The sequence below is a fragment of the Dermochelys coriacea genome, chromosome 1 (genome assembly GCF_009764565.3).
Source record: "Dermochelys coriacea isolate rDerCor1 chromosome 1, rDerCor1.pri.v4, whole genome shotgun sequence".
Classification (NCBI taxonomy): domain Eukaryota; kingdom Metazoa; phylum Chordata; order Testudines; family Dermochelyidae; genus Dermochelys; species Dermochelys coriacea.
This window is the reverse complement of record NC_050068.2, coordinates 157,420,222-157,481,169: the sequence shown is the minus strand read 5'-3', so window position 1 is coordinate 157,481,169 and position 60,948 is coordinate 157,420,222. Positions and strand designations below refer to the sequence as shown.

General features: G+C 44.5%; 1 protein-coding gene and 1 long non-coding RNA gene across 2 annotated transcripts; one reads left to right on the top strand and one right to left on the bottom strand.

Annotated features, from left to right (window-relative positions):
* Positions 1–3,596: 3,596 nt before the first annotated feature.
* Positions 3,597–37,015, bottom strand: LOC122458352. Its single transcript, XR_006278360.1, has 3 exons — positions 36,709–37,015; positions 24,081–24,269; positions 3,597–3,690 (listed from the first exon to the last, which is right to left on the bottom strand). It is a non-coding gene; the product is annotated as an uncharacterized LOC122458352 (long non-coding RNA).
* Positions 23,042–27,276, top strand: CRYAA (crystallin alpha A). Its single transcript, XM_038420478.2, has 3 exons — positions 23,042–23,733; positions 24,885–25,007; positions 26,279–27,276. Exons 1-3 carry the CDS (start codon positions 23,545–23,547, stop codon positions 26,486–26,488), a joined length of 522 nt encoding a protein of 173 aa, XP_038276406.1. The 5' UTR covers positions 23,042–23,544; the 3' UTR covers positions 26,489–27,276.
* Positions 37,016–60,948: the final 23,933 nt, after the last annotated feature.

The window sequence follows — 60,948 nt, the reverse complement described above, 5'->3', positions numbered from 1 at the left end:
AGCTTCGGCTGGGAGCGCATCCTCCCCAGGGAAGCAGCAGCCACCGCTCCTGTTCATAGATATAGAATCAAAGAATCATAGACTTTAAGGTCAGAAGGGACCATTATGATCTTCTAGTCTGACCTCCTGCACCACGCAGGCCATAGAATCTCACCCACGCACTCCTGTAACAAACCCCTGACCTATGTCTGAGCTATTGAAGTCCTCAAATCATGGTTTAAAGATTTCAAGGTGCAGAGAATCCTCCAGCAAGTGACCCATGCCCCACGCTGCAGAGAAAGGCGAAAAAACCCCAGGGCCTTTGCCAATCTGCTCTGGAGGAAAATTCCTTCCTGACCCCAAATATGGCCATCAGCTAAACCCTGAGCATGTGGGCAAAACTCACCAGCCAGACACCCAGAAAAGAATTCTCTGTAGTAAATCAGATCTCACCCCATCTAACATCCCATCACAGGGACTGTTCTGGAAGTCTTTTACACAGTGGGGACACCAGCAGGAAACCTCCTCCACTGCCCCCTACCTTCAGCCCCCTCTGACCCCTTGCTCCAGCTCAGATGTCCGCAGGCCAACTCCCTCTTCTACTTTCTTGCCATCAGCCCTCCGGCCCAGGCTCTCTGGCTTGGGGACGACAGCTAATAAACCTCTCTCCTGCTTCCAGCCTCCCACTGTAATCTCCTATAGCTTTTTTTACCAACCTTCTTACTTCTCTGATTCTCCCTGATCCTTCATAGTCCCAGGTGCTGCCCTGACCTCTTAACTGGGGGCACTTGTTCTGGCACAGGAAAGCTGGACCAGCTTCATTTACAGGGGCCAGCCACCCTGTGATATTGTCCACACACCCCTATCATTCCCATACAAAACCCCTTAAAGCACATACTCACAAGTGCATTGATCTCGTGCTTGGCTGAGGGTATGGGGTAAAGTACATGTTGTTCTCTCAGCTGTGCTCTCACCTGCCCACTTTGCAGTGTGGGGGCAGAGAAAACACATGAGAACGGCCATACTGGGTCAGATCAAGGGTCCATCTAGCTCAGCATGCTGCTGAGCACCGCGTTCCAAGAGTCTTCCAATGTCATCTCACAATTCCCAGTCCCTACTTGTTGCAGCCTTCCTACCTACTCTCTCTCACTCACCCCCATGCACTGGAAGCTACCTTGTGGTTTATATACACCTGGTAAGCACTTAACACCTCATTTCCACATGATCTACTCCATTTTCTGCACTGCTCACCCCAGCTCTGCCAAAGAGCATTAAAAGATGTCCACCACCCAGCCTGCTTCTAACTGCCTGGAAGAACACTCCAGGGTTATGCTTAACCTCTGGTGTCAGAACAGCAAGGAGCATAACTTTGGGTAAGCACTTGAAATCTGCAATTGTTTGAGACCATCTCAAACCCTTAAAGACCCTCTACTGCTAGGCAAAACTAGGGCAAACTTCCAACAGTCATGTTGGTAGTTTACCAGCCTTCACCATTCCTTGATATGTGGCTTAGTCAACAGCCGATGAAAATACCCTTTGCGTGGATAGATTGGATAGATTGGATTCCACCACTTGCCTGGAAAATTTGGTTCTTCATCCACTCTGCAACTTCCAGAACAGAAATATCCTCTCAGGCTTCTCCATCCTGAAATAATGTTGACATCCATACTGGTAACTGGGCCCTGAACTGCTCACCCTTACCCTCCAACCAGGGCCCACTTTTAAAAAAATGAATTAAATTTAAAATGCTTACCATGGTTTGTCTTGGGTCTGGGCATGTTACTAGAAGGCTGTTCTGAATAAGTCAGTTTATAAAGGTGGAATAAAAGCATACCAGGTTGATAAAAGTATTGAACTGTGGCCTTGTTTTGATGCATATATAAAAGAGGGAAGGGATTCTTTCCTTTTTTTCCCCATTAAAAAATGCTCTTTCATTTCCTTGGCAGGCACTTCCAACTCAGCTGCACCAAGGGAGGCACCCAGGACTCTTGGGGACAGGACCCTCAACCAAAAGAAAAGGAAGAGTGTTAGAGATGACCAGTTATGTGACATGCGGAGCAGGTCAGGTGAGCACCTGAAATACCAGACAGCAAAGGAGCAAGATGGGAAGTGGGAGAAGAAATTGTTTGCAATATCCTCGAATGTGACCAGAGGAATAGCAATCAGGACCTGGCACTGTTAGAGCAGCTGATCACCCTGATAGCTTCCAGACTGCACCCCCCTGTACCAGCTCCAGCACCAATGCCCGTGTACTCTCCTCTATGCTATCACATCGTGCAGTCACTGGAAAATTCTGCGCTTGGGTGGGCTATGAACGTGTCTATGAACTGACATAGGCCGATGTACCCTGTGCATTCCAGCCCCGTACAACCTGGGCAATGTGCTAAACCAGGGAGAAGGAGAACAGAAGACACACTTCTGACGTTCAGTTCCACTATGATGAACTGCTAGGACTAGGAGCTAGGACTTCAGTTAATGACACTGTTTTGCACATTTTATTTCATTTTTTACATTTGTAAGTAGTTATTTGTGGACAGGCACCTGGCATGTCTGCAAAGGTTTCAATGATACTTCTGGTTATTATAATACTTTTAGTTGTGTTAATAGATCAGGTTGGCTGTAGGATACGGTGAAGTCTGAGTGCTTGGAAAAGAAGGAAGAGACAGGAAGTTGTATCCAAAGCTTTTTAATAAAGTACCAAACACTCTTATCTCACATAAAACCAATAGCAAATCAGCAATTGCCACATAAATTGCTAGGTGTACTATGCCATCACACAGCATTACAGTACCCCCATCACAGTAACCTATTTCCTCATCCACATCACCCTGCAATGCAAGGACGTGGGCACACAAAACATCGCTTATTTCCCTTGCCTGTCTGGATCCAACCCCAGTAATGACAGGTGCACTTTCTGGTTGCCTGTCTCAGACCTCCAAACCAGCAGTCTTGAGCCCACTCTATGTGAAAATTCTTGTCCTTATCCTTGCAGATGTTCAAGACATAGACAATCAGATGAATGGCACTGGCCACATTAGCATCCAAACGATTCTGTAGGTAGCATCATCTTGTCTTCAGTCTGCCAAATGCACACTCAACCACCATCCTGCACCTGCTCAGAGTGTAATTAAACCTTCTTCCACCCAGTGCCCTGACATCAGGGTACTGTTTCGTGACCCATACAGTAGAGGGTAAGTAGGGCCCATGCTTGATCCATGACTTGGCCCTGGATGGAAAGGAGATAAGTGAGGAGTATGCAGAGCTGAAAGTGCCTCAGCTAAATATGTTGGCAGGGTAAAACCACTTCTGCACAGGGACACAGGAATGGCAGACACGTTCTCCCACAGTACACCATGAACCAATTACTCAAGCAGCTTTAGTTGGCGAGGCACTAAGGACCATGGGATATGCCCCTAGAAATCCTAGTGCCAAACCTGTGTAACTGCAGTGCCTATTTGGAGCCAGAGACACAGTATGGATTGTGTGCAGCTCTGCGGTGTGGCCGCTGGGAGGCAGGCTTGGCTACCACATGCCTGAATGCATGCAAGCCAGGTCATGGGTGTACACACACACACACACACACACACACACACACACACACACACACGGTAGACATACCATCAGTGGCTGAGCAGTAGCAGCTCTGCTCCCTAAGGCATGGCCATTCTCAGCACACATTTTCTCACCAGCTCTCTTTCTCTCAGAAATCACCTGCAGACAGAATGAGTGCCCTAAGGCAAGATACACAGCACTTTAATTGACATGCCAAGGGTTACAAGACTCCTCCTTTTCTCCCCCATCCAAACTGCTTTCGTAAGGATTAGTCTTCACTAGAACATCATGGGAATTTCCCCCTGCTTTGTTTCTAGACTAGAAGTGGTTTAAGGTCACAACAGCAAAAGGGCCTTTTAGAAGTGTCCAGTTATTGAGCAGATGTATTGATGTAGTCTGGTTAAAAGCGGATATTGACTTGCACATGCTTTGCAATCAAGGCAAACTCATGCAGCTGTCACTTCTCTTCAATGGAGCAGATTTTGTGCGGCTAGACATCAGCACTTGTGCAGTCTATCTGAAGGACAAAAGAAAATCTTTCTGGTCACTCCATATTTCCCTCTGATTTACATCCCCCATCTGTCAGTCTGTCCCTAATTATCCCTCTGTTTATTGGACTCTTTAACCTAGACTTCCACCTGCACCTTGGACCTCTGGGCAGAATGGAGAGGGGAGCATAAAGGAGCTGGCTCTGACTCTTTGGTTCTGAGACCAGTTCTATTCTAATCCCAGGGTAGATTAGAGTGGCCTAGGGGCAGCCCTAAAACATATCAGATGGCTATGGCCCCCAAAGATCTCTCCAATAGCTACAAATGGCTAGAGTGCAATAATGCTTTGACAATGCACCTTCCCACCCCGCCCCCACCCCCACATGCCCCCATGCCTAATGCTACAGCGGTGAGTGTCAGGAGTTAGCTATGCCACCTGGGGACTCCTGCACATTGGTGCAAAGGAAGTAGAACACATTAGAGAACATGGACCATTAGCTCATCTTCAGGCTATGGACACTATTACACTTCAAGCTGAAAGATGCTCAGGAGGGAAACTTCAGATTTGGATTTTGCACACCCCAGAGTCCAGAGGTTTCAGAACTACAATGTGGGTTTGGCTCATTTCTTATCAGGATGGGGCTTGTGTGTACAGTCTGGATCTGGATCCAGGCTTGGACTGAGAGGGGAGGATTGGATTCCCAGCAGGCCTAGTAGGTAGGTAAAATGTAGGTAAGAAGACTGGAGATTTTCTGAGGTAAAAGAAATTATTTTCATGTGACTGAAAATCTGCCTTGAAGATCCCAGCCAGACAGGAGATAGCTCCAGTGTCCTCCAGGATTTGCAAAATCTTCCTTGTCTGTGCCATAGTTTGCTCTGAGTGCTTCTCAAAAGGGAAAGCCCTCCCTGTGCTAATGCGCTGCCATAATCCATGAGAAGATACATGAAATGTGTGTGGAGCACATTGTGATTTCAGCTGAAGACTGCACATCACGCCTGATGTGCTGTGTGCACACTGGAAAAATTGCCTGCACTGCAGTTTGTGGCAATCAGAAAAGAAAGGAGGTGCCACATGAGGTCTGCGATCCTGTGTTTGGAGCAATCTTGTCAAAAGCCTTGCAACAACATTCACAGCAGAAGATAGCAATTACAGGGCAGTTTTTTTCAGGGCAATTTCTCTTTTCTTCTACATGAAGAAACTTACTGCATAGCATTTAAAAGGCCGTGATTTTATTTGCACATGCTGGCCTCTTTCTGAATTTTCCCAGGCTCTGGGAATCACCCTGGGAAAATGAGAGCCCAGATTTCATTGTGCTGTTCTTGTTTTCTTGGGAGGGTGCTAAACTTCTTTCATGCTTTAAAAAATTACAGTGTGCATTCCCTCTGTTGGTTGTTCATTCATTCAGGTAATCTGTATCTGCATAGCCCTGCACTTAACATGACATTATGGGTCGGAGCTTGCACTTGGGTAAACTGGCGTAGTTCCACAATGGAGAGAAAGTGATTTACAACCAGCTGAAGGTGTCACCCATTACGATCTGCATTACGTTGTGAATAAACCTGATGCATTCTGATGGTTAACAAAAACGGAGTGTGAAGTAGGGCAAGAGGGATGGAGCAGGCAGAGTGCACAGTGGTGGAAAGCAGTGGAGGAAGAGCGAGTTTTGCAAAGGGCTATGGAGGAGGAGAGTGAAGGTATTTGGTGCATTGGCAGCAGGTGTCATTTTGCAGAACATTTCCTTTGCAATGTACCCTTTCCATTCCATGGAGTGCCTGCTGACTCCTGTACTATGGGGCAGGGTGACACCAGTCAGGCGTCGCTACATGTTGGTCATTCCTCTATACAGTTTTGTCATGGCCTCTCTGCTTTTTCTCCTTTTCAAGCTAACTAGCACCAAACTCTAGTTTCTCATCAGGTAAGGCCAGCCATACATACATTGGCTACACACACTGCCATGCACCAGATCTTCAGTTAGTGGAGCTAAGTCTGTTTACACCAGTTAAGAATTTGGCCTGGTCTGCCTATAATGAATGTAACACTCTTCTACGAATTCTGATTTAGGGAATGTAATGATCTTCTTACTGATTATTCCTGTGTTTACTGTCTTCCTGTCTCACTTCCATTTCTGTGTTTGAACCACTGTCTTGTGTACTCCAGGTAAGCTGTCTGAGGCAGAGACATTGGGCCACACTCACTGGTTTGCTCTGGTGATGCAAAGCAGCCATAAAACCGGAGAGCAAGGCAGGTGGTGTGAACTGATGCATCCGGCCCTGTGTGTTTTTAATGTGCTCCATATAATGCCGTATACAGGGCCAGTTTCAGCATTTTGTAAGATGGCCTATGAAACATCCACCACCCCTGAGCAAAGCAATTAAACTGACCTAACCCCCAGTGCAAACAGTGCTAGGTTGGCAGAAGAATTCTTCCATTGACCTAGCTACCACTTCTCAGGGAGGTGGATTAACTACGGTGACAGAAGAACCCCTCCCATCGCTTTAGTGAGTGCCTACACTGAAGCAGTACAGTGGCGTAGCTGCACTGCTGTAGCATTTCAAGTGTAGACAAGCCTCCAGTCTCTTCCTCAAACCCATCTTGGAGGTCACCTTGCTTCCAAACCATCGCTGACTTGCAGATCCATGTGTGGTTAAATAATTCATCTCTGACTTGCCAGCAGTTAATTCACTGCCAGTTCACCTGTGATTAAGCAATTTCTCACACTCTCTGGGGGTAGGGAGAATTAAACAATTCTCACAATAGCATTCATACTTAGCATGTATTTAGCACTTTACCTTTCCCCCCAAGGCTCTGCACAAACAATCTGATGCAGACTCAAGAGTGATTGAACATTTCAGTGCAGCATTACCACAGTTACAGTGCACCTCTGATTGCCTCTCCACCCCATCCTCTGCTCTAAGGACCCTCCTTCTATAGTACCTCCTCTTCCTCGCCCAAGCCCCTTATTACAGTCCCCCAAATCATCATAGACTCACTAGTGAACACCTTTGTTCACTGCCTCTCCTTGCCCCATAACATCTGCAACATCTTTTCATTCCCTCTCCTCCCCCTGAACCGCAGAAAAAGCCCTTCTCCCTCACTGCCCCCTCCTGCAGCCACTGCTTCTCCCAAACACCATATTTAGCTCCATCTGCCTGATGACTCTTCTCTACTGCCTATTTCTCTGCTTGAGAACATAAGAACGGCCATACTGGGTCAGACCAAAGGTCCATCTAGCCCAGTATCCTGTCTTCCAACAGTGGCCAATGCCAGGTGCCCCAGAGGGAATGAACAGAACAGGTCATCATCCAGTCATCCATCCCTCTCACCCATTCCCAGCTTCTGGCAAATAGAGGCTCTGGACACCATCCCTGCTCATCCTGGCTAATTGCCATTGATGGACCTATCCTCCATGAATTTATCTAGTTCTTTTTTGAACCCTGATATAGTCTTGGCCTTCACAACATCCTCTGGCAAGGAATTCCACAGGTTGACTGTGCATTGTGTGAAAAAATACTTCCTTTTGTATGTTTTAAACCTGCTGCCTATTGATTTCATCCATTGCAGCCCCCTACCACAATCATGCTCTTCCCATTATGCCCACATCCCCCCTCCAACTCTCCAGAGCAGAGATGGGAAAACTACGGCCCCAGGGTCCTCCAGATGTTTTAATCTGGCTCTGGAGCCCCCGCCAGGGAGCGGGGTCTGGGGCTTGTTCTGCTCTGGCGATCCAGCCAGGGAGCAGGGTCGGGGTCTTGCCCCACTCTGCACAGCTCCCAGAAGCAGTGGCATGTCCCCCCCCCCCCGGCTCCTATACATAGGGGCAGCCAGGGAGCTCTGCACCCTGCCCCAAGCGCTGCCCCCAGAACTCCCATTGGCTAGGAACCGAGGCAGCACGCAGAGGCAGCACGCAGAGCTGCCTGGTCGCACTTCTGTGTAGGGGCCGGAGAGGAGACATGCCGCTGTTTCTGGGAGCTGCTTGAGGTAAGCACTGCCCAGAACCTGCCCTCCTGACCCTCTCCTGTGCCCCAGCCCTGATTCCCCCTCCCGCCCTCAGTCCCAGCCTGGAGCACCCTCCTGCACTCCCAACCCCACATCACCAGCTCCACCCCAGAACCCACACCCCCGGCCAGAGCCCTTTGGCACCCCAACCCCCAATTTCATGAGCATTCATGGCCTGCCATATAATTTCCATACCCAGATGTGGTTCACAGGCCTAAAAGTTTGCCCACCCCTGCTCCAAGGAACATAGGTGCAGATCCTGCTCTGTGCAGGAAAGAGCACTGACTCTGACTGTACAGGGACAGCGCATGCAGAATCTGTCAGTCCCAGAAGGGGTCAGAAGAGCATTGTTGATTTGTTTGTTTTTAAATACAAGAACCGTGCAGTCGCTTTATAAAAGGGCTCTTTGATACGGCCTAAAACCAAACTTTTTTTTAGGGAGAGATTCACCCACAAAACAAATAATAAAAAAAAATAAAATAAAAGCACAACATTGTTTGTGTGGGGTACAGGGTGACCTGGGAGTTAAAGTGAGTTAAACTACCCAGACAGGTATGCCAGTTTCCTTCAGTATTTGCTTTTAAAAAAGTTCTCTGGCCTCAAACTAACATTTCCTTGAGGAAAGGAAGATTTTACAAGGCAAGGAGAGGAACCCCAAAAGTTCTTATACATGAAAGCCTGCTTGCAAGCCAATGGAACTCTAAGCCGCAGTGCCATGCTATTGCATGAGAGGCAGTGATCCAGAGGAAAGGACACTGGACAGTGAGTAGGCTTATAGTGCTAACACTGCCTCTGGCCTGCTGAGGGACCCTTAACAACTTGCTTCCCCTGGCTGTTTCCCCAGTGAAATGGGGATAATGATACTGACTTCCTTTATGCAGTGTTTTGAGATCTGGGGATTGCGAGAGTTAGGTATTACTGTTACTTAAACCACCATAAAATTCCATACATGCTTCTGCTTTAATTCTCCTGTTCTCTCAGTCTTGCTCTGCTACGTTCATGCTGTACTCTCTAGCTTGCAGTGCTGCAAGCTGAGGTGCGGAAAGCATCTCATTCATTACGTAAACCTATTGATGAAAACATTAAGTGCATTGTGCTGCTGAAACTTGCTGAGCTTGTTTGAATAAATGCCAGGGATTAACAGTGTGTAAATTCATCAGTGGTTCAACAACAATGACATTATGCACCCCAAACACTGATGGGATTTGTTCAGTGTTCAGGACATGAGCTCTGAGGTGGAAAAAAGGGATTGCTAGTAATTTTTTAAGCCTCTTTGGCTGCACTGAGGCAGACTGTTGACATTATATAAATTCTTTAGATTAAAAAAAATTGTCTTTGTCTGAGGAGAGCTGATATTTAGCTTTTCCAATGTACAGCTGAACTGTGAAGTGGTTTGAAAATAGATAGATAGCTGTACAATAAAAATAACCCCATGCATTTAAAATAAGGAGGAAGTGGATCTAGGCGTGGCAATCTGTCTGATGCTAAGGGCCAGAAATCAAGCATAGGACATGACTCTAACTGAAGGGATTTTCCAACCTTTTCTCAGATCCTCCAAGGTAGTTAGGCTTCTAACTTCCATTGATTTCATTAGAGAGATGAGAGGGGTGAGGTAATATATTTTATTGGACCAAACTTCTGTCTAATAAAAGATATTACTTCACGCCCCTTGCCTCTCTAATATCCTGTGACCAACACAGCTACAATAACACTGTGTACAACATTGATATTTTTGCAAGTTAAGAGCCTAAATACCTTTGTGATCTGGGCCTCAGGTCTGGTCTATACCTAAAAATTAGATCAACCTAGCTACATCGCCACTGTAGATGCAGCTAGGTTGATGGAAGAATTATTCCATTGACCTAGCCACTGCCTCTCAGAGAGGTGGATTACCTACATCAACAGAAAAAACCCTTCAGTTGATATAGGAAGCACCTACATTACAGTGCTACAGCAGCGTGCTGTAGCTCTGACACTAGTCATTGTAGTGTAGATGCAGCCTCAGTAACTTCCCAACCAATCTTCCCACAGTCCTACCTTTATGGAGTAAAATCAATTGTGAATAAGATTTTGTTACATGTGGCCCTTTTCCTATGATATAAGAGCTGACAGTGCACCAAGCAGAACAGTGGGAGGCAAAGAGGGAGATGCTTGACTTTGCTATCCCACAGATCTCTAGTGATCTGTATCACTGTGCAAGAAGCCCAGGATCAATTTCCTGTCCTGTAGTTCCTCCAAGCCATCAGGGCTAGAGAGTACAATAGAGGCAGAGGTCCAGATTCTCAAAGGTATTTAGCCAAGAGCCTCGGCTTGCTCTGTAGTGACTTCTGTAGCTGATTAAGTAGTGGGGTTGATAGATTCCAAAGAATCCCCCTTCCCAGCTGAAAGGTTGGTGATTGCAAGGCAAAGCCTTGTAGGGAGAATTCAAGTGGGGAGGTGTGTTTGAATTTTTAGAATTCTGTGGGGCACATGGAGATCTCTCTTACAAAGAAATGGAAACCAATTTAATAAAAATTGGACCTTAATGTTATGCTCTTAAATCTATATTTAAGATCTAAGGGTATGCCTACACTATGATATTAGGTCAATTTTATAGAAGTCAATTTTTAGAAATGGATTTTATACAGTCGATTGTGTATGTCCCCACTAAGCGCATTAAGTCGGCAGAGTGTGTCCTCAATACCATAGCTAGCATCAACTTACGGAGCGGTGCACTGTGGGTAGCTATCCCACAGTTCCCGCAGTCTCTGCTGCCCATTGGAATTCTGGGTTAAGCTCCGAATGCCTGATGGGGCAAAAACATTGTCGCGGGTGGTTTTGGGTACATGTCATCAGTTGCCCCTCCCTCCGTGAAAGCAATGGCAGACAATCGTTTCACGCCTTTTTTCCAGGGTTACCCGTGCAGACACCATACCATGGCAAGTATGGAGCCCGCTCAGATCACCGCTGCTGTTGTGAGCATTGTAAACACCTCGTGCATTATCCTGGAGTATGTGCAGAACTGGACTAAGATACGCCTGCACAAGGATGATTGTGAGGAGGACATGGACACAGACGTTCCTGAAAGCACAGGCTGTGACAATTGGGACATGATGGTGGCAGTGGGGCTGGTTGATACAGTGGAATGCCGATTCTGGGCCCAGCAAACAAGCACAGACTGGTGGGACTGCATAGTGTTGCAGGTATGGGATGATTCACAGTAGCTGCAAAACTTTTGCATGTGAAAGGCCATTTCCCTTGAACTTTGTAAGTTGCTTTCCCCCGCCCTAAAGCACGGGAATACCAAGATGAGAGCTGCCCTGACAGTTAAGAAGCGAGTGGCAGTAGACCTGTGGAAGCTTGCAACGCCTGACTGCTACCAGTCAGTCGTGAATCAGTTTGGAGTGGGCAAGTCTACTGTGGGAACTGCTGTGATCGAAGTAGCCAATGCAATAACTGACCTTCTGCTTACAAGGGTAGTGACTCTGCGAAATGTGCAGGTCACACTAGATGGCTTTGCTGCAATGGAGTTCCCTAACTGTGGTGGGGCAAAAGACGGAACGCATATCCTTATCTTGGCATCGGACCACCGTAAACCGCAAGGGGTACTTCTCAATGGTGCTGCAAGCACTGGTGGATCACAAGGGACGTTTCACTGACATCAACGTGGCATGTCCGGGAAAGGTGCATGACACTCACATCTTTAGGAACTCCAGGCTGTTTGAGCAGTTGCAAGAAGGGATTCACTTCCCAGACCAGAAAATTACCATTGGGGATGTTGAAATACCAATAGTTATCCTTGGAGACCCAGCCTACCCCTTGCTCCCATGGCTCATGAGACCCTACACAGGCAGCCTGGACAGTAGTAGGGAGCAGTTCAACTATAGGCTGAGCAAGTGCAGAATGGTGGTAGAATGTGCCTTTGGACGTTTAAAAGCTCGCTGGCACTGTTTGCTGACTAGGTTAGACCTCAGCGCAACCATCTTTCCCAATGTTATTGCTGCTTGCTGTGTGCTCCATAATATCTGTGAGAGTAAGGGGGAGACATTTATGGCAGGGTGGGAGGTTGAGGCAAATCACCTGGCGGCCGATTTTGAGCAACCAGACCCCAAGGGGATTAGAAGAGCACCGCTAGGCACACTGCACATCAAAGAGGCTTTGAAAACCAGTTTCATGACTGGCCAGGCTACAGTATGACAGTTGTGTGTGTTTCTTCTCCCTGCAAAACTGTCCCCTTTGTTGATTTTAATTCCCTGTAAGCCAACCACTCTCCCCGCTTCGATCACAGCTGGCAAAGGAAATAAAAGGAGGACTTGTGCCACCTTAGAGACTAACAAATTTATTTGAGCATAAGCTTTCGTGAGCTTCAGCTCACTTTATCGGTCACTATTGTTTTGAAACCATGCATTATTTCTTTATTAATTAAAAAAAAAGTGAGATAACTGACAAGGTAGCCTGGGTGGGGTGGTAGCCTGGGTGGGGAGGAGGGAAGGACAAGGCCACATTGCTTATTGTAGCCACACTACAAATCAAAACTGTTTGAATGACAGCCTTCCGTTGCTTGGGCCATCCTCTGGAGTGGAGTGACTGGGTGCCTGGAGTCTCCCCCCTCCTCCCCGTTCTTGAGCTTCTGGGTGAGGAGAATATGGAACTTGGGGAGGAGGGCAGTCGGTTATACAATGGATGCAGCGGGGGGCTGTGCTCTTATTGGCTTTCCTGAAGCTCCAACAAAAGCTTCATCATGTCCGTTTGCTCCCCCATTATCCTCAGCATTGCCTTCTGCCTCTGCTCTTTGCACTCACTTAATGATTTCCTGATGTCTGCCATGCTGTGCCCTATCAGTGCGGGAGGACTGCATGAGCTTGGAAAACATGTCATCGCAAGTGCGTTTTTTTCATCTTCTAATCTGCGATAACCTCAGGGACGGAGATGATAGGGGGAGCATATAACATTTGCACCTGGGGGAGATAAAAAGGGAGAGTAAAATTTAAGATGATACATTTCTGAGAACAAAAGGGAGACTCTTTCACAGTGAATCAAGCAATTCAAGGTTGCATTATGCCTTTTATATTGAGCACCTGCCGATATGGTGACACATCACAAATGGGTGGGCAACAGAATTCGGTTTCCAGGCAGCTAAGGTAAGCCTTTTGATATGTGGGGTTGGCTTCTTATACCTTCATAACATGTGGGAATAGTTTCAAACTGCAGCACCATCCTTTCCCATAGCAAGCAATGCTGGTTGGGTTTCACATTTAAAAGGAGGGACTGCGGTTTTCGGGTGGATGTGCAGCACACACCTCCCCCCACCCCACTGCATGGCTATTCTCTAGGATGATCCCTTCACCCCTTCCCCCCGCCGTGTGGCTATTCTCTGGGATGATCCCTTTACCCCTTCCCCCCACTGCGTGGCTATTCTCCGGGATGATCTTTTTTTGCCAAGCGCAAACATCCCAGCATGAACGGGGTCCTTTTACTGTTCCCTTACAAAAATTCCCCTATTTCAACCAGGTGACCATGAATGATATCACTCTCCTGAGTCTAACACAGAAAGATAAAGACCGAATGTTGCTTGAATGCAACCAAAACCCAGGACCATTCGCTGCCATGCTTTGTGCTGAAATGATTCCAACTATTTGCTACTGGCTTGGTGTGGTGAAGTGTCCTACCGTGGAGGACGAAATAAGGCAGCGCTCCCCAGAAACCTTCTGCAAAGGCTTTCAGAGTCCCTCCAGGAAAGCTTCATGAAGATGTCCCTGGAGGATTCCCACTCCATCCCCAGACACGTTAGCAGACTTTTCCAGTAGCTGTACTGGCTGCGAATGCATCCCAGGGCAAATCAAACAATAAACACAATTGCTTTTAAACCCTGTACTGTAGTTACAAATGCGCAGTCACCAGAGCTGCCTTCTCTGGCTTCAGGGTCAGGGATCCCGCCTTAGGAGGGTATTGTCTCCAGGGTGATGAAAAGGTCCTGGCTGCCGGGGAGAACGGATTCACCACTTGCCTGCTGCGCATTCTCCTCCTCCTCCACAAAATCCTCCTCCCTGTTATGTGAGACTCCCCCCTTTCAGATGTCCACGGAAAGTTGTGGGGTAGTGGTATGGTCCCACCCCAGAATGGCATGCAGCTGAACATAGAAGCGGCATGTATGGGGCTCTGACCTGGAGTGACCGTTTGCCTCCTTTGTCTTTTGATAGGCTTGTCTGAGCTCCTTGACTTTCATGTGGCACTGCTGTGTGTCCCTGTTGTAGCCTCTCTCCACCATGCCCTGTGTGATTTTGGCCTATATATTAGCATTTCTTCTTTTTGATCGGAGTTTGGCCTGCACAGATTCTTTTCCTCATACAGCAATCAGATCCCGTGTCTCCCTTTCCATCCATGCTGGAGTTCATTTGCAATTCTGGGGGGACCTCATGGTCACCTGTGCTTCTGAGCTTGCCTCGCTGACCAAACAGGAAATGAAATTCAAAATTTCCCGGGGCTTTTCCTGTGTATCTGGCTAGTGCATCGGAGTTCAAAGTGCTGTCCAGAGCGGTCACATTGGAGCACTTTGGGATAGCTCCAGGAGGCCAATACCGTCGAATTGCGTCTGCACTATCCCAAATTCGATCCAGCAAGGTCGATTTTAGTGCTACTTCCTTCGCCAGGGAGGCGTACAGAAGTTGATTTTAAGAGCCCTTTAGATTGACAGAACAGGATTGGTTGTGTAAACACATTCATTTTAAAATCGACCTAACACAGCTAAATTCGACCTAACCCCATATTGTAGACCAGGGCTAAGTAAGTGGCCTGACTTTCAAAGGTGCTGAACACCCAGCAATTCCTGCTGACTTCTTTCCTCGGATGGGCTGAGGTTTCTATTTGCCTGCAACAAGTAACACTCGTTGGTTCTGTGAAAGTGATCAAAACACATGCTCCAATCCCTTCCTTCCATGATCACATTAATGCTTCCCTGTCCACCTTTATTCTTGTAACTGTGGACCATGACTTCTTATAATATGCCCATGGAAAAAGTGCTTTGTAGGGAGGCACTGGAATTCAGCACTGAGTGGAAATGGTTAACTGTTATTGCCTTTCTTGGTATTTAAAGGTATTTAAAAAAACTTTTTTCCACCAAATGCATCCGATGAAGTGAGCTGTAGCTCACGAAAGCTTATGCTCTAATAAATTTGTTAGTCTCTAAGGTACCACAAGTACTCCTTTTCTTTTTGCGAATACAGACTAACACGGCTGCTACTCTGAAACACTTCAACTCTATGAGTGTCCCAGAACAGATATGGCAACAGGCCCGTTAGATCCACAGTGGTGGAAAGGCTCACAAACTTTCAGTCCAGAAATGAGAAGAAGTGTTCCTGGATGTGAACAAGGACTCTGACTACACAGACAAAGTTTGAAGAGCACAAAACAAGGCTCATGTTTCAGAGACAGGACAGCTTGGGGCAAGAGGACAGGGAAACAATGCAGGAAACTCTTTCCCTAATGAGAGAGAAATATGATGGAGGACAAACACTTCCAGAGGGAAATGTTCAGCAAACACTTAAGGATTCCAAAAAAATGACAATAGTGTTTATGCAACTGGCTCCTGCAGCTATGTCTGCCCCCTGCATAATATCACTGTTATGGCCTTGATTCAGGACAGCATTTTAAGGGAACAGCAAACTATGGCCACTGGGAGCCGACTGTACCTGCGGATGCTCAGGTAAACAAAGTGTTTTGCAGCCCACCAGGGGCTTACCCTGAACAAGCCGTGAACCAAGATTGGGAACTCCTGAACTAGTGTAATTGCCAACAGTTAAAAATTACCACACAGCCCTTTCTAAGCAAGCCCCTTTATTTTTAAGGTGAAACCATTATAGAGAAAACACAATAAAAACAGAAAAAGAACCTATACACTAATCCAAGAGGGGCTCTGGTAGGTTTTAGTCCTTCAAACCCCACCAAGAGGGTTTTCTGTGGTTATAAGTTCTTAGCAGCTGTTAGCTCAGAACAAGCACCCTCATGAATCTGTGACTCCTTCTGTTATACATAGGGCTCTACCAAATTCACAGGCCATTTTGGTCAATTTCACAGTCATAGGATTTTAAAAATAATAAGTTTTATGGTTTCAGAGGTTTACATATGAAATTTCACGGTGTTGTAACCATGGGGGTCCAAACCCAAAAGATCGTGGGTGGGGGTTACAAGGCTATTGTAAGAAGGTAGTGGGATTGTCACCTTAACTTCTGTGCTGCTGCTGGTGGGGGCACTGCCTTCAGAGCTGGGCAGGGAGCGGGCCTTGCCTCCCAGTCAGGCTCTCTCAGGAAAAAGCAGCTCTGTCCTGCTCCCCGCCCAGCTGCCAGGGAGAGCAGCCAAAGGTGCTGGGAGTTGCAGGGAAGAGGCACAGGGAGAGAAGGACAGAGCCACCCTCTCTTCACCTCAACAGGCCAATCTGGGGGGGTGGGGAGGGCACTTGGTTCCCCCTCTTTGCGTTGCCTGTGCTTCTCCTTGAAGTTTCCCAGGAAATCCACTTCACATGAATTGTCCCAAAAGTTCAGGCTTGTCTGCCATATTGTTCAGTATAAACCTTTGATCATCCAGGCCCACAATAATACACCACTTTTGTATTTAATACAGTGGACTCTAAGCATACTTAACCTTAATAAGGTTTTTCAAGGATATTGCAGGAAATTGCCATAGCTGCCTCCTCTCTCCACTTCTGTTGGTGACAAGCTTGTCTCTCTCTCACCAAGAGAAGTTGGTCCAATAAGAGATATTACCTCACCCACCTCATCTCTCTAATATCCTGGAACGGACATGGCTACTACTACACCGCAAACATCTCTCCACTAAAGAAGTGGGGGTAACTAGGGGGAGTGACTGGCATTCTAGGGAAACCTACTGACTTATTTTCTGGACAGGTTTATTCCGCGGATGGCCTTTCATAATTTCACATTTCAGCTATTCACATGATAAACATTCTTGCTAGCAAGCCAGCCGACATCCTTCAACAATCCATACAGAGCCATTTCACCACTAGCCCATATAATTTCTCTCTTTGGAACCTATGGGGCTCTTACCTACCCTTTCTTACCCTTGCCACCCCAAAATCTTTGGGTGTAAACTTGAACCCTAGCCTTCCCACTCCCACATGGCTTCTAGGAAGTGTGTTTAGTGTCCCTTTGTCCCTGAAGGGGTTGGCTGCCGCAGCAATGGGTAGAGGTTCCTCCACAAAAAAATATTTCACACAACAGTTCTTTGGGCCATAGAGAAAAATCTATTAGGGCTGCCTCGCTGTGCAGTGGCTCACAACCATGTACTGCTTTTAACAGCAGATGACAGTGGGTGGGCAAGGGAGATTCCTCAAACCCCCCCACAGCCAAATTCCTTTCTGTGCCCCACCCCTTTGGAGGCTGGGGTCTGGGTACTCCAGTGGCCTAACTTTAGCTTTTCAGTGATGGGGGAGAAGGGGAGGAGTATCGATCCCTCACCTCACTGGGGTGGCCTTTGGTTCCCCACACACTGAGTCAAGGTGAGTGTCCTTCCTGCCTGTCGTCCTCCTCACTCACATGTATTTGTCTGTATACTGTGGGATAGTAACTTGATTCCTTTTGGGTACTGGCAGGGGTGACATGACCTCCCTCCTCCCTGTCTGCTACTTCATTTGCTTTTTGGCTAAGGCAGTCCATTGCAGGCCTGGGAGCTAACTGAGGGGAGTCTGATTGACCCCTTCTGCTTTTAAAGCCATAATATCATTCCCTACCTCAAAGAATATGGACTATCTGACAATATCTCTACAACCAGCCCCAGGCCCTTCCTGAGGCTATAGAGCTCTGTGCTGTAGGAAAAGGGAAGGCTTTTACACCCGGAACTATAACCAGCTGCCTCACAGCCATTGCCTAACGTTCCACTCCGGCTCAAAACTGTCAGAAGGAACACAGGAATCAGACTGAGATGCATTTGATTATCCTTTAGGATAATATGTCTATTGTCCTTTGTTGTCTGCATGTTAACTTGTTTTTTTGCTATCACAGATGGCCTGAAACCATTTCTTGAAAAGGAAAGCTTTGTGTAATTTGCACAACTGTTCTTTCATTTCAAAAGCATAACAGTTCACTTCTCCATATACTCCTGCACCAAAACTACTAAACAAGGTCTATACAAATACATAAAAATTTGGAGGAGGAAAAAGGAAAAGGGAGGAAAAGTCAGCTAGGTTCTGGGAGAGGAGGAGGAGGAAGAAGTATTGGGGATGCAGCTGTAACATTTAGAAAAGTCTGGCCTTCTGGAATGGTAAAAGCAAGCGTGTGAAGTGACATACACTTTACGGTACCTTCTTACTAGGGTAACCCTTCTGCCAAGTCAAGTGGAACTTGGCAGCAACAAGGGTTGGGTTCATTATCTAGGGGTTCCTCTTAACAATATTACACAGAACTGGCTAAAGCCTCTACCCAGTAATCTGGGAAAACATAACATTACCCCAGGTGTCTCTCAGAGGCAATACTTTCCCACTTGTAAGCACTGAGTCTGTGTATAACAAAAGATAGCTTTTATTAAAAGGGAAAGGGAACCACATGTACATTTGGGAAAACACAACAACCACATTCAAAAGCATGTAACCATAGGCAAACCTGACCCCACAGTGCGTTGGGCAGTGTCCCTTGCCTGTTTCCCACCTTGCAGTGGGAAAGTCTGAAGAACAAATGTCCCTTTATCACATCACTCTCCACCCCCTCCATTACACCCCACTCACAGCTGGCTGTCCTTAATTAGTGAAGACTCAGAGGTGCATTCACAGGGGTTCACCTCCCACCCAAGAAAAGAGGGGGGATGTTGAGCAATGTCTGTGTGGTCACTGGTTTCAGAGTAGCAGCCGTGTTAGTCTGTATTCGCAAAAAGAAAAGGAGTACTTGTGGCACCTTAGAGACTAACAAATTTATTAGAGCATAAGCTTTCGTGAGCTACAGCTCACTTCATCGGATGCATTTGGTGGAAAAAACAGAGGAGAGATTTATATACACACACACAGAGAACATGAAACAATGGGTTTATCATACACACTGTAAGGAGAGTGATCACTTAAGATAAGCCATCACCAACAGCAGGGGGGGGAAGGAGGAAAACCTTTCATGGTGACAAGCAGGTAGGCTAATTCCAGCAGTTAACAAGAATATCAGAGGAACAGTGGGGGGTGGGGTGGGAGGGAGAAATACCATGGGGAAATAGAAAAGGAGTACTTGTGGCACCTTAGAGACTAACAAATTTATTAGAGCATAAGCTTTCGTGAGCTACAGCTCACTTCATCGGATGCATTTGGTGGAAAAAACAGAGGAGAGATTTATATACACACACACAGAGAACATGAAACAATGGGTTTATCATACACACTGTAAGGAGAGTGATCACTTAAGATAAGCCATCACCAACAGCAGGGGGGGGAAGGAGGAAAACCTTTCATGGTGACAAGCAGGTAGGCTAATTCCAGCAGTTAACAAGAATATCAGAGGAACAGTGGGGGGTGGGGTGGGAGGGAGAAATACCATGGGGAAATAGTTTTACTTTGTGTAATGACTCATCCATTCCCAGTCTCTATTCAAGCCTAAGTTAATTGTATCCAGTTTGCAAATTAATTCCAATTCAGCAGTCTCTCGTTGGAGTCTGTTTTTGAAGCTTTTTTGTTGAAGTATAGCCACTCTTAGGTCTGTGATCGAGTGACCAGAGAGATTGAAGTGTTCTCCAATGGTTTTGAATGTTATAATTCTTGACGTCTGATTTGTGTCCATTCATTCTTTTACGTAGAGACTGTCCAGTTTGGCCAATGTACATGGCAGAGGGGCATTGCTGGCACATGATGGCATATATCACATTGGTAGATGCACAGGTGAACGAGCCTCTGATAGTGTGGCTGATGTGATTAGGCCCTATGATGGTATCCCCTGAATAGATATGGGGACAGAGTTGGCAACGGGCTTTGTTGCAAGGATAGGTTCCTGGGTTAGTGGTTCTGTTGTGTGGTGTGTGGTTGCTGGTGAGTATTTGCTTCAGATTGGGGGGCTGTCTGTAAGCAAGGACTGGTCTGTCTCCCAAGATCTGAGAGAGCGATGGCTCGTCCTTCAGGATAGGTTGTAGATCCTTGATGATGCGTTGGAGGGGTTTTAGTTGGGGGATGAAGGTGATGGCTAGTGGCGTTCTGTTGTTTTCTTTGTTGGGCCTGTCCTGTAGTAGGTGACTTCTGGGTACTCTTCTGGCTCTGTCAATCTGTTTCTTCACTTCAGCAGGTGGGTATTGTAGTTGTAGGAATGCATGATAGAGATCTTGTAGGTGTTTGTCTCTGTCTGTCTGAGGGGTGGAGCAAATGCGGTTATATCGTAGCGTTGGCGTAGACAATGGATCGAGTGGTATGATTGGATGAAAGCTAGAGGCATTGTAGGTAGGAATAGCGCTCAGTAGTTTCCGATATAGGGTGGTGTTAGTGACCATCGCTTATTAGAAGAAGTCACTACTACAGGACAGGCCCAACAAAGAAAAACAACAGAACGCCACTAGCCATCACCTTCAGCCCCAACTAAAACCCTCCAACGCAGTATATCAAGGATCTACAACCTATTCTGAAGGACGAGCCATCGCTCTCTCAGATCTTGGGAGACAGACCAGTCCTTGCTTACAGACAGCCCCCCAATCTGAAGCAAATACTCACCGCAACCACACACCACACAACCAGAACCACTAACCAGGAAACCTATCCTGCAACAAAGCCCGTTGCCAACTCTGTCCACATATATTCAGGGGATCCATCATAGGGCTAATCACATCAGCCACAATATCAGAGGCTCGTTCACCTGCGCATCACCAATATGCATATGTGCCAGCAATGCCCCTCTGCCATGTACATGGCACAACTGGACAGTCTCTACGTTAAAAAGAATGAATGGACAAATCAGACGTCAAGAATTATAACATTCAAAAACCAGTTGGAGAACACTTCAATCTCTCTGGTCACCGATCACAGACCTAAGAGTGGCTATACTTCAACAAAAAAGCTTCAAAAACAGACTCCAACGAGAGACTGCTGAATTGGAATTAATTTGCAAACTGGATACAATTAACTTAGGCTTGAATCGAGACTGGGAATGGATGAGTCATTACACAAAGTAAAACTATTTCCCCATGGTATTTCTCCCTCCCACCCCCACTGTTCCTCTGATATTCTTGTTAACTGCTGGAATTAGCCTACCTGCTTTTCACCATGAAAGGTTTTCCTCCTTCCCCCCCATGCTGTTGGTGATGGCTTATCTTAAGTGATCACTCTCCTTACAGTGTGTATGATAAACCCATTGTTTCATGTTCTCTGTGTGTGTGTATATAAATCTCTCCTCTGTTTTTTCCACCAAATGCATCCGATGAAGTGAGCTGTGCTCACGAAAGCTTATGCTCTAATAAATTTGTTAGTCTCTAAGGTGCCACAAGTACTCCTTTTCTTTTTGTGTGGTCACTGTGTACCTCTACAACTGGCTGTTTGCCACTGCCTCTGCTGCCACTGGTCACATGCTGCTGCGGTTGGACACTCACTGCCACTTCTGCAATGCCATGTTCTGAGGTTTCACCGCTTAATCCAGATCTTTAGTGATGTCACTTCTTACTGATTTCACTGGGTAGCAGGAAACCTCACTGCCAGTACCGCCTCTGCATTGTCTTTCATTTAACCACTGTCCCTACACCACGTCTAAGGCATAGCCCCTAGATCTGCTTATCAGTGACCCAGCTCTTGTCATCACTGAATAGAAAAAATGACTCTCAGTTGAGCCTAATCAGCTCTGTCCTTAAACACTGGGGCGGGGAAAGTAAAATGGTGCCTAGGATTCTTTCAGCAGAGTCCACACCACCAAGTAGAAACACCTATCCCCAACCCCTCTCATTTCCACTGGGAGATGGCATCCCTATCCCTGCTTAGCGAGTGAGGTTCATTTTAGAGTGATCCCCTCATTCAGGGCAAGCGAAGTACAGTTCTGCTGCCCTTTACTCACACAGTAAATATAATAACATTTCATTACCTCTGCACTCAATACTAAAGGGGTTTGTAACCCAACACCAGCCGAAAGTGATCATTTTAGAAAAGCAGCTCCACCATGTTGTGCATCTAGACTTTTCCGCCAGCTCATCCCTAGATGTCAGGGGAGAGCTCATTCAGACCCTGTTTACATTAGAACAGATCTAAAACTAAAAAAAAAAAAAAAAGGTCTGGTTGAGGACTATGTTTTGGATTGGTTCCAATATTTTACAAAACAGGCTAGGTCTTCACTGCAAATAAAGGGAGCATTTTTACAATGAGATAGCTATCTTGCTGTAAACTCACAGTGGAGAGACAAGGCACTGTTGTTTTAACCCTGATGCAGCTAGTGGAGGTCAACTCCAGGTGGGGCTATAGGGTTGACCTGGGCTAGCTACATTTACAGCAACTCAGTGTAAGAAACCACACCTCTTTCTGCAATGAAGATGAAGCTTAACTCTTTTTATGAGCTCTCACAAATCTCATTGATTTCACTTAGTAGGTGATACACTGCCTGAAGGCGCTGCTTCACACTGCCACTGGTGAAGTATAACAAATTTATTAGAGCATAAGCTTTCGTGAGCTACGTGAGCATAAATGCATCCGATGAAGTGAGCTGTAGCTCACGAAAGCTTATGCTCTAATAAATTTGTTAGTCTCTACGGTGCCACAAGTACTCCTTTTCTTTTTGCGAATACAGACTAACACGGCTGCTACTCTGAAACTGGTGAAGTATGTAACCCGAATTAGACTAAAGTTTACAGCCCTCAGGAGATTGCACTACTGTGTGCCAAAGGCACAGAACAGGAGGGACTGAGGTGCACAAATGCCCTCAAAGATTAAAATGTTCTGTCCTGCAAACAGTCTAATTTAATACCACAAGGCTCCTTAGAAATGTGTGCACCCTAAATAAAGAAACAAAAGGAAAGAAAAATGTTCACCATTATCCAACCAGTTCTCATATTGAATACACATACCAATACCCATAAAGCTAATGGCAAGAAACAAGTCCCACTGAATACACTTAAGGGATGTCTACTCTGGGAGTTGGGAAGTATGATTGCAGCATGTGTAGGCATACCTGAGCTGGCTCTGATCTAGCTAGATCAAAGCTAGCTAGAGTAACTATAGACACCTTTAGAAAATTTCCACTAGAAATTCAATTTAAAAGTCCAGATTGAATTGCTTGTCTATGTTCAGGGTTACAGCCTGTTTTCTCTCCTGGTAGAGGTAGCTCCAGATAGCATAGCATGCTGGAGAGTAGCTACTGTCCACAGATACCTGGCACTGATTCTAACCAGACTGTCATTCTCAGATCAGTCTCTGCATTTCTGCTGACCAAATTGCCTTCATCATGAGATCATGTCTTTCCAGAGAAATCCCACTAATGCCTTTATTCTGTGAAAGTAGTATATAAAGAGGGAGGCTTTCTGAGTCTCCACTGTGCAGTCCAGCAAAGACATCACTGTCCCCAGAGACTGCACTGTCTTCTCTCTACCGTCGAACTTGCAGCAGCAGAAAACATGGACATTACCATCCAGCACCCCTGGTTCAAACGAGCTCTTGGACCCTTATTTCCAAGCCGTTTGTTTGACCAGTATTTCGGAGAGGGTCTTTTCGATTATGATCTCCTGCCTTTGTTCTCTTCCACCATCAGTCCCTATTACAGGCACTCTCTCTTCCGCACCGTTCTGGAATCAGGCATTTCAGAGGTAAGACTCCTTTACTGAATACCATTTACCTCTGCTGCCAGTTCATTAATAGTAACAACCACCTGCTACTTTCCTTGATTCAATTAGACTATGTAATTTAGCTCTGATGTGAACAGGTGCAGGAAAACTAGCAGATTTCCTGCAAAACACTAAGCCCACCTGACCATCACAGAAAATTATCACAGGAAATCTTAGCAAAGGAAATAATTTTTTCCCTTTAAGAAAAAGATTTGACCTATAGTATTTTTACAATATTATAAAAAGATTAAGACCCTGACAGCAGTTTGCCATGTGCTGGGGAAAAAACAAAGCTTCCTCTGTTACATGAACATTCATATTCATCTTACTTTTGTTGGGGATGGGACTCCAGGTATAAATTCAATCTTGAGCATGAACAATCTCCTTTCTTTTCTTTTTTTCACCATCTCATGACTTCTGTGTTATAATCCCACACTGGAAATCCCAAGAACAGTCCTCCAAAGACTATATGCAAAATTATCATTTTGTACGTTGGGCTGTATTCAAAACAGTCAGATCTGAAATGTCAAAGTGAGCGCAGATGTTTGTTCTTTCTGCATTCTACTAACCTTCCTGAGGTTTCCTCCAAAAATCTAGCAGAAGCCCAGCAGAGCTAGAGCTGCAAGAACTTTAGTAGACTTACAAGCTAGCCAACTGCAGATCACACTTTCTTCCTGAATCCATGCAGCTTCACAAAGAAAGTGTGGTTTAAAAGAGAGAGTAAAAAGCAAAGGTGCTAGCTTAACAAAATAGGTGAAGCTACAAAACTGATATAATTTCATCGCTAGCTGCTGAGCACAACCCAACTGTCCAATAAATCTCTAATGATAGATTCTGAAAAATAATTGAGTGATAGAGTGACACAATGAGAGCAATGTGAATGGATGCAAACTCAAGAAGCAATAAGGATGTCTTAGAATTCTACCAATCTTGCAATTACAGGGCCTTAGCCAAAGCGCATTTACATTAATGGAGAACTCTATTGACTTCAGTGGGCTTTGGATCAGGTCCATAACCATTCTCTAGTCTTCTTAAATCGCTTCTGAGACAATCATGCTCAGGATGAGACTGAGAACCACTTTGTTTTTGAGTCAACAAATTATTGATTTATTTTATTACTATATTAATTGCAGGTGAGGTCTGACCGGGACAAGTTTACAATCCTCCTGGATGTAAAACACTTCTCTCCTGAAGATCTGAGTGTGAAGATTATGGATGACTTTGTGGAAATCCATGGCAAGCACAATGAGAGACAGGTAAGCAGAAAAAGCATGCAACTTTGGAAGGGAATTATCCTGCTCTTTTCTCTTTCTGACTTTAAGGTGTTCCATATATATATAAGTTAACTGTAGAGCTGGGTGAATGTCATAGGTTTTCCTACCAATATTTGCTTATATATAAGTTGGGGAAGTACAACTGGGAAGGATACTGTTCTCTACTTTTTCCAGAATTATTTTTCAAAGGTTAAACCCAAATTCACTAAATGTAGGTTCCCGGCTCTGGCAAAAATCAAACCTGATTTCTTATAATAATGAGAAAATGTCTCTGTTTATTATTTTCAATCATCAAGCTCCATAACAGTCAGATGACAATGTGCACTGTTCAGTAATAATGTCTGACTAGAAAAAGAATGATATTTGAAGCTGTCAGAGAATGACTGAGTTTCCATAATCCAGGATTACTTGTGGAAAGCTGAGTTTTCATATGCTTGGTTGGAGGAGAAGAGCAAAACAAACAAAACCAAAACAACAAAGGGCCTAAGGTTTGCAAACTGACCAAATATGACATGGAAATTCAAGCAAGGATTGAAGTGTGAATAATAATAATACCAGTGGCGGGAGAGAGGAGGGGGCACAAACTCTTCTCATCCATGAACACACTTGTTGGGAAAACAAAACTTCAGAGCCCAATCAGTATTTGTTTTTTTTTAATATATATATATTATATATATATATATAATTTCAGACTACTTTACCATAAAGGGAGAAAAAAGACACTTTAATGTCAATCTTTCTTTTTATTTCTCATTCTTTCAGCCAACAGCGTCAGAGGAGCCAGGATTACAGCCTCTTGTTTCATTCAATGATGTTTCCAACATTCTGAAATATAGGCATTGATTTTCAGAGCGCTGAGCACCTACAACTTCAATTGAAATATATGGGAGCTGCAGGTGCTCAGCACTGCTGACAGTCATGCCCAGCATCGTGTGGTAAGGGCCAAATTCTGCTCTGATTGACATACTTTGTAGCTCAGTTGGCCTGAGTGTTGTTGCACAGGATATCAGCCAAGGCAGGATTTGTCTCTAATAAATTGTAGTGTAGAATAAAATGCATATATATTCATAGCTGTGCCTGAGACAGTGATCTCATTCTGAGCCAAATGTGGCTTTGAAATAACTATTTGGAATTCAGTGTAAACATGGAGTCACACTCCGGTGATGTAGATTAAAACATGCTATGGGGTGTGCCTAAAGTCACACCAGGCACTGTTTCTGACCGAGCCATCTGTTCCCTCTGTCTGTTGTCAGGACGACTATGGCTACATTTCCCGTGAATTCCACCGCAGATACCGCCTGCCTTCCAACGTGGACCAATCTGCCATCACCTGCTCCCTGTCTGCTGATGGCATGCTAACTTTCTCTGGCCCCAAAGTCCAGTCCAACATTGACACCAGCTACAGTGAGAGACCCATTCCTGTATCCCGAGAGGAGAAGCCTGCCTCGGCTCCTTCTTCCTAAGCTGATCCGGCTGATGAAGCATCCATGCGTCTGTCACCGTTCGCAGGCCTCATTCACAGAGTCATTACATAGGTATCAGTGAATATCTAGAGGGAGTTATTTTTTGTTTTAAATTTTTCTTGGATGACTGAGGGGCTGGGTGAGCAGCTAGTGGACTTTGAAGCTTAAGCCTAATCATTATGATGTCAGGATGACATGAAACAAGTGTGCTGCCAAACTGATGTATTTGCTGAAAAGGTCTTTAAACTGTACTGGATTTGGTAACATCTACCAAATATGAATAAGTGCACAACTAACATTAGCTCCCAACACACCCATCATTAGCACAAGGCTTGTGCGGTGAAAAGCCCGGCAGACCTGCTCTAGTCTAAAGAAATTAAAATCAGAGCTAAGCTGATTACTGTGAAAAAACCCGGAGAGACTGTGCACTTGCAATGAATGTGCCATGAGTTTCTTGGAACAAAAGCGAGAACAACAGTGTATAATGTTTTGGAATTGCAACATTTTTTTCAGCAAAGTCTTTAAGTGTATCTGTTTACACCACTGCAGTGTCATCTTCCTTTAGTGCCAACTGATGCAAGGACAAGCATGTCTTTCCAATGTCTCTGTAGACCCTTTGGGGGGTCCATCATTGTGCTGAGGCTTCAAATCCCTACCGAGCTCTTCCCAGCCTGCATGTAGCATACCATCTTTCTTAATCTTGCTGTAATTCTAATATAACTCCAACTGTTCTAATGATATCTGACACACAATCTGAGAACTCAGTCAGAGGCAGTCAATAAAGAAAATGTGAAACAAGCAATTGGCATTTTGCTTATTTATTTCCTTCCAAGGTCTTTGTAGTTAAAATGTCTCACACTGGTTCTACCTCTGCTCAGAATACATGTTCACTCCAAACAGAAATATCAACAAAAGACCAGTTCTTACACTCTCCTGTTTTTCCCTATTAAAACCCCCAGATATTTCATTCAGTTGCCTCAATAGAGACTACAATGAAGACCTTTTTTATGTAATAAAATATAGCGGATAATATTCCAAAGGTTTGATTAAATAGTGTTGTGAGCACACATAGATACATTCCCTTTCAACTCTCCCCACAATTAAAATGCATTAGGTCAGCTGTTCTCCAATCAACATGCATATACTGCTAGTGGGATGCGGGCTGCAATCAGTTGGGATGTGTTGGTTTTTTTAAAGTACAGTGTCAGGATAAAAATCTATTTTAACTGCTAAGTATTAAAATCACAAATTTAGTGCACCAAGTACTTTGAGTTTTAGATGTGATACATTGGGTCTGAAAGTCTGAGATCTGCAGCACCAGGTGAACCTTTATAGTGGAAAAATCAGGAATGGTTTTGCTCATATACTATATAGGAATAGTCCCTTCTAACTAGGGACAGTAGATGTCAAGAGTCTACTTAGATATTAGACCTATTAATGCTTGGTGTTAATATTAAAAGATCTATATACAACAAAGCAGATTCAAGAGCACATCAAGCACACGGTCCTCTGGGAAGATCATCCTTTTATTTAAGGGGTTCTCTAACTTCATTGCCTCATGACCCCCTTCTGACAACAATTACTACACAACCCCAGGACAGGGGATCGAAGTGTGAGCCCGCCCAAGCCCAGCTGCCCAGGTTGGGGGGCCAAAGCCAACACCTGAGCCCCACTGCTCTGGGAGGGGGGGCGGAGCAAAGCTGAAGCCCAAGGGCTTCCCTGTAACCCTGGGCCCCATTGCCTAGGACTGATGCTCTCGGGCTTGGCCCAGCAAGTCTAACGCCAGCCCTGGCGACCCCATTAAACTGGGGTCATGACGCACTTTGGTGTCCTGACCCACAGTTTGAGAACCGCTGTTCTATTACTACAAAGGAAGTGGCAGAGCACTTCAAAAAGAGTGCTAGCTCAAGATCAGGCTTTGCCAGAAAGAAACACCCACCAGCCTCTTCCTCTCCACTATGATTCACTTGATAACCAAACAATTGATCTCTCTTTTGGTATGTGTACGATTAACCTTAAAATGCAACATAAACACATGACTATTTAAAAGAGAACTTCCTCTGACTGCATCTCGTCCCTAAAGCCAGGAGTGTGGATGGGGGTGAGGAGGAGAACTTCAGCTGTTAATCAGGTGCCATCAGAAGAGCTTCTGCAACTCGCTTCCCCTTTCTGTGCTTGTGATTCCTCTCCTGCCCTTTATCTGCCTTGTCTATTTAGTTTGTACACTACTTGGGGCAGAGATTCTCTGCATAAGTTTGTACAGTACCTAGCACAATGGGGGCCTTTGATACTAGCTGGGGCTGATAGGTGCTACTGTAATATACATAACAGTAATAATCCATCGTAAGACAAAAGGAAGTACAGCTGTAGACGATGAATTTGCTATTAGGCTCAATACAGCAAGGTACTGAGCACCCTCAACGCCTGCTGAACTCTGCGTGTGCTGAGAGCACTCAGCATCTCACAGGATCACGCTGCATCTTGCTGGGTCAATCACGTAATAAAGAATGGTACTTGCTTTGCCCCCTGTTTTAATTCATGGCCAAAATCTGTTCTCAGTTACACTGAAGTAAAAGCAGAGTAACTCAACTGAATCCCCTGGCATTGCTCTGGGTATTGCTCTGGGTTTACATTGGTGTAAATGACAGCCGAATTGGGCCCTCTACACTAGCTTTGTGTTTGACATGAGCTGAGCCAGCCCTCTCACAGAACTGCCTTTCACGGTACAGCACACATTCAAGCTGATGACTTTCTGTGCTGTCTCCACCTTCATAGGTGGCTGACCCACACCTGTGGCTGCAGACAGGGAAGACTCAGGTGATAAAGGCAGAGGAAGAGGAGGAGGAAGCAGCGTGCCTGTGTGTGCCTGGCACGTTCCCAGGGTGGGCATAGTGACACTTGTCTGACAGGCCGGGAGGAGCTGTTGCATGTGTAGCCTAGCCCAAAGCAGCTTGAAATCTGCTGCCACTAAAGCCACCTGCTAAGCATCTGAGGAGAGAGGAACCACCTTCTTATACTGCCTTATGAGCTGTGCCTGAGGTGAACCCCTTCCCCTGAAGCAGCCCAGGCCCCAGGCGATGGAGGGAGGAGAGAAGCGGAGACTGCCACCCAAAGCAGAACTGTGCCCAGTACCTTAAAGGTATGCTGCTGTTCGTCTGTGAGGGGCAAGTGAGGGTGTCGGGGGTGGGAAAAGCAAGGATACAAGGGGAGCAGGAGGCAAACAAGAGGGAGGCTGAGGTGTGACTGTTCTGTAATTCATATGTAACGGGGTGTCATGGATTTTACTGTCCTTTGCTTTTACTCACTTGGTTTTTATTTAATTAATTAATGAGAGAATCTAAGGGCTTTTCTCGTTTCTTTTTTTCAACTAAGAGTTTGCTGAATTTTCTTCTTGACGGAGGAACACATGAATGAACGTTTCCCGGGAAAAACAGCTTATAACAACATGAGGCCTATATTAGAGTGATCAGTTTTGGAAGCCACTACTGCCACTGCCCTGAAGCTATCCTAACTTGGATTGGGAGCTGAACTGGCCCCTGCTGCCCTCAGCAGCACTAGAGTGGGGGTGTGTACAAAGCTAGCAGAAAGCCAGCTATGCTCCCCTTCTCGAGTGCAGCTCAGGCGCACCTGAGACACTGGTCTGTGACGTGTTCACAGCTCATTCCTGAGAGGACATGTTACTCAAGCTGCTCTGCCAAATGGGGGCACAACAAATGCCTAGCTGCTAGAGTAACTAGATGAGCAAATTTGCATAGGCAGGTGAGCAGAGGCCAGGTTCACTATTTTCCGCTCCAGCCACTCTGTGTGACTTTGGTGGCAGAAAGGGAGGTAATCTGGCCCAGCTCAGAATTCCCCCAGTGGAGAAGAGCATCTCTACTGGTGTAAAGTGGTGTGGGCAGTTCCTACACCGACTTCCCCCAGCTCAGTGTTGAAGGAGATGTATCTGTGGTGGCATTCTGCTGATTGTCTATGGGTACAGGACCACCATAGCCAGCGGGTGTATATTAGGATAGCCTCTAAGCAGTTAAGGTGCCACGGGTACTCCTTTTCTTTTTGCGAATACAGACTAACACGGCTGCTACTCTGAAACCTCTAAGCAGTTCTAACTTATACCAGAGTTGGAGCTGGGATAGCCAGTGAAACAGGTAGGTGTAACTGGCCCTCTTCCCAGCCCTCACCAACTGTATCTTGCTGGAGTAATTGCAGCCTTTAAATTAATAGTCTTTTCACGCACCCACATACTAACAGCCACAATGACTCATTCATGATTTTTCAAATATTTAGCCCAAATGTCTAAATCCTATATCCTTCGATCTTTCTCATCTGGGAAGCAGCTATTTAATCTTTCTTTGGAGACAGTACACCCCATAAAAGTTGGAGATTTAGGTCCTCTAAAACTAAGATCTCTTATACCTTAACTGAAAATCTTCTTAACCACCTGCCAATTTGTAAATGCTTCCAACATACAATCTTGTAGATCGAAGTCAGAGAATCTTTTAACCTTTATAATTTGATCTCCAGGAAAAGAGTAAAATATCACTCAATCAAATAGTATAGACATCTGACATCATAAATGAGCTAAGTCTCTGCCTTTACTTTAGGTTAGCTTTGAAAATCAGTAGATTTAGTTAACTTGTCCTGGGCCCTTAGTTTATCTAATACTCTCCAGCTCTGCATCCAGCCTTTTGCTCTACCCAGAGTTAACACCTAAATGCTCACCCAGCACCTGGGATCTTACTCTTACATCAGGCACAACACTTCAGATGTCGCACCCCGTCTCAGATCCAAATCTTCAAGGAACCCCAGAACACAGCCTGTTTAACCTCCCCCCCCACCCCCGTCTCTACCTCATTAACTCCGGGAGCTCTGGGTACATTGCAGTAATCAGTTGCAATCCCAGCGCTGTAATGACAAAATCATCCTTCCTCCTGTCCTGTCTCGTCACTATGAGAAATTCTATCCTCCTGCTCTGTGCACTTAACCCAGAAAAGATAATTGTTTTCCCTCCTTGGTGTAAATGTTCTTTATTAGTTCTTGTCTCCCAGAAGGTTCTGTCACACTCTGTAAACGTTGGAAACTGTTTCTATTGCGGTTCCCCCAGAGTTGCTTGTGAAATTCATTTGTGAACAGAGAGTCATTAAATTTTTTAAGTATAGTAGATCTTCAAAGTTTAAGTTTAATAACTTAGCCAGGATTTTTTCCACAAAGAATAAGATCTGGGGATTTTATCCACAGGAGACTGTTAGGTTTTGTGGTCACATTTAGTTTTTCCAACATTTGAGGGAGTTTTTATGGTAGTATATAGTTATAAGCCAAGTGTTTTATTTGGAATGGGTTTTCATTCATCCTGTTGTAGTGCATTTTTACCACCTTTTAACAGTATGTTGTAATTTCCATTCAGAGACTTCAACTCACTTGCCTATTTAGTATAAATAGCTTTTACTTTCCCTCCAACTCTCCAAGGAAGTCACTGAAGCTTTAAATTCATGTCCTGGATAGGATCAGTTTCAACATTCCTTTGACTAAATGACTGCACAGTGGCAGGGACTGTTAGGTTTTGTGATCACATTTAGTTTTCCAACATTTGAGCTTTCTCATATAGTAGTATGGCAGCTTGAGTGAACAGTCTGTGCCTCCACCGAGCATGCTGCAGGGCAGGGCTTTAAGAAGTCCGGTCTATCAGTGGGATCTTTGTTTTGGCCAGTACAGTTAGAATTTTTACAGCCAGGGTTAGGTTTTTCTCACAAGAAGAACTCTTTATTTAGAGCACTTTTCTTCAGTTCTGATAGAAGTCAAGACTTTTAGTGTTTCAGGCTTTTGGGATATGTCAGTGAGCATTCATCAGCTTTGGAATCAGGTTCTACCCCTCCCTCAGAAGACTTTATTTTTGAATAGCAGTATTACTGTCTGGGGAGCTGCAGAACCCACTGTGTTACTGGACTGGCTTTTAGGGGTCTGGAAGAGGCATTATATGCACCAGGAGAGGGACTGAGACATCTGCTTGCTCATTTGCGGTAGTAGAGTTGGTCAGTGACTGTAAAAAGTTCTTCACAGATTCCAAGGCCAGAAGAGACATGATCATCTTGTCTGACTTCATGTATAGCACAGACCATAGAAACCACCTCAAAATCATTCCTGGAGCAGATCATTTAGAATATATCCAATACTGATTTGAAAATCATCAGTGATGGACAAACCACCACGACCCTTGGTAAATTGTTCCAATGATTAATTACTCTCACAGTTAAAAATCTATGCCTTATTTCCAGTCTGAATTTGTCTAGTTTCAACTTCCAGCCTTTAGATCGTGTTATACCTTGCTGTGCTAGATTGTTCTCATGAACATTCATTTGAAATCCAAATGGCTGTGAAGTCTAAATCACTTATGTAACCCTTTTTATAATTGCTAAATCCTTTTTTGGGGTGAGGGGACTAGAACTGAAACAGTACTCCGAGTGACTTCCATGGCAGCATCATAATATTTTCCCTATATTCTATCCCATTCTTCATATATCCTGACATGTCTGTCTGCTTTTCTGATCACTGCTGCACATTAAGCAGATGTTCTCTAGCTGCCTGGCTTCCCCAGTGCTTACTAAATGTTCCATTCACCAGCATTTATTTCAAATTTCTGTCATAGTGCAGCAACCTTGTCATGTGAAGAAGTGATTCATTCCACAAGGTGTCAGCCTTTCCTGTATTTCCAGCAAATGAGCTGAACTGTTGTAAGAAATTCCTCAGAAAGTGTTGCTGGAAATGTCAGTTTTTTCAATAAGCTCAAGGGGGGCTTGCAAACTGTATCATAATGCATATGCACAAAGGGACAGACTTAAAGTTGCATGGAAAACTATAATATTGGCATGTCTTGTTGCAACTCAGACAACATAGATGTGGGGGTTGTTGTATATAATGTCCTCATTTTTTTTAAAAAAAGAAAACACATTCTATCATGTGCAACTGTAACAATCTTCCTCCGCTTGCATCATCAGCGGGGTTTGAGTAAAGTTCACTGCAGCATAGATCTCTACCATTTGAGCTAAACGATTAACCACATTAGCTAGCAGCAGCAGCAGAAAACTGTGGATTAGCCACTAGACAGTTAAATAGTGGGCTACATATTCATACTTGGACCCAATTTCTTGCCAGCATACTAAAAACGCATAGATTTGAAAGACCCTTTCTGAAACTCTGTGGCTAAGTGGATGGTACTTGAGATTACCACATTTAGAAAGCTGGGGTCTCCCATCTTGTGTAGCCTCACACTAGGGCTGGGTTGTAAAAAGGGCACAGAATTGACATCAGTGAGATGAAGTGGTGAATCTAGAACTCCTAGTTTCCAATCCTGTGTACTTCCCTTTAGTCAAAGGGTATTTTGATGGGGAAATGCCTTTTGGTCCATACATATTCACATAGGATATGTCTACAATAGCGTGTGTGGCCTTACTGTAGTTCAGGTTAAATTATTGCCAATTAACTTTTTTAAATGCTAACCTGGACACGACAAAAGGTTTTTTTTCCCCACAACACAAAAGTTGGTCATTTACTGAGTCCAGGGCAGCAACAGCAGGAGGATGAGGGGGCCAGGGAGGTTCAGCTCTGTGTGGAATGCTGAGGCAAGATGCCTCTAATAGATTTGCATGGGGCCCAGAAAAGACACGTGCCTGACCTCAGGACTACCCTCCTGCCAAATGTCACAGACCTTGGAGGGTCCTAGAGCTCTTCAAAACAACAGACTGAAGAGCTGTTAGACTGACAAATATTAGGCAACCTACGTACAGGAATCCTGGCTTCTCCCCCTCTAATAAAATATTATTTCAGGAAGCCCATCTATTCTGCAAAACATTCAATCTACAATCACATATCATTGGTCACTATATTCTACCTGTTTGCACTTTTTAGGGCCACGCAATGCCAGCCCTCTGTGGGTACATATGGACCAGACTGCATCGGTACCAGCGGGGTTACACTGTGATGGGGGAGGCCATGGAGAACACAGGAGTGGATAAGAGTCTCCTGCATTCCCCAGACAGGTGCTCCATCCATAGCAGTAGGGGTGGGCCGGAGGGGGAGGTGGGGAGACAAGCTGCTTGAATGGGTGACTGTTGGTACACTGACTTCAAAGGCAACTGCAGTGACATCCACAGAGTGCCCAGGGGAAAAGGTGCTGTCCCCACCCTGTGGAATACCTCTGTGCCAGGTGTATTTATTTGAGGCTGCATATAGGAAAGTACAGGAGATGACCTGGGCCTTAGAATGTAAGTTCTTTGGGACATTACTTATGTAAAATGCTGGGTACATTTATGGCTTTGTACAAGAAATGATAATATCTTAAAGAGGTGATAAATTTAAATTACAATAAGAAATAATCACCAGGCCTAATGGCCATTGATCAATATACCTAACGGGGATTCTTAGGGAGGAAAATCAATATCCCGAAGGACTAGATATGTGCTACCTTTTCCCAAACTGAGGCTTGTGCTGTTCAGCAGACCAGGAGTCACAGCATTGGTACATTTCTACCTAAACCAGTATTTTGGAAATGGTGCCCCATTATTTAATTGCATTTCCAAAATTAGTACTAGCTGAGCTATTCTTTCAGGAATAATATTAGAGAGCTAGAGAAGTACTAACTGACTAAACCTGTGATGTAATTTTTGGCTGTAACATCTTGAGGAGCTGATGCCCCTGGGATGTATGCCAAAGGGTGGGTGCAAGACGATGCCCCCGATAGGGTTCATCACCCGGCTATCTGTGTCTACTCATTGGCAGTGGCTTTCTTTCCTGGGTTTGCAGCTCTCGTAGTGCTTTGTCTGGGAGAATTCAAAATGCAGTCAGTTGTTTGTTTCATTATCCTTTTATTAAGATGATATGTATGTGACATACAACTCACAAAATACACCATCTCTGATCATAACACGTTTAAGATGTCAATTAAATATATATGTAAGGCATAATATTTATTAGTTGGCCCGTGTGATTTGTCTGGAGATCAGTTGCCAGTTTGATCTTGAGAAAGAAGGATGGAAAAAATCTTTTTGCTTTTTTCTTTACTTTTTAAAATGTCTGTTTTGTATTTAGTATCAGAAGGGTAGCCGAGTTAGTCTGGATCTGTAAAAGTGACAAAGAGTCCTGTGGCACCTTATAGACTAACAGACATATTGGAGCATAAGCTTTCAGCTTTCATGGGTGAATACCCACTTCGTGGTATCAGTCTCTGAGCTGATGAATTCCTGTCCTTTGAACCTTCTATCAGAGCTGCTGCTGCTCTGAAAGCCTGAAAGGGTTTCAAGTCCTCCCCTGCCTTTGCTATTAGTAATATTACTATTGGATATGGCAGTTCTAGTGCTTGCTAATAGATGGCAGCAGTGACATGTCATTGAGATTTAACAAACCCTGCAATTTAAAGGGAATATAGAACCTAAAAGGTCACTTTCCATTCTGTAGAATGCTGACTGTATGTTCTTTTCACTGATGTTTTTCCTCAGCAATCATTATTTTAGTTTTCTTTTCCTTTGACAATGTATTCGAAAGGAAGCTGGGCAGCACTATTGTCCGCTCTGTCTAGTATTTTCCACCCACTCAGGGTGCTGTCAGCCTGCTATCACAGGAGTTAATGTACTGCAGTTTGCCCTCCAAATGGCTAATTACAACTTCAATTTTTCACTGAAAAAGTCTCTCGAAGTATCAGCCAGAGCTTTCAAACCCACTTTCCTACTTGGTGATCCAACTCTACCACTCCAAAATAAAAATGGAAGCCAGAATATGCAATACAAAGGCTGTGGTATGCTCAGAACTGTAAATCTAAGCTGGTGGACAGATCATTGCCACACAAAAAGACTGGAAACCACCTCCAGAGAGAGGTAGTGATGGTGCCAAAACATCAACGCAAATCCCCATGGCAGCTGATGGGAAAGAAGGAGAAAGCTCCAAAACACCCACACAATACTGAGGAGACAATCACCACTGAATATGTCAGCTTTCTGAACCCCTGGGTCTGTTACCCGGGGTTCTTTCAACCCAAAGCTCTTGGTAACTTTTACTCTGTGCAAGGTGGTGTCAGGAAATAAATCACGGGAGATACGGCTGTCTGACCGATAGATGGCTGGCACAAACAAGGCAACGCAAAAGTGCTTTCACTTAAAGCTAAACTTTACTTAGTCTCAAGCATTTACACACGTCCGCAAAAGGTTAGTAAAACACCCCCAACCCTTGATAATTACCAAAGCTGAGTGTGGCTCTTGAGTGGCACAGCGTCAGGCTTCCGGTGGCCAAGTCTTCTGTCTGCTGGTGGGGACTGCAAGATGTATCCAGAGGGAGAGTCCAAAAAGAGTCCAACTACCTGAAACTTTTCCCCCTTATTTATACATTAGACATGTCCCTTAAAGAAAACTTGTTACAAGCAGTTTCAGTGGTCCAGCAAAAGGTTCCTTCTGATTATTGATTAACCAGGTGTGGGTTTTTCCAGAGTTTGCAGCCTTGAGGCCCCCAATAGACATTCCTGGGGCACATACTGCTCTTCTAAATTGCATGTATCAGCCACTTCAACACAATTCTTATCAGGAAGGACGTGGGGTCAAGCTGCCCTCTCTGCGGCACTCAAAGACCCCCCTCCCCTTCTATCTTGGTTAAGCTAAGCCTGCTGACTTGGCCAATTACAGCCTGCTGACTTGGCTGCTTTTAGCAATAAGCCATAGTGGTTTCAGGCACTTTACTGGTTTGCCAAAGTCTCCCCATACAGGACAGCCGTGACTCTTTAAGGGGGATGCATTCCTGTCAGTGAAGAATGGCTATAGTGCTGGGCATATCACTGCCGATCAAAAGAGCTACTCCTTGAAATACAGTGCTGTGGACAAATAGGCCTCTCTCCTCCAGTGTGGGCATCTTCTTTCTTTCTTTCTTTCTTTCTTTCTTTCTTTCTTTCTTTCTTTCTTTCTTTCTTTCTTTCTTTCTTTCTCCTTCCAGACCCTTTGGTGTGTATATAGGGCATCCACCAGTTTCCATCATTTATTTCTGTCTTATGATGGTCTGTTCAGGCCTTACCTCCTGTTGGAACCTGCTGTACATCCTGTAGTTCGTTTCTGTAGGGAGTTAGTTCTACGTGACAGCGTTATCAACCCTGTGCACAACCTTAGGTCCACGGCTTCTTATTCATCTATTGGAGCTGTCCACATGCGGACATTCTCCCATCTGCCACCTGGGGGACGTGCGTGGTAGCTTCAGATGCCCCAAGATGCCTCTCTCATATTTATTAAGGATTGAGAAAGCCACTCCCATCTCAATTCCCTCCCCACTGAGGTTCCAGCTGCTCTCACCCCTTTCACCTGCTTCCTATTTAAAAAAGGAAGTGCTGTATTGCAACCACTCCCAGCCACAGCACTGTCAGGGTGCAATGGACAAAGTCGGACCTGCATTGTGTTCACAATGTGTGTTCACAGTGTGACCTTGCACTGGCTCTGCTTCCGTTAAAATCACACAGTTGAACTCAGCAGGAGCTCTACATGCACATACCAGGACAGTATTTGGCTCAGTTAATCTTCATATTAAGGTAGCTGATCGAGTATTCGCCGCTGGTGCGAAAAGGTGATCCACAAAGGACTTCTCAAAAAATTGAGCTTGTGTCCCTTTCTGTCAAGCTGTCCTGCAGTGGTTCAAGAGTGCCAGCCTTAAGGCAGACTGTGAAGAAGCAGGGCACAAACCTCAAATTGGTTGTGACTTCAATACTTAGATTTCACCAACTAATTATCAAGGGTGAACTTCTCCAGCACTGTAACAGCCTTAATGCAGACAGTCTCCGTGATAATCTATCCTGCCATCCAGGTAAGCTTATCTTTGTGATAGATGGTCCCAAAGATCACAGCATTATTCAGGTTACTCCCAGTCCCAAAGGACCAGTCACTTACCCCAGGTCTACCTTAGATCTCACACCAAAGACAACGCATGTGTATCCAATCCCATAATAAACTGTCTAAAGAAAATAAGAGTTATTCACAAGGTTAAAGCATGGTAAGCGTGTATACACACAAATGAGTTCCAGTCTCAAATTTCAAAAGGTAATAGAAACTTCTATAATAAACAAGCTCTACACGTCCTTTAGGGCTAACCCAGGCCAAGCACTGGGGAAGCTGTTTAGTAATCCTTGCCCTTCAGAGTCCAAGCAGCACAAAAGATACAATTTCTGCTCATTAGGGCTTTTTATTACTTCCCCCCTTCTGCTCTGAGTTGCAAGTTCAGCTGATGGGAGGAATTCAGTTACACATCTCTTCTTCATGGGGATGAGGGGAGCAGTCAACAAAGTCTTTTGCCCTCTGATATTCCACAGTGGTTCATCTGCTGTTGATGGGCCTTCTTTTGCTTGGCAGGAGATAACATGAATTCAATCCTTGAGGGGGCCATTTAGGGACCTGGGGCAAAAATTGGGGATTGGTCCTGCTTTGAGCAGGGGATTGGACTAGATGACCCCCTGAGGTCCCTTCCAAACCTGATATTCTATGACTCTATGATCTTGTAATGGGACATTCACCCCCTCCCCCACTAGCCCTGGAGAGGTTAATATAGGCACAAGAGACCAATTAGCCATAGATTGCACCTGGAGGGGAGCTAAGGCTCATTGAGGCTTTTGGGGATGAAGCTCACCTAGGCAGACACAGGCGGGGCTTCTAAAAAGCCAAGAAGCTGGCACCAGAGATTCCTTCAGTGGGGAAGCCTATAGTCACACTCCCGGATGGGGCTGGGGAGGAGGGAGTGAATAGTAGGAGCCTGCAATAGGCAGTATAGGAAGGCACCCAGGAAAGGAGCAGTAATGGCTGGGAGAATAAAGACCTGAGCTTCTGGGTCAAGGGTCTCTGGCTTAGAACCTGGTGTAGAGGGTGGGCACAGGTTTTCTTAGAAGCCACTGTGGGAGTGGCACACGAGGGGCAGCCTACATGGGGACTGCAGGGGACAGCTTGGAAGGACACTTTGATAATACTCCAGAAGGGGGGAACTTCAATGTGACTTGGCTGGAGGACTAAGCCACGAAGAGGAAAGCGATGTAGTTCTTGGAGATGAGAGAGGCCATGAAGCGAGTGAGTGGGATGATGGGCTGAGCAACCACTGGAAGAGGCATCTGACCATATGATGAACTAATCCCCAAATGGGCCACTAGGAGGCACCAGAGCAATAAGAGAGCAGTCCCTGTTACATGCCTCCTATGGAAAACTAGTTTCACACTTGTTAATGCCCCTCTACTGTCTGGTGACTTACCATTAGAAAGCGAACACTTAAATATTATCTTATAACATGGGATATAGATATTATAAGTGAGATTAATGCATGCAGCAATTTACAAGCATTCCATAAAGTCTAAATGCTAAGCACATAAAAACTCTACCCATTTTAACAATACCAACACCCAGGTGAGCCAGACTGTTTCCAGCTATGTACTTGTCAGTTTTCAGTTAAGACTTAGGAGCCTTAGCATGAGGTGACGCCCGGTCTGCCAGTGCCACAGCTTCTTTGTGTTGAATAAGGAAGGCCTGGATTTTATTTTCCTGCTTATTATTTTTACATTAAAGAAAACAAATCAGGACTGTCTAATTTGGTCTTCCTTGGTTTTGCTGAAAGACCTCCTGGGAGTTTCAGAGAATATGTAGGGTGAAATTTCTCACACTGTTAAGTGAAGGGATGGGGGTGCTGCATGTTTGTCAAAGATGTCTTTCCTCCAAAACATTTATTAAGAATCTGTCCACATTCTCTAATAATTTATAAACTACTTTAAAACACTTTATAATAGAGTGATAAAGATCACTTAAATTATTTATGTGGGTCAGCAAGATGTAACAGTTATACAGTAAGAAAAGACAGCGCTCTCTCTCTCTCTCTAATATAATATAATATAATTATAATTAATATATAATATATTTGCTTTGATATCTGACTATTCCATTATTCCACTTGAGTTTCAAGTCATCGGCATATGCTAAGCTCTCTGTATGACTGCGATCACAAATTGCAATGTGATCATTCAGTTCTAACATCCTGGTTCACCTTAAAGATTTTCACTTCTCATTGGCTTTTCAACATGCCACTTGAATAAATCACCTGATTTTAATATAAGACAAATACCTTGCTACACATTTAATTATTAGAAATGCAGAAAATTGAATACAATGAACTTAATTACTGTGGACAGAATGATTCAATGGAATTTTGTGCATAGATTCTCTGTAAGGATGTGCAATCATTTAAGAAAGAAGATTTTATGCTAGCAATAGAGACTAACTTTTCACTCTGAGGGCTAAAGTAATTCTACTGTCTTCACAATATTTTTTCCTATTAAATGTAAGAGAGAGATGGTTTGGGACACTGCATAGCATACAAGATACGAACAAGAATTCGTGTAGAGTGCAAGCCAGTGAATTTAGATCAAAAGTAGACTTCTCCCTTCCTAAGAAAAGCAAAGACACCCACTTGCTCCGCTCTGAAGTAGACTGATCATTCTGACACAGCACATGTTAAAATAATGAACAGAGATCAAGGCTGTTTATGGTTTGAGAACAACAACAAATTTGAGACAACCAAAGGGTATATATATTTTCATCCGGTTTCTCCTTTGGTGAGATAACATCTGGAAAATACACGAGTATTTGAAATATTGCTCTCTAGCAGAGTGCAACAGAATCAGCATACGATTACTTTGTTCCTGGTCTAGAATATAACCTATACCTGGAGATCATGGTTTAAATATTGAAGTAAAGGGTTTTAATCATAAGTTACCTATTCAAATTTATAGCTGACAAATTGCAGAGTGCTGCTGAACTGTTGCTCTTGCATTTTATACGTTAACTGTACAGCTAAAAAAACATTCTTTTAATCAACTGATTAAAAAATAAATTCTGGTTGAAGATATTTTATGTGTAATTTTGAAGCAAGACAAACATTCTTTACTCATCAAATACCTAACATTAAGAAAAGGCATTTCAATAGAATCTGTGATTGCGTTTGCAAAAGCCTTTAATTACCAGTTATTATTAGAAAGATTTGTACAAGAAAACTTTGGAAGCAGGGAATCAATTGATTTTTATTAATTACACCCTTGAAAATCTAGCATTCTTCCCCCTCTGGCATGAAACCCGTGCACAGTTTACGATAACAGAGTTATCCAACGCCCATGTCCCTGCAGAGTGAAGCCTGACAATAAAGCAGATGTCAATCCACACTTGTGAAGCTGCTGAGGAGCAATGCTTTCACTACCCCGACCAAAACAGACACTTCGATACAGTATTTGCAGTACTGGAAGAAATATGTCCATGGATTCTCAGATTCTATTTGCACTCAAGCAAAATATAACTGTTAATTAGCTGAGAGAAAAGTTAGAGACTCTTTCTTCTACTGCAAAATAAAAAATCAAGGCTCTAACCATTTTTTTTAATCCCTAGCTCACATCTCTGCTAATTTTTTACTAAAAATTTTTATCTTTTTCACATTCTCTGCTAAAGAAACTAAAAGAGACTCTTGAAGAGATTGAAAAACATTGGTGTGAAATAGTTAAACACCAATATTTTTGATAGACCTGATCAAAAGCAATTAAAAGCATAAAAATCTCTTACAAAAAACAAAAAGCTCCTTAGATGATTTGATGTTCATAGAGGCACACCAAAGAAAGTTCTCAATGTATGTGTGGCTGGCTTGGGCCAAAAAGAAATGGATTCAGAAACTGAATGAAGCTTCTCTGTTCAGAGGTCTCCATATAGAGAAATAAAAGCAGCTAATATTTTGGCGTCCTACTCTGTTGTTAGAAGCAACACCAATTTATAAGCTAATGAGCTCTTTGTGAAACCTTCACCTTCTTCCCTATCATGAAATATTAAAATAAACATACAACCTAGGGGGAAAAAAGTCTGACTCATACTATGACGGCTGGTTTAAAAATCCCCTGAAATTCCACATCTCGGGAGAGAAGTGGGGGTTTTAGGAGGAATTTACCCTTGGACAGAGCTTTTGCAAATGAGCTCAGACATTTTACCATGGGGTGGGGGTGGGAGGGCGGCTTGAAGGAGGCAGGAAGGTTATTGCATGAAAATGGGACAAGTGGGTGGACAATGCTGGGAATACTGCCTGAATGAAGGGGATGCAGCTACAGGAAGGATAAGGGAGGATAAGTAGGTAGAGGTAGAATTATACAGATATATGAAGATAGTGACAAGAAGCTTAAATATGACATGCTAATTGTTAGGGAGCCAGTGGTAGGATACAAAGGAGAGTGATATGATCAAGCAAACTGGCAAGAAAGAGAACCTGGCAGATGGATTTTTTTTTATAGACTGAAGGGGGCCAAGATTTAAGCTAGCTTGTGCCAAGGGAATCCAACAACCCTGACTAGAGGTGTAGTTTAGGAACAGCTGCTCAGTCACTGGAGTTCAGGAGAATTACAAAACATGACAGTTTTTGAAACTCAGAGATTCAAGGAAACTGACATAGCATTTAGCTCTCAGTGAGTATCCTGATTTCTTTTCAGCTGGGGAGACTTTTCCCAGAGACCACTGTGCAGTTCAGTCAAAACCTTTTAGTGCAAGCTATGTGACTGGCACTGTACGATGCACCAGAGACAAGCTCTGCATTGAGAAGCATCCAATGATTAGCTTTACCCACAAGAGCCAGACAGATTTTTATTGCTAGGATGCTGATAATATAAGAGACTAGAAGTCTCCAAGGGCCAGACTGCCTGCTTCATAGTGGTGTCTTTAGGTTGGGTGAGGATGGAGAGCCTCTCCCGCTCAGTTCAGATCCTTCTGCACAGTAGGAAAACCAGCACTGGCCCGGTCCAGGGACACGAAGGAGCTCCCCACTTAAAGAAGTGCCTAAAGTTAAGGATGCCCATGCCCAGTAAGTCAGTGCCTGACTGTAGACATGCTACAAGTAGCCAGTGCTTCTGCCATGCTTGTGCATTTCTTCCCCTTACAACCCCCTTGTGCAGGTAAACCCTTCTCCATCTGGAGTCTCCAAGCTACCATCCTCGCCACATTCAAATCCCTCCTGAAGACTCATGTCTTCTATGCCACCCACAGGGGAGTCATGGGTCTAAAACCCTCCAAAAATTGCTCCTTCCACTGCCTCCTGTCTTCTTTGTGTCTTTTAAATCAGTTCCTCAGAGCAGAGCCCATCTCCACTAAAGGAGCTAATATAAATAATAATAATGCAAATTAAGCCATATTACCTCATGAGGAGTAACTAGCAGTTGGGACTGCCAGGGTCAGGCAAAACCGCCTTTGATTTCAGGGATTCTCACTGGTGCGTCTGCTCTCTTCAGGCTAAACAGTCGCTTCCCCCTTCGCTGCAGGAATTTTCACCATCTCTCCATCCCCTGGTGTCAGGGGTTCCACAAAATCCTTCGCCCCTTGATGCAGAGGCTCCACTTCTCCTGTTGCATGGGGGGCTGCCAGCAGTCCTTGCTGCAGTGAAGGCTGCTAGTATTGATGATTCAAAGAGACCAACCAAAAACACTCTCCACAGTGCTATGATCTCCTAGGTTCAACTTGCATCAGGTTAAGAAGCCTGTCTGGGTTGAAACGACAGTAAGGAGGCTGCAGCTGAACAAGAGTAGAATCTTTGGATTGTTTATGTAGCATTCATAAGCTACTGCATACTCGGAAGGCCTGTTCACCTCGCAAATGTACCCTAAAGTTGTAGATGCACCGAAGTGAGGAAAAGATACCTTGGGGAAGCAGCCCTTCTAACCTATCAGTTCAGAGACTCGTCTCCCAAGTCATCTCCAGCATTAGAAGGTGAAAAATCTGCCTCAAGACAGCAAAGTACAAGTGGCGCTTGGGAAGAGGAAAAACAGAGCCCCCTTCCCTCCCCACAGGAAATGTGCTGGACCTGGTTTTGTGCCTGGGAATGTCTGTGTGGGCATAGCTCATGTTACATCAGGCCTCTAAGTGACATCATTTGAACGAGAAAGAGAGAGGCTGGTGCTTAACCAATCTGGGCCGGTTAATTATTTAATTTTTATGTCATGGAAGGTTACTGTCAAAGTATTAGAACAAAATAGCTACTTTAGTAAATCTTGAAACCAGCTCCACTGCAGGGTGTGGCTGCGTGTATTGTGGTATCTCCCGCCCCTCAAGATATTTGGTGGTGGTTGGGTGTGCCACGAATTCAGAGGCAAGCGCTGTAGGCATCCAAACACTAGATGCTACAGGCTCTAGCCCTCAGTGGGTCTCCGTTCACCCTGAGAGATTTCAGATGACAGGGGGCTCCTTTACCAGGGCTGGCAGAAAAGAAAAGGTGCCAATACCTAGGCACAGTTACTTTGTTACAACAAAAGGTCATCGAAGCAGTTCCTAACCCAATGCACCGGGGTATCAAAGTAACCGTCCTCAGGCCCAGTGCCAGTCCAGCCCTCTCCCTGAGGCATTGAAGTACCAAGCTGCGGTCCCCCCCAGTCAGATCTCCGTTCTTTTTGTTCATGGTCTCACTGAAGCCCCTCCACACCATCCTGCTCTCAAACACACATGTGATTGTCCCTTGCCGCCTCCTTACAGGCAACTGCCCTGAATGCATCAGCTGCTGCTACTGCTGGACTCCTGCCAGCAGCTAGCGACAGGCTGCTTCTCTGGCTGATTCAGTCTTCTAGTCCCAACTCTCAAGATGCCTCCGCACAGCCTTTCCGACACAGCCAGTTGTCCACAGGCTGCGCTTGCTTGCATGAAACATTGGCCTGCTAAGCCCAGGGTTGTGAGTTCAATCCTTGAGGGGGCCATTTAGGGATCTAGGGCAAAAATGGGGATTGGTCCTGCTTTGAGCAGGGGGTTGGACTAGATGACCTCCTGAGGTCCCTTCCAACCCTGATATTCCATGTCACCTCTGAATCTCTGCCCAGCCTGATCCCCCTGACCTCAGGATGTTACTTCCTTTTCCTGTACTCTGGGAACTACAGAGCCCTCTGCTGGCAATGCATTGAATTGGGTAACAGAGGACTCTTCAAATGTTAAACCCTTTCCCTTCCATCTCTACTGGGGTATGGAAAAGGTATCCAGTAATGAATCAGCAGGTCCATTACATTATATGTGTATAACTGATGTATACACAAACACACATACGTCATATATTGTGTGTAATACATGATATGAACCATATCTTGAACAGCACTAAGCACATCATGAGTACCAAAGAAAAATGTATAAATATAAGATGTATCTTTCCATACACACACAGAGCACATTTTCACGGTACTGAATTTGTGGCTAGAACTAGTGTCGACCAATCCTGTAGATGTTGAGCAACTCCAGGGAGCGTGAAGCACTTTGCAAGATTGGGCCCCATGAAACTTACAGAGAAAATAAAACATTGTGCCTATGCCCTTGATCCTCCATGAAGCAATCCCAGTTGTGAGTTGCCAGTGATGCCACAAATCTTGGCCAGAACCCTGCCCAATGCCACCTTCTCTGTGGGACATTCCTTCAAGCCACTGACTGGAAGGCACCATCCTGGAATATCTAGTTGGGTACTCTCCTCCCTAGAGAGAACTGGAAACAGACTGATGAAAATAGAAAAAACTAACAAAGACTGAAATAATTTTTTGCAAACTAAATCAAAACAAAACCTTGCCCCAAAGCCACAGTATTAATTATTAGAATCTCTGGTCTACAGAAAGATGTTCAGTTTATTTTAAAGAAATCAAGAAATGCATTTCTTGTGGAAGGATTTACTTATTTGGTAACTTCTAGAAGGCCATTTTGATACTAATATTGGATTGAAATGGTCTTTGCCATTAAATATAATCTTATATAGCATCTAGGTCTTCCCTTCCCGGCTCACTATCCCCCTATTTAAACAACAAACCATTTTCTTTTCCCCTTTCCTTTTCCACCAGTCCTGGGCTCTGCTTGTGCTCAGGATGTTTCCAGCCTTTATTCCAGAAAGAGACAAATCCATATTGTTTTTCAGCCAAGGAAAGAGCAATGAGTGCACTTTCAACAGTGCTGAACTGCTGACATTAATCAAACTATCACTTTACCCAAGTTCATGGGGATAAAGTGACACCGCCATGCTGCGAGGATTGTGGAAAACAGCATGCACAAACAATTTAGCTAAGTCTTGCGAAATGCCAGGGCCTCTAGTCAGAACTTCCCTCTTCTAGTTAAAATCTACTGCTGAAAATAAACTTTGCTTCCAAAGGAAGGCCCTGTTAGAGTTCTCTGTGTGCTGGTGGTATATGACAAGTGGGGTTATGTATTCTGAGCATACTGAGAATAGTATTTTAAGGAGAGAGGGTGAGCAGCAAAGACTATTCCTCATATTCTCTCTCTCTCTCTCTCTCTCTCTCTCATACACACACACCCCTGGAGTCATCAAGGTCTTCTGTAATGATTCCAGACAATATCCTTCCTGAGCTTCCAAAGTTACAGGCTGTCAATAATTCTCTGGCTCCTGTCCAGAATTCCCTTAGAGACCCTAGATACACATTTATCCTTTATGTAGATTGTTCTAGTTACAGCATACATTCCCATTCTTAAAGGAGGCTAGCAGTCATCTGACACTTCAGGCAGTCACCCTTTAAGAATAAAGGCCAAAAATAAATTCAGAAGATATTTGGGTATAAGAGGGGAAATAAACAGGCTGGCAGCAAAGTTGGAGCTCTGGTCTGTGGCTGCATTTCCGGAAGGTGCAGACTGAGAGATCTGCCCTGACAGCATCTCCCCTTTCTTTGTGCAATTTGACACTAGTCATGCTTTGAGGTAGAACTTTGGGAAAACTGGGACTATAGATATGTTTACACTACGAAATTAGGTCGATTTTATAGAAGTAGATTTTTAGAAATCGATTTTATACAGTGGATTGTGTATGTCCTCACTAAGTGCAATAAGTCGGAGGAGTGTGTCCTCAATACCGTGGCTAGCATCGACTTACGGAGCTGTGCACTGTGGGAAGCTATCCCACAGTTCCCGCAGTCTCCGCTGCCCATTGGAATTCTGGGTTAAGCTCCGAATGCCTGATGGGGCAAAAACATTGTCGAGGGTGGTTTTTGGGGTACATGTCATCACTCACACCTCCCTCCCTCCCTCTGTGAAAGCAATGGCAGATAATAGTTTTGTGCGTTTTTCCTGGGTTACCTGTGCAGACACCATACCACTGCAAGCATGGAGCCGCTCAGCTCACCGCTGCTGTTGTAAGCATTGTAAACACCTCACGCATTATCCTGGAGTATGTGCAGAACCGGGCTAAGAGACGCCAGCACGAGGATGACTGTGAGGAGGACATGAACACAGACGTTCCTGAAAGCACGGGCTGTGGCAATTGGGACATCATGGTTTTAGCGGGGCTGGTTGATACAGTGGAATGCCGATTTTGGGCCCAGCAAACAAGCACAGACTGGTGGGACTGCATAGTGTTGCAGGTATGGGATGATTCACAGTGGCTACAAAAATTTTGCATGTGTAGGCCATCTTGCCAACCAGTATGTAAACCACAAGGGGTACTTCTCAATGGTGCTGCAAGCACTGGTGGATTACAAGGGATGTTTCACTGACATCAACGTGGGATGTCCAGGTAAAGTGCATGACACTCGCATCTGTAGGAACTCCGAGCTATTCAAACAGTTGCAAGAAGAGACTTGCTTCCCAGACCAGAAAATTACCATTGGGGATGTTGAAATGCCAATAGTTATCCTTGGGGACCCAGCCTACACCTTGCTCCCATGGCTCATGAAGCCATACACAGGCAGCCTGGACAGTAGTAAGGAACTCAGTAAGGAACTCAGCTATAGGCTGAGCAAGTGCAGAATGGTGGTAGAATGTGCCTTTGGATGTTTAAAAGCTTGCTGGAGCTGTTTGCTGACAAGGTTAGACCTCAGCGCAACCAACATTCCCATTGTTATTGCTGCTTGCTGTGTTCCATAATATCTGTGAGAGTAAGGGGAAGACGTTTATGGCAGGGTGGGAGGTTGAGGCAAATCGCCTGGTGGCCAATTTTGAGCAGCCAGACACCAGTGCGATTAGAAGAGCACAGCTAGGCACGCTGCACATCAGAGAGACTTTGAAAACCAGTTTCATTACTGGCCAGGGTATGGTGTGACAGTTGTGTGTGTTTCTCCTTGCTGCAAACCCGCCCCCTTTGTTGATTTTAACTTTCTGTAAGCCAACCACCCTCCCTGCTCCGATCACAGCTGGCAAAGGAATTAAAGTAAATATTGTTTTGAAACCATGCATTCTTTCTTTATTAATTAAAAAAAAGTGAGATAACTGACAAGGTGGGGTGAGGGAGGAGGGAAGGACAAGGCCACATTGCTTATTGTAGCCACACTACAAATCAAAACTGTTTGAATGACAGCCTTCAGTTGCTTGGGCCATCCTCTGGAGTGAAGTGGCTGGGTGCCTGGAGCCTCCCCCGCTCCCCTTCCAACGTTCTTGGACGTCTGGGTGAGGAGGATATGGAACCTGGGGAGGAGGGCAGTCGGTTATACAATGGATGCAGCGGGGGGGGGGGTGCTCTTGTTGGCTTTCCTGAATCTCCAACAAACGCTTCATCATGTCCGTTTACTTCCTCATTAGCCTCAGCATCGCCTCCTGCCTCTGCTCTTTGCACTCACTTAATGCTTTCCTGGCCTCTGTCACTGAATGCCTCCATGCATTAAGCTGTGCCCAATCAGTGCAGGAGGACTGCATGAGCTTGGAAAACATGTCATCGCAAGTGCGGTTTTTTGCCTTCTAATCTGCGATAACCTCAGGGACGGAGATGATAGGGGGAGCATAGAAACATTTGCACCTGCGGGGAGATAAAAGGGAGAGTAAAATTTAAGATGATACATTTCTGAGAACAAAAGGGAGACTCTTTCACAGTGAATCAAGCAATTCACAGACACAGTACATGTGCTTTAGCTACAAGGTTGCATTTTGCCTTTTATATTGAGCACCTGCTGGTATGGTGACACATCACAAATGGGTGGGCAACAGAATTTGGTTTCCAGGCAGCCATGGTAAGCCTTTTGGTACGTGGGGTTGGCTATTTATGCCTTCATAACATGTGGGAATGGTTTCAAACTGCAGCTCCATCCTTTCCCATAGCAAGCAATGCCGGTTGGGTTTCACATTTAAAAGGAGGGACTGCAGTTTTCGGGTGGATGTGCAGCACACACCTCCCCACCCTACTGCGTGGCTATTCTCTGGGATGATCCCTTCACCCCTCCTCCAACCACGTGGCTATTCTCCGGGATGATCTCTTTTTGCCAAGCGCAAACAACCCAGCATGAACGGGGTCCTTTTACTGTTCCCTTACAAAAATTCCCCTATTTCAACCAGGTGATCATGAATGATATCACTCTCCTGAGTCTAACACAGAGAGATAAAGACCGAATGTTGCTTGAATGCAACCAAAACCCAGGACCATTTGCTGCCATGCTTTGTGCTGAAATGATTCCAACTACTTGCTACTGAGTTGGCGTGGTAAAGTGTCCTACCATGGAGGACGAAATAAGGCAGCCCTCCCCAGAAACCTTCTGCAAAGGCTTTCAGAGTCCCTCCAGGAATGCTTCATGAAGATGTCCCTGGAGGATTCCCACTCCATCCCCAGACACGTTAGCAGACTTTTCCAGTAGCTGTACTGGCTGCGAATGCATCCCAATTCTTCAGGGCAAATCAAACATTAAACACAATTGCTTCTAAACCCTGTACTGTAGTTACAAATGCGCACTCACCAGAGCTGCCTTCTCCGGATTCAGGGTCGGGGATCCCGCCTTAGGAGGGTATTTGCTCCTGGGTGATGAAAAGGTCCTGGCTGCCGGGGAGAATGGATTCACTGCTTGCCTGCTGCGCGTTCTCCTCCTCCCCCACAAAATCCTCCTCCCTGTTACGTAAGACTCCCCCCTTGCAGGTGTCCACAGACAGTGATGGGGTAGTAGTAGGGTCCCCCCCCCCAGAATGGCATGCAGCTGATCATAGAAGCGGCATGTATGGGGCTCTGATCCGGAGTGACAGTTTGCCTTCTTTGTCTTTTGATAGGCTTGTCTGAGCTCCTTGATTTTCATGTGGCACTGCTGTGTGTCCCTGTTGTAGCCTCTCTTCACCATGCCCTGTGTGATTTTTAGCATATATATAGAATTTTTTCTTTTTGATCAGAGTTCAGCCTGCACAGATTCTTCTCCCCATACAGCAATCAGATCCAGTGTCTCCCTTTCGGTCCATGCTGGAATTCGTTTGCAATTCTGGGGGGATCTCATGGTCACCTGTGCTTCTGAGCTCGCCACGCTGACCAAACAGGAAATAAAATTCAATATTTCCCAGGGCTTTTCCTGTGTACCTGGCTAGCGCATCGGAGTTCAAAGTGCTGTCCAGAGCGGTCACATTGGAGCACTTTGGGATAGCTCCAGGAGGCCGATACCGTCGAATTGCATCTACACTACCCCAAATCAACCAGCAAGGTCGATTTTAGCGCTATTCCTCTCGCCGGGGAGGAGTACAGAACTTGATTTTAAGAGCCCTTTAGGTTGACAGAACGGGGTTGGTTGTGTAGACACATTCATTTTAAAATTGACTCTACACGGCTAAATTCAACCTAACCGCATAGTGTAGACCAGGGCTATGTCTACCCTACAGGTATTATAGTGGCGTAGCTATGGCAATGTAGCTATGCTGGCATCACCCCGTAGTGTAGATGCAACCCATGGGCAGTGCGTGAATCGTTGGCTGAGGGAGCCTAGCCGCTGGCCCTGCCCCTTTTGCCCAGGACCCCGCTCCTTCCACGCCCCTTGCCAGAGCCCCCTCCCTTGGCTGCCAGCCCCTACTCCAGGCTAGCCCCCTGAACTTCAGAGTGCCAGGTGGCATGCGGCCCCAGCCCCAGAGCACCACAAGGACAGGGTGGCGCAGCCCCAGCCGCAGCTGGGGCCAGCACTAGGGGAACTGGAGCCGGATGTAGAGTGGGAAAGGGGTGCTGGAGGCAGAGCGTAGGTGGGGCCACACCTGGCTGTTTGGGGAGGCACAGCCTCCCCCAGACTATTGTATCCACTGCCCATGATGCAATCTGTAGCAACAGGGTGTGGTGTGGGGTTCTGGCACTGTAGGAACACCACTTCCCTGAATGATGGCGGCTAGGTCAATGGAAATATTCTTCTGTTCACCAAACTGCATCTTGGCTGTTGCCAAGAAGACTAATGGAATTTTGGGCTGTATAAGAAGGAGCATTGCCAGCAGATTGAGGGACATGATCATCCCCCTCTATTCGGCATTGGTGAGGCCTCATCTGGAGTACTGTGTCCAGTTTTGGGCCCCACACTACAAGAAGGATGTGAAAAAATTGGATAGAGTCCAGCGGAGGGCAACAAAAATGGTTAGGGTGCTGGAGCACATGACTTATGAGAAAAGGCTGAGGGAACTGGCATTATTTAGTCTGTAGAAGAGAAGAATGAGGGGGGATTTGATAGCAGCCTTCAACTATCTGAAAGGCGTTCCAAAGAAGATAGATCTAGGCTGTTCTCAGTGGTAGCAGATGACAGAACAAGGAGTAATGGTCTCAAGTTGCAGTGCAGGAGGTTTAGGTTGGATATTAGGAAAAACTTTTTCACTAGGAGGGTGGTGAAGCACTGTAATGCATTACCTAGGGAGGTAATGGAATCTCCTTCCTTAGAGGTTTTTAAGGTCAGGCTTGACAAAATCTGGGCTGGGATGATTTAATTGGGGATTGGTCCTGCTTTGAGCAGGGGGTTGGACTAGATGACTTCCTGAGGTCCCTTCCAACCCTGATATTCTATGATTCTACACCAAGTGGATTTTTCACACTCCTGAGTGCCATAGCTACGTTGACCTAAATTTTAAGTGTAGACCAGGCTTCTGTGTTCTGGATCTGAAAGGGTATTGGCTGGATTCAAATGGGTTGGCTGGATTCAAAACCCTACTGTGTTTTTAGGTTCAGCTGCAGAGTCTTGCTTTCCAAGCAAGTTCATTGGCCCCAGTTTGCTTGAAAGGTGGCCCGAGTTCACTGAAAGGTTTGTGAACTTCAGTGAACCTTGGGTTTGGCTGGCCTGTATCGCAGGTTTATAATAAAGTCCCAACAATTCATTGTATCTGTGAACTTTGTGTTAGTCATTTATACAAAGCAAAGTTTGTAAGAGTGAATCCAAAACACTCCCATGCTGATGTGGTAGCATTTTACAGCCATGTTGCACTGGTGTCAATGAGGCCAAGAGGGATGTGGAGTAACAGAGAATCTGGGCTCAGATTTGCAGCATTTCCTATTAATTTTCTTTTTCTTGCAGGTTTAAGTCAGAGTCCCACCAAAAATGCACCTTCCTTAAACAGAGTAGGTTTGGCTCCCAACTTTCTGAGCAGTTCTGGGATGAGTTTGAGTGGATCTGGGGCTCAATATGAAGCAAAACCCATAGGCTCTTAGGAAGGAGAGTTATTGTCTTAAATCAAATTAGACTAACCATAGCTGCTTACAAAGAAAAATATAGGGGAGCTGATCTAAAACCAAACTGGGCCCCTTTGCACCAATGGGGCTCTGGTGTCAAGGGGCAATTTGTGCCAAGGAAGGACAGGAAGTGTTCAGGCCTGTGCTCTCCTCTTGCAGTGGGAGTGGGGTTCCACCAGTAGAAGGCAACTTTAAGTGAATTATAGACATGGATTCTATAGCTCTTTGTTCACAGAGGCTGCCTGGGGGCATGCTTAAACAGTGAGTTCACTGGATAACTAGGGGTATGCATCCTTCCCAACCAGGACCACATACCTTGGGAACTGAATTGGCCAGTGGTGGGACCCTTGTCAGAGCAGGGGGTGCAGGTGCCTTACACAGCTACAGCCTTCCTTCCAGGCAGACTAACCATTACAAACTTAGAATAAACAGATAGCCAGGAAAGGTAAACATGGATTATACTGGTTGCAACAGGTAACTGCCTGGAGCCCAATTCAGTCATCTGATGCATGTGTGCAAGCAAGGGCAGGATTGATTATAACAGGGAGCTATTAAAATATGAATGGTTGACGTCAGGCTACCATCACGTCAGCTTTGTAGGAGTTAGATTGCACACCATAGCATGCCTGGAGACTGTAGTTCATGGATCATAGACCAGGTACTGTTGACACAAGCCTATAACAAGTGCTTCTTTGGGCACCATTGCCATTATGAGAGGCTTTTTAGCTCAGAAATAGTGACCCTATTAGCTTCGGACTCCTTTTGCGCTATACGTCTGCATACTAAAATAATCTATGGGATGTTTTTAACTGGAGGGGGAAAAAAGCCTCTTGTCCTGTAATCTAATGGTTTAAAATAAATTCATTTTGGGATCTTTTAAAATTTCCAGATAGCATAGGATATTAGTCCACATTGTGGTTTCATTGTGTGCAAGATTTCAATCTAACCCCCAAATAGAATTCCACATTATGGACTAATATCCTGGTATGACATTTGCATTGAGCATCCTGAGTTTTGTTTGAGCCATGCTATGACAAACTTTCATAGTCCCAGAGTTAGTTACAAACCCCAGGCTTGGCCCAGGCTCGCTGAAAGGTTTACTGCCAAACTGCTGAGGAAGCCTGTGACAAGAACTGAGTGAGTCTGGGCTGAATTTGAGTGAAATCCACAGGATCTTTGGAAATATTTATTATTAAATCATACACACAGCTGCTTTTGTGTGAGATTTCAAAGCAAAATATAGGGAAGGTAAATCAAATCCAAATAAAATTTCATTGATCCCTTCCCCCATGTTTTATACAGCTTTGGCCATATAAGTTCATCTTAAAAGAAGAACATTTGTTTTCCATTGGTATAATTCAGAATGGCCCAAGGGATCTGGGAAGGATTTTTGAAAAACAAAAGTTCTCCTTTGGGCTTTGAGCCATTCTATCAGGCTTTAACCCAGAGCAAATGTTTTTACATTCCAGTCATAAATACATACATTGCCAGCAGCTGAGATGGGTTTTTATTGCTTTCTTCATGCTGCAGGTCCTGTGAATACCTGCAAAAGCATAAATATCAAGAAAAGTTTATATTAGCATTTTTGGAAAAAATACAGTTCATGCGGCACCAAATCCTAACAGCTGGGAGAATTCACCTAAATCAGACAAACACCCTTTTAAAAAGAAAAACAACAATCCCCAAACCAGAAAAAAACGCTGCCTCGCTTGGTCAGGAGTTTGAATTCAACTCAGGTCAGCAGTTACTGAATGTTGTTGATATTTGATGGTTGTTCAGTGGCCCATATGAAATGGGTCCATGTCCAAATCACAAAAGCTCCACCACGGTTGACATTCATAATTAATACCCTCATTGGCTGCCTGAATAAAGGATTTGGCCCTTAGAGAGGTGCCTTTAATTCATATTCATATGAAGGATTTTTCCTCTTGTTTAAAGATGGTATTTGAAAAACTCCAGATCTTCTGCTTCATTTCAGCCAGTTGTCATGTATCCCATCCTCTCTCCTCCTCCCTAGGGAGCCCGTTGCAAAACTGGTCTGCTGGTGGCAAACTTCCTTATAGTCTCTCAGCCGTCTATACTTTCAGCTGGGGTTGGGATTCATTTAAAGGATTTATGTGGATCCCCATGAAGTATTAATCTAAACAACATCATCTTACAGAAAATTAATTAATTTTCCATCTGCTGAAAGTTAAAAAACATTCATTAATCAGTGTGTTTTCTACGTGCTCTTGACCCTCACCTGGTTTATTTAAAAATAAAATGCAGACAAGTCTTTTGATTATCTATTGTTGAGAAACAATTAATTGAAGTAAATGTTTGCAATGGAAGGAAATTTAAGATTTAATCCTGGTATATTACTGGGCTACAGCCTGAGTGTCCGCAGAGCATATAATACATACATAGATGCATATAAAACAATTTCAGAAGACTGTCTTCTAGCTAAACCAAATTTATTTGCAGAGCTAAATAATACTGAACTGGATCATTCCCTTCAGCTTATATGAACACAGGGGGACCCTAATCTAGCATACTATCTCCGAAATTGCAGAAGGGGAAGGAATTTTCCATGAAAGACCTCTTCTGGTTCTGGTCCCAGAAGGAACCCAGAAGGACCAGGGCACACAAGTATAGGGGGAAACAAACAATATGTTACCTGAATATTTTCCAATCTGCAAAAATGAGTAGTATTTCCTGGAGGAGTTTTGGAAAGGACAGGTATCTTAGATTTTGCAGCATTCCTATCTGGATCTGGATTCCAAACTCCTCCAAAGTTCAATGATATTTTGATCCAGGCTTTTGATTTGACTCATCATTGTGATAAAGAAAAGTGTGAAATTCAGACCCAGTTTGGATTTCTAATACCCTCTTCTCTAACCACCATCAGAGTTCAGGGATATTCACATCCTGGGATTTGATTCACTCCACCACAGAAATAAAGCCAGCTGCAAAATTTGTATCCCCCTCCATTTCATGCCCCCCCCCAAAAGTCAAGGGTATTTGTATCCAGGTGTTTAGAGATTTACATGAGAAAGAACTAAGTGGATAGTATTTTTCCACAAATGCCTTCTCACTTTATATCTTGTATGTATGAACATTTAAAAAGTTCAGAGGAAGAAAACAGTGTCTTCAGTCTGAAAAGCTCACCTTCTGCTAAGGGCAATCTGAAGTCCTGTTTATGAAAATCGTCTGCACTGCATCTCTCCGTTGAAAGTTTGAACATTCTAAATCCAACAATAAGTTTACTTAAAGAAGGAAAGAAAAAGTACCAGCAGCTGACATGGCAGTAAAGATTGAATAGGTTTTAATTTATCTTGACAGCTCTGACATCATTGAATGCCTGAGGGACTGTATTACTAATGGTTTGAGTGGCACACTAGAGCAGGTCATGAACCCTGGGGCACTCAACCTATGAAAACAGCACACTCCCCTTCACTGGGAATAAAAATATATAGTGCAGGGTCTCCATGTAATATTTCTGACAGATTGAATAATTCTACAAGGGTGAGCAGCGGGATAGAAATAAGAAAGTGGTGAAAATAAGGAAGATGCAAATTCTCTCAAGCTAGGAAAGGTCTTATAACACCCTTCTATGTAGGTCATCTACAAGGTTAGAACCTGAGTCTGTCAGTGCCATTGCATGGCTCTCTAGCACTTCAGCTAAAGGAACATCTTAGAAGCAGCAGTTGGTTGTTATCCTTTAGTGACCATTCTACAAGAAGGCAATGCCTAGTTAAGTTCCGAAGGCAGGTGTCAAGTTCTGGGCCCAGTCCTGTGAGCAGCTGAGTGCCCTCCACTTCCACTGGATTGCACAGTGCGAATGTGGTTACAGCCTCAGTGAGGTAAGGAATGTTAACCTGCTTGAGACAAACAGAGATCTTTATAATCCATTCAGCAGAGCTCTATGTGGCAGCATAGCAGTGACTGCACTGGGGATTTTGCCAGCTCAGCTATGTCGCTAAGGTGTGTGTTTTTTCATGCCTCTGACTGATATAGCTATGCCAGCAAAACTTTGTACTGTACACCCGGCCTTAGTTAAGTCCAGAAGGCAGGTGTCAAATTCAGGACCCAGTGTGAGGAGTTGAGTATGTTTCACTCCCATTGGACAGCCCTCAGTTCCTATCAAGGACCTTGCAGGGGATGTTCATCATCTTGCCTACGCAGGCCCTTGCGAACTTTCCTGTGGGTCAGCAGGCACCCCCATATTCAAAGGCATACAAAAGAATCTTAACAACCCAGGTTACTCCATGGAAGTTTTAACACTAAACAAACACATAGTTTCTATTTTCAATTTGCTCAGCTTCTTCCCCTCTTTACCCCCCTCCCCCAACAATTAAAATTAATGTTATAGACAGGAAAATACACTCCAAACAAATTCTTATGCAATCCACAAATCCGTACCTGGGCTGATTGCTCAAGTTGCCTTATTTGTGTCACACCTGCTTTAAATTGTGATGTTCCAAATTAGATGGGAAAAAACATGCAAATGTGGTGTATTTTCTGGCAAATTACCATGCAAACTGCACAAAGGTGAAGATTGCTAGGAGGAGAGCAGCACTAACATCATTTGACTGATTACTGAAGCAGGAAAATTAGGAGCAAGGGTGTCTGACAAAAATGTACATATCAATGCAGTCATATATTCAGATTGCATAAGGTTTGTCACGTAGTCCCAAGAAAGTGTGTTTGCAACTCTTCTTATGATAAACTGAATGTAACAGTGACTGACACCTGTCATAGTGGAGATTACCTTCTACTTCACTTTGTAGACAACTGTACCTATATACTTTAATAAATATATCATGGGGATATGCTGTTTGTGAATGTGAGGCTGTGGCATGTTAAACTAATATTATGTACAAAAACTATGTTAAGAAAATGTTATGTAGGTTGCAAACATTTGGCACTCAGAATTTGACAAATGCCAGATTTACGGTTGCCTGAGCAACCTTACTTCTGCCCCTTTGTGTGTCTGCCCTGTGTATCCAGTGAGGCAGGGTCCCTTGGAAAAAATAGCCTGTCACCATGTAATTAAAGACTGTCTCATAATACCTACACACATGGGGGCCAAACTGAGTTAGCACAAGCAACCTTAATTCTGGCACTTCCTAACTTTTGAACACTGGACTTTGAAAGCTAAATAACATTTTTAATGTAATTTAGTGTGTATAATTTCCCAAGGTTTGTGTGTGTTTTTTTAAGGTAAAAGTTATAAACAAATTCTATTTTGTGTGTCATGCTGTTTGGAGCGGCTCACAACTGTGAAAGCCCACCTCAGGGCAGACTGTCAGAAAACAGGGCAGACACCCCAAGCTGGTGGTTTTGTCTATAATTAGATTTCACCAAGCAGCCAGTACCAAATGTGAACTCCTGGATCACAGTCTTACCATGAAAAGAAAAGGAGTACTTGTGGCACCTTAGAGACTAACAAATTTATTTGAGCATAAGCTTTCGTGAGCTACAGGATGCATCCGATGAAGTGAGCTGTAGCTCACGAAAGCTTATGCTCAAATAAATTTGTTAGTCTCTAAGATGCCACAAGTACTCCTTTTCTTTTTGCGAATACAGACTAACATGGCTGCTACTCTGAAATTAGTCTTACCATGGAGTCACAGACAGTTCCTTTAGAGTCTCTAGTCTATCCTGCCACCCAGACAAACTGGACTTTGTGATAAGTGGTCACTTACACCAAAGATCACATCATATTTAGGTTGCTTCCAGTCCCAAGACCAGTCACTTACCCCAGATCAATTGGTACTTTAAATCTTACAGCAAAGACAACATTGGCAGCCAATTCTATAGTAAACTAACTAAAGGTTTATTAGCTAAGAAAAGGAAATGAGAGTTATTGAGAGGTTAAAGCAGATAAAACATATGCACAGGTGAATCACAGTTTGTAATTCCAAATGGTGGCAGTGATGTAATAAACTGCCAGTCTCCCAAAAGTCTTTTCAGGGTACCAAATTTTCTCTGGGGAGCTTCACTTTGCATCTGGTACACTTCCCTGTAAGAATCCAAACAGTCCAGAGACCCAGGATCTTTCTCTGACTCCATTCTTATAGCTTCTTCTCACAGAAAACAAACTGATAATATCACTACCCACGTGGGCTTTTCCTTTGATGACAGAGAGTGAAGAACGCATTTTGAGTCTTGAACCTCTGATCATCACATACAATGACCACTTGCTTAGAAATTAGCACTTTTCTGTTAAAGTTCTTCAGTTGCATTTCACAAGGTTTCTTTCTTGTTTGATGAGTTATTTAGTTACAGCGCTACACAAAATGTAAACGTTTGCTACTACATTATAAAAGGATACTGATAAGTGACAACAAAGCATGCAACATCCCATTAGTTTTCATGAAGTTTAAACATCAAATACATTCTAATACATTTAACAATTACTTTGATCTACACTAATACACAGGTGAATTGACCTGGGACTTTGGCATGAGCAGGCACCTGGTCTGCCAGCATAACAACGCTCAACTCTAAAAATGTTCTGGTGGAAACACAAGTGAGACAAAGGAAAGAGTGATTGTTGGCAGCTCATATCTCAGCCAAACCCAAACAGAAGTTCATGGGACAAAGAAAAGGCATATTTCTAGCCTGAAGGCTTTCCCACTGCTGAATTTCAAAAGCCTGTTGCAAACAAAGGAGATGTTAGAGCTTTTCAAATACAAATTGCAAAAACCTTTTATAATGATAGTCAGCCTAAGTATAGAGTGTGACAATTACCAGGCTAACTGCCTCTCTGACCCCTCCTGGTCTCTTGGAGTGCAGCCTCTTTCAGATCTCTGGCCTTGTGCAGTCACCTCTCCTGGGGCTTGCCTACACATACAGTGCTCCAGCACCCCAAGAGGTAGTAGTTATGTCAATGGGAGAAGCCTGCCTGTCGGCGTAGCGCTGTCTACTTCGGGTGTTTGGACGGTCTAACTGTGCCACTCAGGGATGTGGATTTTCCACATTCCTGAACTACATAGTTATACCAACATCAATTTGTAGTGTAGACCAGGGCTCAGAGTAGAATCAAGCGCTTCTTCCACTCTCAGACCAGGCAATAGGCAGCAGAACTCAGGTATTGGTTCTGTTTCTGTATTTGCAGTCCATTCCCTCTGGGAGCAATGGCAGTGGTAAACAATGAGCAGACAGCTTCTTAAAGCAAAGTGTTATCTATTAAGAACAAAAGCATTTCAGAGAAAACAGGACTTAAAGCAATAAAGAGACTATACTCATGCCTAGCTTACCAGGTGCCTGTCTATCTTCCACATAGAAATCCTGGTAGCTCTAAGCATCCTAGAGATTCCCCGCCTCCCAACCTTCTAGAGTGTTGATGGCATAGTCTGTTCCCTTAACTCACAAAACTTTCACGTCCCCCTCGCCTTTCTGGGGCTCCCAGCTTCAGGGAGTGTCTCCTTTAAAAATTGTTAAGTCTTTTTTTGATCCCCTTCCTTCTCAGCTGGCAAAACAAGGTTTGTACTTTCATTGGAGACAGGATAGAGGATCCTCAAAGCTAACAGTTTCACCCACTGTCTTTCAAGTGTGTGCCCAGAGATTCTTATCTGGGGAGTCTTTGTGTTGCCTTCCAGTATAGTCTTCCACCAGCCACCATTGAATGGAAGCAATACAGGCATATAATAGACATTACACTATCCCAATATCAGTTGTACAGTCAGTCTGAATAATTAGGTTACATATCAGTAACGTTAGATTATTACATAACTATTCCATGCCTGTCACAGAGAGATCACTACAAGCTCTCCCTATAAGAACTGGACTGGAGTGGGAAATGCAATTCTTACTTAAGAACAATAGAGGGCACTTAGGAGTGGAAAGTGAGGGAGGAGAAGAAGAAAGCAAGGGGGTGGAGATGCTGCAGTGAACTAGTTTCAAAAATCCAGTTTAATCCTACAGACTGCTTGCTTACATCAGATGAACTATAACAAAGAGACAACAGTCATTGTCTTGACCCAGGCACAATATAATTGGGTGCTGTGTCAGCTTCGCCATCCAGTTCCTAGGCTGTATCCCTCTCCTACTTGTAAGAGTAAGATTGTCTCTTATTAGGTGTATATAAAAAGAAA

What these genes read in the sequence shown, in the direction of transcription:
- CRYAA (XM_038420478.2), top strand. Translation starts at nt 23,545, where the DNA reads ATGGACATTACCATCCAGCACCCCTGGTTCAAACGAGCTCTTGGACCC. An exon ending in TGGAATCAGGCATTTCAGAG is followed by an intron (nt 23,734 to 24,884) that starts GTAAGACTCCTT and finishes TATTAATTGCAG; the next exon opens with GTGAGGTCTGACCGGGACAA. An exon ending in GCAAGCACAATGAGAGACAG is followed by an intron (nt 25,008 to 26,278) that starts GTAAGCAGAAAA and finishes GTCTGTTGTCAG; the next exon opens with GACGACTATGGCTACATTTC.